At 50.2% G+C, this 70,962-nt stretch overlaps 1 protein-coding gene and 1 long non-coding RNA gene across 2 annotated transcripts; both read right to left on the reverse strand.

Moving 5' to 3' along the window:
* Positions 1-6,839: 6,839 nt before the first annotated feature.
* LOC126507669 (uncharacterized) lies at positions 6,840-11,072 on the reverse strand. The gene is made up of 3 exons (XR_007593601.1): positions 10,886-11,072; positions 9,754-10,046; positions 6,840-7,552 (listed from the first exon to the last, which is right to left on the reverse strand). It is a non-coding gene; the product is annotated as an uncharacterized lncRNA (long non-coding RNA).
* Positions 11,073-35,242: 24,170 nt separating this feature from the next.
* On the reverse strand, positions 35,243-45,806 carry Rp1l1 (RP1 like 1). The gene is made up of 3 exons (XM_050152293.1): positions 45,176-45,806; positions 42,054-42,195; positions 35,243-40,718 (listed from the first exon to the last, which is right to left on the reverse strand). Exons 1-3 carry the CDS (start codon positions 45,791-45,793, stop codon positions 35,872-35,874), a joined length of 5,607 nt encoding a protein of 1,868 aa, XP_050008250.1. The 5' UTR covers positions 45,794-45,806; the 3' UTR covers positions 35,243-35,871.
* Positions 45,807-70,962: the final 25,156 nt, after the last annotated feature.

The following is a 70,962-nucleotide window of genomic DNA, read 5'->3' on the forward strand; positions in this document are numbered from 1 at the left end:
GGGAAAACTTCCTGCTCCACTCAGAGCAGAGATCCAAAACCTAAGACCACTTTGCTGCAGCACCTAGACTTTGCTCCTCAGCAACTGGCTGTCAAGCCTTTTGCTCTGGTGGTGTCTCGTGTTTCCAGGTCACAGGGAGCTGGTAGCTTTGGCTTATGCTTCATCTGATGTCAACAGTGGCTGGCTGAGCTAGGCCTTGGCCTGTCACGTGAGTGGTGACAGGAGCGGATGCTATGGTAGAGAAGAACCCAGAATATTGTGCTTGGAGTTTTGGGGTGTAGAAGCACGCATGCGTGTGTGTGTGTGTGAGGACAACCTCTGGAGGTGTTCCTTGGGTGATTCCCACCTTGTTTTTTGAGACAGGGTCTCCTCATTGCCCTGTAGCTTGAGATCAGACCAGGCTGTCTAGTTGGTTTCTTATTCTTTACTCTTTACTCTTTGGGGTCCCACCACCCGGCACCCAAAATCACACATAGAGTCTTATTTATGAATTCTCAGTCTTAGCTTGGCTTGTTTCTTGCGAGCTTTTCTTAAAATATCCTGTCTACCTTTTGCCTCTGGGTTTTTACCTTTCTATATTTCTGTACATCTTTTCTTTCCTTCTTATTCCATGTCTGGCTGGGTGGCTAGCCTCTGATGTCCTCCTCTCCTTCTTTTGTTCCTTCTATTTATTCTCTCTGCCTGATAGTCCCGCCTTTCCTTTCTCCTGCCTTGCTATTGGCTGTTCAGCTTTATTAGACCAATCAGGTGTTTTAGCCAGGCAAAACAACACAGCTTCACAGAGTTAAACAAATGTAACATAAAAGAATGCAACACATCTTTGCAGCACTAAACAAATGTTCTAGAGCATAAACAAAGGTAACACATCTTAAAATAATAGTCCACTGAAAGGCCGTCTGTCCAGTAAGCCATCTCTACCTTCTTAGTTTGGGAATTACAAGCATACACCACCATGCGTGGCTTTTTACATGGATTCTAGGAACTGAACTTAGGCCCTCACATTTGTGGGGTAAGCACTTTAGCTACTGAGCCATCTCCTCAGTCCACTGCCGGGTGTTTCGACGGTCAGTTTTCATTTTTAAACTAATTATGGCCCTGCAGAAAGCTGTAGAATAACATACCAGAGGTGCTAGGTATTGCTTTGCACGGCTTCCACAGCTATAACATCAGGGGTAGGTTTTGGAGGAGAAGCTAGTACCACATATGAACTCTTCAAGTTTTACATTTAGCAAAGTGGAGCTCTGTGTGGTTTTATCAGCAAGCGGCATCTGTGGTCTCAATAAAAACCACAAGCTACCTAACCAGATACCCGTTAAAGGCCAGGCAGGCTCCTTGTAGTTTGTGTGTATCACAAATCAAGCCATGAGTGTTCACTTACAGGTTTTTACGTGAGCTATAACGTTTCGTTCTCTGGTATAGCTGTCTGATATCTGGTACAGGGCGGTGTGGCAGTTTCGCGGTTTGAGTTAGAAGATGCTTTCCAAGCCACTTCCAGAGTGGCTGCTGAGCCCTGGGTCTTAAGTTCCTGTTTAGCTTCCATGCACATAAGTGATGCAGAGCACGGCTCTCCAGGCCAATGGAGGCATTCCCAGGGCTGTAGGGCTTGGGGGTTCCTGCGGGAATGGACCAGTAGGAGAGAGGGCTTTAGCATGAGATAAAATGGGCCTCATTTGCAAAGATGACTCCTGAGAAATCTTTCTGAGTCTTTCCCCAGTTACTGAAGCGGGTCCCCCCCCCACTTCCCTCTACCTCTCTTCCCTACCTTCTTTACTTTGGTCCTTAGCTGTGGCCTCAACAGAGGTGCCTTCTTGGGACTTCTTTGATGCTCGGAAGCCATTGTACTACGGCTGGCATCTGCTTAGTCATGGATCAGGAGTGCAAGGGACAGTGTCTGCACTAGAGACATGGGTAGGGCTTCCTTGAACTGACTTCCTGAAGTGCGGGGTAAGATCTGGGAGGCACAGAATGTTCTAGCCTCACCTCCTGAAAGCTCTTGGTCTTGTTTTCTCCACCCTTCTAATAGCCACCAGTACCTGCCATGTCCGATTTGCTCACTCAGAGCTTGGGACACCTTCCACAGAGTTGTGCGTGCCCCTGCACACGCAGCAGCAAATCCCAGCATGCAGTGCTCCCTGTCCGGACAGTCTCTCATGGAGGACTGAAAGTCTTCCCTAAATCTCAACACCTTCCCTTGCCTGGTCCCTCTCTGTTGGTCACAACCCCTTCGGATTCTCAGACCAGGGAAGTCAGGGAGAGGGGCGCTTTTTGAACAACATTTTTTTAAAGGGGGAAAACAAAGTCAGTAAGCAGGAGAAGGAAAGAAATCTCCTGCTCTTCCCAGAGCACACAAAGGAGGTGGTGGGAGAGGAAAGTCCCAGTTAGAGGAGCTGAGGGTCCCCTCATTGTTCTCCCCCAGGTTGTGATGACAATCCCAGACCCAGGTCACCCATCCCCTTCCCTGCAGCCCCACCCCCTCCTCTTTCCCACCTTAGGTCCCTGAGAAAGATGCCTTGAGGCAGATGTCCCTGGGCTCAGAAGTGGTTCCCACAGGGGGAGGAAGTGTGGGCTCACAAAGGGCTGGCCTTTCCCTGAGGAAGCCATGGCAGTGGGTGTGCGGAGACTGGCCGCCCAAGGATGAGGGACAGGACAGGCTGAGACCCAGGGGACAGCCCCGAAGAGGAGCGGACTCTCCAGGAGGAAAGCGGGCATTGTGAGTATTTGTTTACGAGGGACAGGGGGCCTGACCTTGCCGTTTGTCAACAGGTTGGAGGTTCCCTCCTCCACCACAGTCCCAGGTCCCGTATTGTTATGGAACGGGCCCATTCATAATTTTATTTGGGGGTGGTTGGGTTTTGGCTTTTAGCCCTGCCCCCAACTGGCTCACTTTCAGCATTGTAACCCGGATAAAAGGCAAGATATCCTTCCCCTTTCCGGGAGCCAGCTTCCTATCCGTCCTGTTAACCCTTAGAAGGACAGTAGGGGAAACAGGGGCTCCCCTCCACCGAGCCCCTTCTTTCCGGAATTGACTGCAGATGGTGGAACCGGGTTCTAGGAAGGCCTGAGTTAGAAGTCTTGGGGCATTGTGGATTTAGACAGTAAAAGGCAGACTGCTGAGACTCGATGAGGTGCAGGAGCAGGTGGACCGTGTCAGGCTAAGACAGTGCTCAAAGTGGCTGGTGCCCAGAAGTCCCCAGATCATACACAGGCTTCCAAGGGAGAGGGGAGACCAGTAGAAAGCTGTAGGGGTTGCTAGTATGGAAAAGTCTGGAAGTTACCTAGAAAAGCAGAGCAGATGCGTGGGTGTGGAGGGCAGGCCTAGAGAAAGATGAGGAACTGGGATGGGGACCCCAGAATTACTGGGGCCAATTGTTCTCTGAAACTAATAGACAGGACTAGAAGTGGGAGATGCTGCTGGGAAGCTTGGTTTAGATTACCATGGATGCTCCCCAATGTCAGAGGCAGGTGTGTACCGCAGGAGAGCAGGGACCAGGCCTTGTAGGCTAGGGTGCTGAGGTTTATTTCGAAGGCTATTCAGGCTGCCTAGAGAACCCAGAATTGAGCCAGGACTGGGAGCCTGGGCTCGTCCCATGAGCTCACCATTCACCCCGAGGCCAGCTGCCGTCCTAGAACCTCTGAACAAGCTGCAGGTGGAGAAAGATCTTTCCCCACGGAGGCCTCAGGCTCAGAGGGCTGCTCAGCTCCCCGCTTCTCATTCCCCCTTCACTTCCATGCGCATTCAGAACCGGGTCTTTCCTCAGCCAGTCCCTCACACCACCTACCTCCTCTCCCTGCACCCCTAGATCTATCTAGTTCAGAAAGCCCAAAAGCTTGGCAAGAATTCTGAGTCCCCTAATCACACCCCAGACCCCAAAACCATTTTCTTCTCCTAGTGTTGTCCACCTTCTACCAGCATGCTTCATGTCCCCGAGTCTAGCTGGCTAACGTCATGGCTCACCTGCCCCTGGAGCCACCTCCTGGCGGTCACAAGGTTCCCAGGGGCTCTGGCCACCATTCCGTTTGCTCCACAGACATTTTTACACCCTTTCAGTCATTATTTCTGTCTTTCTCCCATATGGAGACATGGGATAGAAGGGAGTCAAAGGCAAAGCCTGACATGATGCCACCCGTCCGGGGCCATTGCGAGGGGTAGGGAGGGTGACACCCTGCCTTTTCGAAAATCTCAAGCTTCTACCACACCCGCCTCTATGTGGAGAACCTCTGCAGCCCCACTTCTTCCTGTGGTACATCCAGAGTCACCTGTACACAGGGGTGGACTGTCGGATCAGGCCACGGTAACAAAGGCCACGGACGCCAGGCTTGAAGCAGAAACTTGTTTGCTCATGGCCCTGGTCCAGAGTGAGGTGGGAGGTTGCTGAGGACATCTGAGCTGAAGCATCATCAAGAGTGCTCTTTGGAGGCCTCTCTCCTTGCATGGGAGACGGCAGTCTTCCCCCTGTTCCCCATACATTGTCCCTCTGTGCATGTGTCCTCATTATACAGGTGTCCTTCCCTCTGCATCTGTGTCCTCCCTTCTCTCTATACAAGTGTCCTTTCCCCTGTACATGCATCCTGCTTCCCTTTCCCTGTGGGGACACAGGGCAGATTGTATTGGGACTGATCCTAATGCTCTCATTGTCCTAACCATCTTCTGAAAGACCCTGAGGTGCAGGATTAAAATGCTGGTGGGGCCGTAGTCAGTCCATAGCAGAGAGCCGCAGGTCATCTCCGGAAGCTCTGGTTCTAGGACTAGCAAAATGGTGTGAGAAAGGAAGAAGGGCTGCGATAGGAACAACCGCCGACAGTTAAGGCCTGGGGGGCCCTGGGACCCACTGAAGGAGCAGCTGTATCCACAACAGGTCTTCTGTCACTGTAACTCAACATTTGGGATCATCCTGAGCCCACCCATGCCCATCCATGGTCTCGGTCCAGCTTGAGCAGAAGGGCAGTGATGTTTGTGGCATAGACAGAAATCACCAGAGAGAAGCTGGGTCCTCATTGTGGAGAGAAGGTGCCTTGGGAGGGAAGACCAAATGGGACAAGGTGAGGCAGTGCAATGGTGTCAGGCTGTTTCGAGGACGGTGGTGCTCCCAGACCCTCACAAAGAGCAAGCACGGCCTTCTTCAGAACCTTTGCCACATGCGCATGTATGTCTACATGTGAGTGATACTTGCTAAGTATTTTCATGTGTCTTGGTGTGTGCATGGACACATATACCTGTATTGCACACACCTCCATCTACATGTGTGCTGGGAGTGTTTGTGCCCGAATGTATGCATGTGGATTTGTGTGCATATGCACACATGTCTTTATGCATACTAGATGTGTTTGCATGTGTGTGAACATGGATGTATGTACTTTGTACACATGTGTGTCTGTATGCATGCTGGCCATGTTTGCAAGTGCCTGTGGTATGTGCATGTGTGTTGACATATATGTATTGTACACATGAGTCTGCATGCACACTGCGGGTGTGCATGAGTATGTACAGTACAAGCGGCTGCATGCTGGATGACGTAAGGAAAGGGCCTGCACTTGGAGCCAGCTTGGATTCAGGCTTCAAGCCCAATGCCAATGCAGTGGCCCTGGAATACCCGGCACCCAGGGGCTGGTCCCTCTTCCAGGGTTTCCGTACCCTTGTGTAGGGGCTGCTTATTTTCCTCCAGAAAGCTACCTGCTCTATGGTAACAGACACAATGAGGTTTTGAGGCGATGAGGTATTTGCTGAGCAGAAGTAAAACAGATCATTCTAGGGAGTCCCCCACCCCAACCCTCCATGCCATTCCCACGGTGACTCTGAGCAGGTGGTAGCATTGCCCCCTTGTGTGTCTTAGCTGGAGGGTAGACTGGGAGCTTGGCTCAGTCTCTTTGCAGTTGTGTGACTCTGGACAGGGTCAACTTCTCTGGACTCCAGTGGCCTCAGATGTGGAATGGGAACATCAATATCTTTAAAGGCTTCTTTCATGATGTTTGGTGAGATAAAGTAACGAAGTGAGGAAAGAGGCTTACCACGGGTGTGCAGGCCTCTCTTACCCTTCCTGCTTATAGAACAAGTGGCCACAGAACTAGAGAGAGAAAGACTGAGAGGGAAAGGAGGGGCGACAAGGGACATTGTTGTCTCACTCACCCTCAGCTTGTCCCCAGTCCAGAACTTTGTTCAGTTGTCTCTTCCCTGGCTGACTTAACTGAGACCCATCAGAGACAGAGGCTGGTGGTGGGATTAACATCAAGTTTTCTTTTTCATGTCCAGTGACTCAAAACCAGTGAAACTCCAGACTAGAACTGAGAAGACAGGATGACCAGACCCTTTCTGAAGTTTGTAGAAGTTGAAACTCCATGGCCTACAGAACCTCCCCTCCCCATAGGCATGCTGGGAAGGCACCTAGTGGGGGGCATGTCCCCACTCCCTCTCAGTCCTTGACATACTTCCCCAGGTACTCACTGAGCCCAAGGAACGTAGTAGACACAGCCCTGTTCTCAGCCCGGGGACCTGACCCTCAGTGACAGCAACTCAGACAAGACAAAAGGAAAGAAGTGCCAGGTTCCCTCACTTCCTTTGCTTGTTACTAATTTTCAAGTGAGGGACAGGACAGGATCCCGATGGCCTGAGACCCCCCCCCCCCCAGATTTCTAAAGCCCTTCTTCAGTCTGGGACTTGGAATCAGAAGTTAACCAAGTCATGATCTAGACCCAGCTCCTGGCAAGGAGAGTCTGTCACCAACCTCAGAGCCATGGTCACCCCAAAGACAAAGCCATGGCCTTTGCTTGTCAAGCTGTTTCCATGTTTGGGGCAAAGCATGACAAAATGCACTCACAGATCTTCAGGCACCCTGTCCCTGACTTGGGCTCATCCTTGGCTTCCAGTTCTGTCCTTGAGGAATTCAGTTTCGTTCAAATCTGGGCAGATCAGTTCATTGGTGATCTCTCTCTTGTTGGTGTCTATCCACTCCCCATAGCCAAATTCCTTACCCCACCACTCTGATCAACCTTTACAGGATGGTCTATCAGACACTCCCATCTCCTAACCCCTATCTGCAATGGCAGATATGCCCAGCCTGTGCTTACTCTTGAGTTAGACACCTTTCTTTCCTGTTATTCTGGCCTTGACAGCCATTGGGAGAGTCCTCGGTCATCCCCCTTACCATTCTGACATGTCAGAGCATATGCCTTAATAGATGATGAGATCAAGCAGAAATAAGTATCTGCTCCGTGTGCTGGGACACACAGATGTTCACCCATATGTGTTACAATCTGCCAGCTGTTTTGAAGAGCAATTGTTCTTAGAGCAAAGGTTATCATCAGGCCAGGGGAATGTGAGATGGAGGCTATCTGAACACCCTTTGGGAGAAGAATCTGGGTCACGTATTGAAGCCTCAGCAGCTCCAGGCACTGCCCATCCGTGGAGAAGGGCAGACACTGCTCTGTTGATGGCTTCCAATGCTGGCTGCATCATCAGAGAGGGGCTGGATGAGCGTGTGCTGACTTTTAGCCCTGAAAGTCTCCTATGGCCAAGGAGTCTAAAGGCAGTGTCGGCCCCTGGAGTTCTTCTGGCTTCCTGTGGAAAGGAAGTAGGTGTGTTTAGGTTCTCTCCAAGTAGAAGCTTCCCTCCATGGGCTACATGGACTAAAAGACGTAACGCCAGTGAATCCCCAGTGTTTGGGGGCTTGGAAACCCTCCCGATCTGATCCACTTTTACCATCTGATAACCGGGAACTGAACCATTGGGCTACATCGCTAACCTCATGCCAGCTCTCCAAGTGGGAGTCAAGCCATTGTTAGAGCCTAGCGCTGGGAAGGAGAGAGATTCCATGCCAGCCTAGAGTCCCAGAAGGGCTGCAGCGGCGAGAGACAGAAAGGGCTGAGTAGTTGCTTTTCACAGATATTTCTTAGGGTTGAGAGAACACCTTCTACAGTTCTTATCGTAAGAGTAGGGGAAAAATAAGCTGGGGCTCAGACGTGAACACAATTTTAAAAATAAGTTTAATGCCAATATGTTTAATGCCCGCCCCGTGGGGAACTTGAGCCCATAAGTCAGAAGCACAATAGCTTTTCTTGTTGTGAATGAGTGTGAAGTGCCAGCAGAGGAAATAGGAAGCCCCCAATGCAGGCTGAATGGACCTGTGAACAGGGCTAATAAAAGTTGTCCTGGATTTCCGTTACCACCAGGTGTTTCCGCGAGGACTTCCATTCATTCAGTGCCCGGGGGATGGCCAATCCTGCCAAACCTTCCCCACACCAACCCCCCAGCCCTTTGCTCTGTGCCCCTGCCCTCACCCCAGCCACAGGAGACCATTCATGTCTGGCAGGCTCCCTGGCCTCTGAGATGGACATGATCTGATCCCTTGAAACTCCAGATCCATAGAATTTGTCCTAGAGTACAAGGGATGGCCAGGAGTGGAAGAGGGGACAATGTGATGACAAGACACCCCACCCCAAACACACACACACACCAAGATCTGATATCCCCTCAGTTTCTATAGAACAATCATGGAGATGGGTGGCCACAAACTCTGCATGACAGACACCAGGGCCAGGAGCTTCAGCAGTAGGGAGGAGTGGGGTTACAATCTGAAAAGGATCATCCATCCTATGTGAGTGCTGGGACCCATCAACTCAAGGACGTATCCCAGCACCCTGAGTGAATATATTGAAGTCCGTCTCTGCCTTGTTCTATAGTGTATCTCATGTCGTCAAACCCATCTTCCACTTCCCAGAAAGGAAGCTGGCCATGGCCTGATCCCCCGGGGGCATTCCATCATCAAAAAATGAACGCGGTGACAGAGATGGGCGGTGGTGGTGCACGCCTTTAATCCCAGCACTCGGGGAGACAGGCGGGATCTCTGTGAGTTCGAGGCCAGCCTGGTATACACACACACACAGAGAGAGAGAGAGAGAGAGAGAGAGAGAGAGAGAGAGAGAGAGAGAGAGGAGAGAGAGAACCAGGACAAGCTGCAAAGCTACAGAGAAACCCTATCTCAAAAACAAACAATAAAACAAAAACCCATCTAATAATCTGCGAGATCGGTCTGATCAGAGCACACAAGAGGCCCTCACTTCAGATGCTCATATGGACAAGCAGAGGAGTCTAGTTGGTTTGGTGTCTGACCACAGGGAGTGGTGGGGACCAGCACGAACATAGCCCACCACCCTGTCTACAGCTGTCCAAGGTCCAAGGTCAGTGTGTCACACTATAACGTGGACCACAGAACACAAACCTATCTGTCACATGCTAAGAGCTTTCTTGATGGAGTCTAGGCAGTCACTGGAATGAGATGTCAGAGTTGTGTGTTAACCGTCTTAGTGGAAAATGTGCAGCTATGTAGCCCTAGCCAGGGAGAGCACTATCGTTCTGAAGTGGGAGAAGTCGTCCTCTCGAGGACAGGAAGAACGGCATGACTTCCTTGGCTCTGTACAGGGGAGGTGGTTCTGTCAGTCAAGTTCCTCACTGCTGTTGCCAGATACCTGATAAGAAGTCACTTAAGGGGGGAAGGGTTCTTTTTTGGCTCACACCTCGAGGGGAAACAGTTCACTGTGAGGGCAGAAGGGTGAGGGAGCTGTCTACACCGTATCTGCAGTCAGGAAGCAACGAGAGAAGCAGGGCCAGGTCTAGACACCTCAAGGCCGGCCTCCCAGTGACCTACTTCCTCCAGTGAGGTCCTTCTCAAGCGTTTAAACACACGTGCCTATGGGGTGGGGGGGCACTTCACATCCAAACTGCAGCAACAGATCACCTGCCGCACACACGCACACACTTACTAAACTAACAGGAGATCTTGGGCCAGCCGAGATCAGCCCTCATCGCCACTGCGGCAGGTGAGGAAGTTTGCTGAGTCCCACTGTTTCTTCTCAGCTTCTTCTGGCTCTGCCTTTGCGATAGGCCAGGTTGCCAAATGACCAGTGTTTACCAAGAGCTTGCCGGGAGCAGAAGGCTCTCCAAGGGAGACTGTTCAGAACTCAGGTCCTGACAGTGGACGGTCCGTCAATGTGTCTTCCTCCGTTACCTCAGGCCAGAGTGCCACTGACTCCCATGGGAATGAGTCTTCAGGTCCCTAGGCCACAGTGACAAGGAGAGCAGTAACAGGTGACATGACACCCAGGATAAACAGTTTTGTGCTGAACACTGAGCTGGCTTTCATCGTGTCTCATGTTTCATTTCTGGCCTGACAGCGAAGGATGTATGAAGGCAGACACCCAAGGTGAAGACCTGGTATCTGAGGGCTCCTAGAAACCCACGAGGTGCCAGGAACCTAGTAACTGATAAGGGGCAGAGGTCATCTTTGTCTTTGGGACCTGAGGAGGAAGATTTGCAAAGCACTCTGGACCAGTATTGACTGAGAAGATGACGCGAGCTTCTCAGCATTGGGGATGTTTGCTGGGCTCTGAGACACTACCAGGTGTCTTTTGCTTTTCCAACCAGAAACACGGGGTACTAGGTCCTCCTCTAACTCTGGAGAGCCAAATGGGCTCATGGGCTCAGCTAGAACCCTAAGATGATGATAAGAATTCTTTGCACATTATGCTTGGGGAGCAACAGGCCGAAGTTAACGAGAAGCTGAGTAGGAAGTAATTGCCCCGGTGATTCCCCAAATCTTCAGTTAAAACACAGATGGGAAGACATTCATTGGCTTCATACGGGTCTTCCCTGTCTTCCCTGTGGTCCCCAAGTTTCCTCACCTACCAAGTGGGGGTATTAAACTAGATGCTTGAGGGATTCTGCCCAATGTATTGTTGACTGCTTCTGAGCTGTCTCTGGGCCCCTTTGGGAGCTGCTTGCTATCCCTTCCGAAAGTGCAGCGGAGGCCACTCTGATGCTGCCCTCCCTGTGTCCACAAGAATTGGAGACCAAGAAAGAGCAGGAGGCAGGGGACTGCCTCCAAGTAAGTAGTACCTTCTATGTCTGCTTCCTCTCCAAACCCTGTCACACCCTGGAAGCAGGATCCTGATGCAGAAAAGTCGCTCCCAGAAGCTTCCAGACCCTTCCTCCTCAACTGGCCCTAACCCATGGTCAGGGAGCACTCCTTCAGCCTCAGATCTGCCAACTCTGAGTTGCAAGGTTGACAGAGAAGAAGTGGAGGTTTGAGGGCTCTGGTTGGGTGGAGGAGAAACACTGAAGAAGCTTCCAAACTTACTTTATGGTGGGAGGAGGCACGTAGACGGGCAAAGGTCAGCTTTGTCTTCGCACCCACCAGCGTCCACCCCACTCCTATCTGCCTTTCTTTCTCCCAAGCTGCTGCTCTCTGACGTCATCCCTGCTGCTAAGCACCTTGTTTATCATCTCTACATTGTTCCATTTCTGCAGCTCTCGCTGGAGATTCCACAAAGCAGGCTCTGGTCTGTCTTCTCTATCATGGTGTGTCCCACAGGTAGAAGAAGAAGGGTGATAGTTGGTGTTCTGAGAATGGAGAGATGGAGCCCGGGTATCACTGTGCCCAGGTCAAAGTTCAAGGAAAGGGCAACACAAAGAGGTTAAGTTATCTGTTTATGACACGGATAGAAGCAGGGGCCCAACCCCAGGTCTTGGGAACCTCGGTTACTTTATAGAGGACATGCCTCATGGGCCTTTGAAAGCAGTGTCAAGCGCCTCAAGAGTCTTCCTTTGGAATTCTGTTCTCTTGTGAACAGCCCTGTACCCTCCCCCCCCCCTCTTCAACTTGCCTTTCCTCCCTTCTGTTAAACAATAGGAGTCCCTTGCAGGTCACTGAAAGGCCACGGGTTATCTTATCTTTGCATCAGGTCAGCAGGGCTCCCTGGGGAAGGTCTGCAGCTACCTCTTGCTCTATCAGAGCAGCCTGGCCAGCCAAGGGGGGCACCCTGCCCCCGCCAACTTGACCCCATCCAAGGCAGGGATTAAAATGGTTAGGGCCCTGTGGCCATCTTTAATTACCAAGAGTGGGAATGGGAGATTTTGGGAGTCCCCTCTCCCAAAAGATTCACTCTCTTCTGAAGATGAAAACGCTATTTTACATGGAGTGGGCGCGAACACGAAATGGAACAAAACATTCCAAGGTACCAGAGTGGACCATGCATGGCTGGATCTCCGTAAGAGACACCTACCATCAATAACAAATGTGAGAGGTGGTAGCAATAATCACAGATTAATACTGTGGTCCTCATGGAGGGAAATGTGCCAGCCATGTTCCAGGTCAGAAGCACATCTTCCCCTCAGGCAGAGCAGAAGAGGGGGAGCAGCTACGGCCTCAGCACTGAACACTTGGCTGTGATCCAAAGATGCTATCCTTGGTGGGCCTGGCAGAAGAAGGCTTGTGGTTGTGGTTTCCCAGCTGTGTAACCCCAGGCAAGTTCTACAAGCCCACCATCCCCCAAATTCTTCTTTTGCAAAATAGAGGAGGGAGGTTCCCAAGGGGAGTCTTTGTGAACTGGGCTTAGAAACACTGGAAACCTTAGACAGATGGAGGAGGGGAAAGGGCGTGAGGGTGGAAACCTGGACAGGGAGAGGGTGGTGAGCATCCCTGTCCATCAGAAGCAGGCTGAGGGAGACAGGTCAGGGCTCTTGGGTGCCAGTTGAGATAAACTTTTGGGCTGAGGTTTATGACCAGGGAGGCCATCTGCCCTGAGCCTTTTGACTTGACTTAGAAGTAGTCTCATGATGTCAGAGGGTTGTCTTGTGGATTCTAGGAAGCAGCAATAGCGGGCAAACAAGTAAAGAGCCCAGCAGTATAGCATGTTCTTGTGTGCCTTTCTATAGGTCTGTGTGACTCAGACACGAACATGGACCATGGAGGAGTGTGTGTGTGTATGTGCGTGTGCGTGTGTATGTGCATGTGTGTGTGCGTGTGTATGTGCATGTGTGTGTGTGCGTGTGTATGTGCATGTGTGTGTGTGCATGTGTGTGTGTATGTGTGTTTCTTCTATTCCCATCATACTGCTAAAGCCAAAGAGAACAAGGACAGACAAATAAGATCTCTAGAAAGCTCTTCCCTGAGATTGCAAAGAGCAGCAATGAGAAGCGATGCAGGGGTTGGAATTGATCTGGGGTTGGAAGAGACGTAGTCTGGCCTGGGCCCGTGAGAGCTGGCCACCAGAAGCCAGCATGGCAGGGAAACCATGCAGAACTCCTCGCTCAGGACCCAAGAACCCCTGATCCTCTGCTGGATCCAAAACATCTGTGCAAAACAAAACAAAAAACCAAAAACAAACAAACCCCAAAACAAAAAACCTCATGAGCTTTCAAAACATTACACTGTCTCCTATCGAGGGGATCCAAGACAGTGTGTGAACTGGTACAGAAGTAACCGGGGCCACACCAGGTCCCCATGAGGTAGAAGAGATACCAATGTTGAGTTTGATTGGCCACAGCTAAGAAGGGGAAGGGTGGGGTCTTTGACGAGCTGTGAAAGCAAGAACAAATGAACAAGTGCCTAGAACACTGGTCTTCAACCTTCCAAATGCTGCAACCCTTTAATATAGTTCCTCATGTTGTGGTGACCCCCAACCATGAAATTATTTTCATTTCTACTTCATGACTGTAATTTTGCTACTTTTTTTGAGACAGAGTTTCTCTGTAGCTTTAGGGACCTGTCCTGGAACTAGCTCTTGTAGACTAGGCTGGCCTCAAACTCACAGAGATCCGCCTGTCTCTGCCTCCTGAGTGCTGGGACTAAAGGCATGCACTACCACCACCCAACTAATTTTGCTACTGTTATGAGTCGTAATGTAAATACATTCCCATGGTCGTATGTGGCCCCTGAGAAGGCAGGGCATGACCCATGTGTTGAAAATCACTGTTTTAGACAGAATTGTGTGTTATGTACTTTGTCTCAGGCTAGAAGCTACTTGGCTGTGTCTTCCCAGACACAAAATAGCAGTCACAATTTTGGAGCCAGAGTCCAGAAAATCGACTGTTGGAGAGTGGCTTGCCTCCAGTTCCTTGGCTAGGGTTTATCTTCATTATTCTCTATGTAGTCACTTTGTTTTGTGGCAGTGGGGATTGAACCCAGGGCCTCACACTCATCAGGTAAATGTTTTACCACTGAGCTAAACTCCCAGCCAACCCCCATGATTTTACTTTGTTGGGAAATCAGGAATGTGGATTTTTTTTAATCTTTAAAAACTTCAAATCTAGGCAGGACTGTGGTGATGCAGGCTTTTAATCCCAGCACTGGAGAGGCAGAGGCAGGAGGATTTCTGTGAGTCTAAGGTCTGTGTGGTCTATGGAGTGAATTCCAGGACAGCCAGGGCTACACAAAGAAACCTAGTATTAATAAATAGACCAAAAAATCAACCAAATCAAATCAAAAAAACCTTCAGATCAACAGAAAGATTCCCAACAGCAGATAGTCCAATATCAACAAAGCAATGATATTTTACTAGGTTTAAAAGTTGCCTGCTAGGTCAAAAACTGGCAAGCAAGGCAGATACTTGTCCCTCCTGTTGGAAACTTTGACGGGCGAAGAAGCATCCCAGGGAAGGAGAGCTGGGCTGGCGGCAGTCAGGGCACTCCTGGGGGTTAGGTTTCTTGTATGTAGTGTGAGATCAATTGTTGGACTGGGGTGTGAGGTGTAGGATGGATAAGGGGATTCTCTGAGCATGGGCACGGGTTGAGGTTGCATAGAGTCAGGACCATTCTGCATCCCATAAAGTGCTGTGGAGACGGGAATTATTCTGGGTTTTAGGTTCATGGATTACTGTTTATAACCTAAGACATCTTCTGTTCAAAGTCATCCTTCTTGAGCTCAGCTTCTCCCCAGCTTTCCCTGGGTGGCTAGAATGGTGGAGGAGCCAAGCAGGTCACTGGTTCAGGTGGGGCCTTGCTGGCGGGCAGGGATTACAGGTAACACCCAGCCAGCTACCCGCACCCCACTTGGTTGAGGGGCAGGTGGAATAGGGCTGGCAATTGCTGACATGGGTACTCCCTGAGTGACTCCTGGGCAGCCTTGTCAGGCCTCTCTGGGGCTGAAAGGCCAGCAACTCCCAGGGCATTCTCTCACTGCTGGCGGCAGTGTGGTATGAGAGGAAGCCGCTAAGCACGCAGAACTCAGTTCTCTGTTTATCCCGTCTCTCGTTTGTTCTGTGGCAGTGAGTCACACCCTCCATCCCTTCCAAGCCTTAGTTTGGGGCCTGGAATTATTTCTAAGATCCTTGCTAATTTCTTTTTAATTCGTTTTTGTTTGAATAAAACTAGATTTATTCATTGTATGTGCATGAGTGTTTGCCCTGCACGTATGTATGTGTACTGAAGAGGGCTTTGGAGCTCCTGAACAGGAGATGTGAGTCTCTACCTGGGTACTGGGAACTGAATCCAGGTCTTCTGCAAGATCAGCTGATGCTCTGGACCACTGAGCCCATCCTTCTGCCCCTACCCCATGCTAATTCTTAAAACTCCCTGCCAACCTGTGCCTTGGGCTATGAGCATCAACTTGGACATAGCGGCTCTCATGTCTGGAGGGTGTATGTACAGGTCGAAGCACTATGGGTGAACCTGCCCAACGCATGCTGTGGCTGACTCTCTGGGTGACCACCTGCAGGACTATGTGACCTTTGCCCCTCTATTTCAGAATTTACAGCTAAACACAAGTTCTTCCCAACCCTTTAGCCATGATGAGAATTGAATCCAGGGTTTCTGGCATAAGAGGCAAGCTCCCTAACCACTGAGCTACATCTCTAGAGGCTTGCAACTTCCCTTGGATCCCATTAAGTGGCGTCGAGAACCTGACTGTCCCAGAATAGTCCTTCCTATGTCCAGAGTATCCATCCAGGTCCTCTCTCCTTGAAGGCCATCTCTATCCTGCTGTATTTTCCTAAACTGAGATTCAGGCCCCAGAGAAAGGGATGGGGACCCCGCCAGCTAGATCTCCTTGAAGACTGGTGCCTGCCCCACGTACTTCCCCTAAGATATAACACATGCCCTGCTTACAATGAACCCCACCTTTTACAGCCAGTTATGGGTCCTGTGGCCCAGAGGTTAGATGCTGAGGTGAAGAATCTGGGTTTGGTAAGACTGCCTAGGACTTGACAGGCCAAGACACATGGGCAATAGATTGTGCTACCTCACTAAAGGATGAGGTCACTGTGATGAGTTGGTACCCAAGCAGGTTGGTAGCTGGGTGAGTATAGGGTGGGGACAACAGAGACCAGAATCTTGGGAGACAAAAGATATACCCAGCCTGAGAAGTGCACAAGAGCCAAGCCCCGTGCTCAGACAGTTTCTGTTGCCCCTTCTCCAGGCCAAGGCTGTCTCCCCAGCCCTCAGGGGAAGCATCAAGAGCTGAACTTGGCCATGAGGATGCTCCTTTTGCAGATGGGACATCAAAGGCAGGGATTCTAGGGGTGGCTTAGCCACTCTCATGCCACCAAGTGATGGTGTCTGGAGCACTTTCTCCAACCTCAGCACAGCACCCCTCACGGTCCTCCACAAGGTCACCCAGGGAGCCAAACACAGCTCCCACTGGGAAGGCCCATCCACAGTGCTGAGATCTGTGTGCGCTCCTTGGGGGCCTTGGGGGCCCCTGTGTTCAGGGCACAGTGAATGGGGATTGTTCCAGGAGATGCTTTGCACTGTACGCTCCTGAATTGTTTGGGTCTGTGCCAGCTCCTTCCCCCAAGCAATGCCCTCTTGGCTATTGTGTCAATTATGGCTGATGGTTATCTCGCTTGTTTATCCAGTTGCTGTATAGATTGACTCTCTGAATGTCAGGGCTTGGCTGTTTCCATAACAGGAAGCCGCTTGCTGTCTTACTGTATTAAGAAACTCCAGTCAACACAATAGAATCTCAACAAAACCCTAAACACTCCGTTTGCCAGGGGAGCCTCATTGAATCCAGCTCGTATTGTTCCATTTAGAATTGGAATCCTGTATTTACAGTGAGAAGGGTGTGTGTGTGTGTGTGTGTGTGTCTGTGTGTGTGTGTCTGTGCATCTGTGTGTGTATGATTGTGTGTGTCTGTGTGGGCACGCGCGTGTGTGTTTAATGAGGTCAAGCCTGGCTTTTCACTTTCTAGGTTCCCCACCCAAAGCTCCGCATACTCAGCAGAGACCAGGGCGCCAGGATTCCCCAGCTGCAGACCTTCTGACGCTGGAGGGTGGGGACATGCAGGACGGAGTCCCTGGGGAGTTTCCTCCTGGTCTGTTCGCCTTGGGGCAGAGGAAGAGGCACAGTCAGACAGTAGAACAAAACGGCAGTGTGGAACCAAGGCGCCCTGAGCCCTGAAGAGGAAACGCGATCAAAGGGAAGCCACTGGGCTCTCTCCCTTTTCTCCTGTTCTGTTTGTTATCCCTCGCAGTGGCTCCCATGCCCTGGGAGTTTCCAAGAAGCCCTCTGGGTACCTGGTTAAATAGTGTGGATTTCTTCTCCTCCCCCTCATCTTCCTCTTCTTTAACTTGACTTTCTCTCCCATCCTCAGCTTGGCAAGGGGCTTAGAGAAGAAAGCCACCAGCACCCAGTAATAAATGTGATTCTACATGAAGAGCCACCTCCTCCAGGACAGACTTAGCACACCTAGTACTGTCGCAGAGCTCCAGGGGACAGATCTCCCAGTGCGGGAGGCATGGAGCAAGCATCTAGGTATTGCCAGTGTAAAACTGAAACCTGAGGATAAAGTCCACCTAGAAAATGAATTCAGAGCCCACAGGGCGCAACCTTTGATACTACTAAGCCCAGAGAATAGCATATATATATGAGCTTAGACCTTGAATGGTTAGTTAAAGCAACGAAACAGCTTGTGAAACCATCCACATGGGTAAAATAAAGGCTTGGATGCAATGCACCTTGTAGACCAAGGGCTCTCGTAACTTTCGTTCTTTCTTACAACACAGGGGTTAGCTACGTCCTGTAGTCTGATATGAACACAGGCTACAGAGTTACCTGGAATTTGGCATATTAAGGATGCTCTTGATGTGATCCTTTTTTTTTTATTCCCAGGAGTGCCACTGGTCCACACAGAAAGCAGCAGTCAGAGGCTTGGGAGAAAGGAAAGCGGTGTTGCTGTGTTGGGAGGGGAAGTGGAAGATGGTGCAGGTTCATCCAGTTCATGTCAACTCGTCCCTTTACTGGGGAGAAGGGAAGATGGGAGAGTCTAAGAAGTGTGGGGGTCAAAGGAGGCCTCAGTCAAAGGGAGTGGGGCAAAGGATTTGCCCTGAAAACCAAGTGGGAAGGGTTGACAGCTGCACCACACAGAAAGCCAGGGAATCAAGAGAAGGACAGAGGCTGTGGTGTCAAATGACTGAGCCTGGTTCTTTAGATCACCACGCATGCTCTACTCTCCAAACCTTTTTAGGCTTTCTGGTAAAATATTTTCTATTACACAAAGCAAAGGAGGCAATGGGCTTGACCTCTTTTTTAAAGATTTGTTTCTATTTTTATGTATGTGTGCCTCTTTTTCAGTGTATGTGTTTAAGTGCACTACGCATGTGCTTGCTGCCCACAGAGTCCAGAAGAGGATGTTACAGAGAGTTCCTAGCTGCTAGGTGGGTTCTGGGAACTGAACCAGGCCCTCGGGAGGAGCTGCGATTGTTCTTCACTGCTGAGCCATCTCTCCAGCCTCCAGTCTTGACCTCTTTGTTGCATAGAGTTTCCAGAGGGATGTGTGTACTGCTTAGAATATGCTCTGAACTACACAGCCTTCCAGCACCCTGGGGAGATGTGGATGCCACCCAATCTGCTGGAGCCAAGTAGAAAAAGTCCTTTGGCTCCTGTCGGTCCAGTAAATTTAAATATTCTCATATCTTGATGCTAATAGAACCCTAACCTCCACATTACACAAGAACCTAAATAATTATCCTTTGGTATCCATGGTGGCCCGATTACAGGATCCCACACAGGTGTCCAAACCACCAGAAATTCAAGTCCCTTATAAAAAATGGCATATTCTTTACACGGAACTGTGCACAGCTTCCTACATATTTTAAATCATCTATACATTACTGGCCATACTTGCAGCAACGTATTCTTTAAGGAATTACAGGAAAAAAAATGTCTGCATGTTCAAGACAAATAGATAGATACACACACACACACACAGAGAGAGAGAGAGAGAGAGAGAGAGAGAGAGAGAGGGAGAGAGAGAAACAGAGAGAGACAGAGAGAGAGACAGAGAGACAGAGAGACAGAGACCTAATCACGCTTGAATCCACAGGTGGCGTACTCCTGGGGTTCAGACCTCCTAGTTTCTGAAGGCCACTGTATGTTGCTGATGCAGAAACTGTTTTTGGTTGGAGATCCTTGGTATCTTAGAGAACACACTATTTTCACCTGTTCGCTGCCCTGGGAGCTGTCATGCAAGCAACAGAGCAGTAGAGGGCACTGTTTACCTAAACTCAAATCACTCCCCTGACAGGAACTAGAATTTTGATCACAAAGAGTAATCAATCCTCCAAAGGGTCCTCAGGCCTCCTCCAAGCCCTGTCCTAACCAGGCCAGTGAACAAGAAGGCTGTTGGCTCACAAAGCGCTTCCCTGCCTTGCCCAGGAACTCGAACCTCAGCCTGGTGAGCTGTCCTCACCAGGAGCATGGTTCACACCAGCCTGTGTCCATTGTGTTGCGTTTCCTCCTGTTCCTCTCTTTCTGTTCCACTGACTTTGAACCTTGCCTTTGCATCTCAGGAGACCAAATTACTTCCCCCAAGATGTCTCCCCTCTATTATTCTCGCTTATCAGGCCGTTGCTGCCTGGTCGATGTCTCTGGGGTGAGGTACCCGGTAGGGAGGGAGTAGTACCAACTGGACCCACCTGAAACACTGGCAGAGTCAGGTTAATGTCACTTCAGAGTTGAGGAGAAAGATGACTCTCGGAATCACCCTCAGTAGGCTGTGCTTCTTGGGAAAGTACCCGCCCCCTTACAAACACACAGACAACACCCACAGTAGCATCACCTAAGGGTCAGCCAGGATTCTGTGGATAAGGTTCACGTTACCAGTGTTGGTTTTTTTTTTTTTGTTTTTTTTTTTTGAGACAGGGTTTCTCCGTAGCTTTTGGTTTCTGTCCTGGAACTAGCTCTTGTAGACCAGGCTGGCCTCGAACTCACAGAGATGCGCCTGCCTCTGCCTCCCGGGTGCGGGTGCTGGGATTAAAGGCGTGCGCCACCACCTTCCGGCTGGTGTTGGGTTTTTTGACCTTGATGTACACACCTCTAACCCCAGAACTTGGGAGGCAGAGGCTTGTGGATCTGAGTTCAAGGCCAGCCTGGTCTACAGACCAACCAGGGCTTCCCAAGGAGACTCTGCCTCAAAACAAACAAACAAACAAACAAACAAACAAACAAACAAACTTGCGGTGCTCCAGCGGGGCTGCTGTGCCGAACTCTAAAGTGGAGAAGGCAGCATGGCAACATGGGAAATCTGTACGCTATCAGCTCAGTTTTCTTGTGAGTTTAAAACCACCTTGGGTAATAAAGTCTCTATCAACATATGCTAATTGTGATTTATTTATTCTTCCCGAATGAATGCAGACTTTCGGACCAAACGGTGGATTCGCGATCGCGCATTCTGTTTCCCTGTGAGACCTCCGAGTAGCTGAGGACCCAAAAGACTTAGGTCTGCCCTGTCTGTCGGATCAGAGTCTGCATGGGTTCAGGCTCTGCCAGTTCTCCGCCCACAGCATGAACACCACGAGACTGCGCTGCTGTGTCTTGGGTGTGGCATGTGGAGGGAGCGCACGCAGCTCTCCCTCAGCAGTGTGGTGGTATTGGAGCTGCGGGCCTGCTGAACAGAGTGTAGAGAATTGTGATCTGGCATGGCCGGTCATGTGGAAGTGTCTTGAAGTAAGACACAGGGAATTATGGGGAGCATTGAGTCTTCTATAGCAACTAGAAGGCGCAAACAAGTGATTTTGCTATTCTTTGGGGAGAATGACTTCCCCAAAGTGCAGACCCTTCTGCATCTATCTTGTCTCTGTTCCCGGAGTTTCTAGACTCTAAAGGGCTTGAGTTGTTAGCACAAAAGTGTTGTGGGCTTTTCTGTTTCTAGAAATTTCTAAGTTGACTCTGAGAGCATAAAATTAGTGAATTTTATGCCATTTTCTCTAAATTCTTACTTGAATGGGGTAAAATAAGTTGGGTTTTTTTTTTTCAGAAATTAGAACACAAGAAAGATGATTTTTTTTCTTCACAAAAAGTCACACTTCTGATTTTTCCTCAGGCAGATGAAGAAGGGTGACTTCAGACCCAGAAAGGGGGAGGCTTCCAGGGCAAGTCGTGACCAAGACGCTGTAATATCTGATGTTGCCAGCAGGGGGCGGAGAAGACACACCGCTTGCCGAAGAACTCCGAACCTCGCTGCTGGGTTGTTTTTTTTTTTTTTTTTTTCAGGGGAACACAACTGCTGCACAGGCTTCTGTGCCCACAAGTCCTGATAAAGGGCCCTATCTGAGGAAGCAGGAAAGAGCCCAGTGCCCAAACTTTGACAGAGGCTGCTCCAAGGCCACGGTGTGCAAGCATCCCCAGACCTCTTGGGGTCAGTCTCCTTTCGCTCTCCAAGTTGACCAGAAAAAAATAAAGCAGGCTGCCCAATTACATTTGCATTTCAGAACGGCAAGGGGCAAGGGTTTAGATGTTTTGGCTAAGTATCCCATGACAATACTTACTTTGTTTCATTTGTTTGAGATCGGGTCTCTGGTAGCCAGGACTAGCAGCAGAGGATGCCCCTGACCTTGGGACCCTCTTGTCTGCACTTCCAGGACCCGATCACTAGTGTTTGCTGCCATACCAGAGGGATAAACTTATATTTTTAAAGCTGTTTTTTTGTTGATTCGAATATTCACATTTAGCTAGGCTAAATTTGCTGCATCTGTACCACACACTTTCTTGAGGGTTCCAGAATATTCTAGACTAATGCAGACCCAAAGTGAGTTGTCCCCACTTCCTGCTAGACCTTGTTCCCCAAGCTCTGGCAGGACCCGTCTTATTGGGTCTAAACCATTCGCTTCACAAAGGGTCCAGGAACAGCAGATTTCACGGCTGCTCCCAGCCACCAGCCTGTTCACTAAGTACAGTCCCTGAGACATTTTGTTTCTCTGCCTTCCCTGGCTTTCTCCATAGCCCCAGCCTCTGTCTTATGGTCACAGACCAGCCATTCCTTCACCATGGGGCACGGGAGTGAGTGCAGAGCCTTGGGGGTGCCACGCGTGCCTCCTGAGGTCCCCGGGATTGGAGTCTGCTCTTCATCATCCTCGCTATAACGACCCCGAAGGGAAGGACCAGCCAAATGTCGCTCTCGGTCACCCTGGTGGACCAGTTTGTCCTGGCTGTGGGATGGGCCTGTGGGCTCAATTGTGTGGCAGGACACCTGGCACCCACCGCCCAGGCGGCAGCCTCGGTGGTGGCCGTGCTTTCCTGTGCAGCCACTGCAGCGTGTAGGATGCTGATAAGGGACAACAATGCGGCAGAGGAAAACGTGGCAGCGGTGGGACAATGAGCGGCGGCGGGGACTCTCCCAGGCTGTGGCTCAAGGAGGACTGTGGAGTCCCAGAAGCGACAGAGACTGCTCTCTGGGTGTTGTACGCGCTGTTCCCCAGGGAGCTACCCCTGTCAGCCTCCCAGGCCCTGCTCTTCCCATAGTGGAGCAGGCAGAGCTACTAATCCAAGCAGGGCCCTTACAGCCTTCCCCAGGGGAAAGCAAGGAACCCCAGGAAGATGGCAAGGGGCTTGCAGGGTGCCCCAGGGCCAGCTTCTCCAGCTCTATCCCCCGTCCCCAGGCAGTCACAGCATGAACTAAGGACGGGAATTAAAACACAGCTTTCGATTATGACTTGGCACTAAATTCCCCCATCAAAAGATACAGACTAAAGTCAGCGAGATGGCTCGGTGGGTAGAAGTATGTGCTGTGCAAGCCTATCAACTTGAGTTCAGTCCCTAGAGGTCATGGTGGAAGAATGGACCAACTCCTGAATATTATCTTATTGAATTTCACACCCAGGCACCTCCACATCACACACACACACACACACACACACACACACACACACACACACACTATCTTTAAAGAAAATTAACTGTTTAAAAGACAAGCAGGAAGGATTGAGAAATATACTTTACCATCAAAGACAAATACAATCCATAAGAGGGATTTTTCTCCCCAGTCTGGAAGTTAGACTGGGTAAAACAAGACCCCAGGCAGGCCTGATAGTCACTCAGATAGGCTAGCCCTTGGAGGCTTCTGGGAAGCCACACATCTTGAAACTTGCACCCAACGTGAGACCAAGCTTTCCTATGGCTAAATGATCCACAGATATCAATGCAGGGGTCTCCTGGAGGTTCAGACACCTTGCAGCCAAGACAGACTATTGGAGACAAGAGTACCACCGATGGCAGCTTACAGACCATGAGTGTAGTGGATATAGAATCACACCACAGGGGTAGAGCCTCTGCAGACATAGCCCCAGGTATGTGAGCAGCCTTGAAAACCTGTTGTCCCTTCCTGGTCACAGTGCAGAGCACTATTTGAGACTTGCCTGACCCTTTGTTGCTGAGCCCACCTGCTGTGGACCAGGGCTTAGAGCAGCCTGTGAGAGGTGGTGAGCACTATACTAAGGGAGTAAAAATAAAGAAGAAAGAGGAGGAGGGTACAGGAAGCAGGGAAGGAAGGCACAAAGGAGCCAGGGGATGTGCCAGGCCGAAGACATGTATGCACAGTCAAGTCCGGTGCCCAGGAGCTGTATTGCGAGAAAAGCCCCATCTGCCACAACGCTTCAGAGGAGCAAAGTCACCAATGTGCGGTTTCTCAGACAAACCAAAGAGATTCTTGCCCAGTGTCCTCAGGGAGGGAGCACAGTCACTAGGCAGAGCCAGCAGTTCTAGACCATTGCTGAGAGTCTCTCACCGTGAAGCCAGGGTAAAGATGGAGGCCTGTCAGGAGAGGTCAGGAGGGACCACCGGTCTAAGGATTAGACCTCGGGTATCTGGGATTTGGGAAGGGAAGGTTTTAGTGTGCTAGACGGGGGATGGGGGACACTATGTATTTACAACTCTCAGACTACCCTGATTCCATCTGTTCCTCTTGAGGTACTGGATAGCAAGGTGCTGGGTGTTCCTCTGGGGATACCCGGGAGATCCCAGCATGTGACCTACATTCCCTCTGCCTCTGTGCCAAGCTGGGCACCATAGTGGAATGCCGCCCTCTTGTAGGAGAGGAGACAAGATGTCAGAAAGGCCATTCGCCTCCTTCCATTCTGAAAGTCTCCTATGATATCAAGGTCTGGTTTGAGGCAGTGTTCTGGGTCACTAGCAGGTCACTTGACTACCACTGGGCATCCCCCAGTTCCTCAGTCTGGGTCGTAGGCGAAAGCCATTCGGGCTAAGGTAGGCGTTCACAGGGCCTTTGCTGGCAGGGGCTGGTGAATGGTGGCTCTTGGGGGCCTCCGGCCCTTCATCTCCAGCTCGTTTCATTCTTGAAGAAGCTGCAGAGAATAGGCACCGTGGGGTTGGGATCAGGAGTCTCTGCGTGGGCACACCTCGTTAGCTGCCACTCCCTCAGTGAACCCCAACAGCTGATGTCTGTTCTGGATCACATCCCAGCAGTCTTTTCCCCGTGCAATCAAGGACAGAGCACAGAGCCCCTATTACGGGCTGTTTTGTCAGCACTTGGCATGTGACCATGGAGGTGACACCAATTACTCGTGTCACAGCTTCTGGGGGAAGACGGAGATGCATGAAAGCCAACTCAGGGCCATCCATCAAGTCCGGAGGGGGCTGAGGGCCTGTCACGATGACAGGGAATAGAGAGAAGCGGGGTCTCTCAGGGCCCTGAGTTGGCAAAGTGTATTCTATCATCGAAATTGATGCCTCTGTGAGCAGGATGGGCCAGGGTGAGAGAAGGGGACTTTGGGGACTGGGGGTCAGGCACAGTGGCATCCCCTATCCTCAGGCATGCCTCTGCCCTCTTGTTGTTGTCCACACAACTGAACTATGTATTCCTGTTTCCTCCTGCAAACACCCCTTAGATCTCAACTCCTCCCGTCAGAGGACCCCTGTTTCTTTGGGAAGCCAGTCACATGCTGCCTGTTACATGAGGCCTCTCCAATTTAACCCCAGGCCGGCTAAAATGTGTTCTACAGGAATTCTGCACCCCTAAGCCAAATTCTGTTTAACCCACAGAAATAATAACTACTTCTTTTTATTCTGCAGTATGTCTGCATCTCCTGCCATACCATTGGATTCTTATGAACGCACAACAGAGAGGAATGAAGCCAGTATCAGCAGGCAGGTAAACGGAGGCTAGCAAAGTTGTTGACTCACCCCCAAATCATACTGTTGGTTCACATACCATCTGTGGGGCATAGCAGTTGGCAAAGTGGACACAAGGAAGAAATGACAGATTTTACCCTCTCATGCCTCCAGACCTGCTATCGTACCCGTGGGGATTGTGTGTTAGACTGAGTCTCCCTGAAGAAAGCAGGCAGCTGGGGTCACCTCGTCCAGGAAGTCCTAGGGGCCTCAAGGGATTCTGGGATTTAGGGGAACCTTCTGGAGGAGGGAGCCGCTCTTAGAGCCCTGGTCAGTTTGCCTTTCCTCTTAGCTGTCCTTGGCACCGCTCACTAAGAGCTTTGGGCAGCAAGGATTTTCCCGTCACTCTACCACCAGGTGTATTCACTCCATGTCTCTCTGCTGTAACCAAACACCTGTAGAAACGACAGAAGAGAGGAACACCTATTTCAGCTCTCAGTTTTAGGGTATTTCAGCTCATCGTGGGACAGGGTAGAGAGATACAAAGTCAGGAATAGCTTGGTCCCTGTTCAAGAGGGTGTGGGGTAATAGGTCCCTTCTTGGTACCCCTCCAGGAAGCAAAGAATAGGACTAGAATCAGAACCAGCTCCAGAGGCCCACCCTCAGTGATTCACCTTTATCAACCAACCCTCCCCACTGAAGTTTCCACAATCTTCCTAAGCAGCGCCACCAACTGGAGACCAGGTGTCAAAACACGCGAGTAGGTGGGCGCATTCCACATTCAAACCACAACACAAGCTTTATTTTGTTTCATCTCCAGTCTGTTCTGAGGGCCAAAGGATACCAGATGGGGCTTCATAGAGCATAGAAGACTCTGCACACTATGGAGAAGATATGTCTCTGCCAAGGTCAAGCCAGGCTATAGCTGGTGGAGCCAGGTTCTGGGCCAGACCCTCCCTGAGTTTGCTCATCTCAAGCACAGTATGCTTCCCAATAACTCAGAACTGGGCGGAGCTTTCCAGTGTTGTGGGTGACTTGGAGGAGTGAAGGAGCCACCAGTTTATCTAGAAAGAACTGATCCCCGAACCCACATCCCTGAGCTTCCAGTATTCCCTATGCTCTTTATAAAAAGACAACAAGGAGTGGGGTATGGAACCTCCCATCTTTGCTGCAGATTCTTCATCCAAAAAGCCATTTTCACAGTCTTGGGAGATGCCTCAGTCCCCATGGCCTTCAAAGATGACTGACTTCTGTCATGTTTTGTCACCAAGGAAGTAGAGGATGGGTGACAGCGATATGACCAATGTCTCCCAACCTGAGCTCCAATGCAATGCTCTGACACCTCCATCAAGTTGTGGCTAAATCCATGTCACCAATGTTACAGACTGTCTATACCTGCACCCCGGTCTGCTGGCCAGGATCCCAGATGCCTATCCAAGTTTTCCTCCCTCCTTCCTCCAGCTCTGGGTTCAGCTCATCCCCCAAACTCTAAAACTCAGCCAGGGTACCCAGGTCTACGGTCCAGGTACTCCCTGCCACATGCCCCACAGCTGCAGCCGAGGTGCTGGAAGAGTAAGAAGTGCCGCCGTCAGCACTTCTATTTACAGCGACCCTGTTGTGTTAATTAATTAAGGCTCGTGTCTGGGAGAGTTAGACACAGTGTTATTCTAGCTTAAAGCTGGGGGAGGGGGGCTGTGTCTCTGAGCTCAATCCACCCCTTGGAGGGAAAGCAGGGTTTGGGGTTCCAAGAAAGGGATGTGGGCGCCTCCCCTCTCACCACCTCTTTCTGGCAGAACACCTGAGTAAATTGCTTGGGATGGCATACCTGAAAGGGCTTTCCACCCCATCCTACTGCTTAGCAGGCTGTGGGGGAGGGGCTTCCATGTTGCCAGTAGAACACACTGATGAGGGGGAAGTGGGGGGGGTAGGACCACAGAGAAGATATACATTGGCTTCAGGAGAGCATAATAGGAAGACTTCAGCGTGATGTATGGTTCTGGGGACGTTATTAATGATTTGCTGATTTTTACCTTTAAAACCTTTGGGCAGATTATTTATTATGTCCTTGGCGTGTCTATGATCTATGGAGGGGGCACTAATCTCTGAGCACGCCTCCCCCCCTTGTGTCCCTACTCCTTTACAGTGTCTAATTAGGGCTGAGCGGATGCCCTCTCTACCAGGCTCCGCCCCACACCTGAGCAGGGAGGAGGCCGAATCTGAGATCCATGTTTTTGCTCCATGGAGCCTGCAGAGCAGGGACTCTGGTTCCTATGCCCAGCTATGCATGCGATTGCTGTGTGACCTTGAGCTGAAGCATGAAGCATGACTTTTCTGGGCCTTACGTCATGAAGGAAGTTGCTAGAAAGATCAGGCATCTGTTAGAGTAGAAAGCAGGGCACATGACCTTGCAGGCTTGACAGTCTCAAACTCCTGAGACAAGGAGGGCTGGAAGACAGTGGGGATACTTCCAAAGGCCTGAAGTCCTTCCTCATCCTGGGCCTTTTGTCTGTGGCTGCTCAGCACAAGGCCTTTGAGTCCTCCCAGGGTGGAGAGACTTCGGCTCATCTACCGATTGGGAACACAGTGGGAACAAGAAGCCAGATACCGGAAGAAGGCCATCCTGGCTGGCAGACCACATGTCTCTGGTAGAATTGTGGAAGAGAGAAGAGCATACCCAGCCCCCACCCCCTACCCCAGGAAGTTCCAACCCGGCTCCAGGAGTCCTAGAGTCCCAGGATTAATTTCCTACCCTGGTGTTTCTCCTCCAGATGCCACGTGCATCCTGGCAGCAGCCTTACCTCGGTTCACCAAGTCTTCCTCCCGTACCAGTCTGTATTTTGAGGACCTAGTGGGTCTTTGGGCCAGAGTTTCGGTGGCTAGCCACTGAAGGGAGTCACATCCTGCCGGGGTCCTGGGGAGAGGCTGGGGTGTGACTCTAGGGTCTGTTTGCTCCAGATGAATTCTATGTGACCTCTGAAGGTGTAGGAGGTGGGGGGGGGGCCCAAAGTCCTGCTCCCACATCTTCTAAACTATCCTTTTCCTTCCAGAACGACTGTCAGGTCACCATCTGGGGCCATCAGAACCTCTCCCCAGGCAGGCAGCACTTCAGCAAATCTCAGCTCCTTCTCTGCTGAGCACCCACTACATAGAGCCCCCTGTGCCCCATACATGTACACATATGCGCACACAAATGTAGGCACACGTTCATACATACATGCCTCATGACTTATCTTTCTCTTCGTGGGACCATCACCACAACCTCAGCTCTGACTGCTGGCCCCAGCTCTGGCTTTGTCTCCCAGAGTGACCACACCCTCACTAATAATACCTGCTCAGAACCTCCAGCTACCTTCCCTTTGGCTGCAGTGGCTGGGGTCACTGTTGGAGCCGCTCCCACTATCCCTTAGCTTCCTTAAGTATCACCCAGGGCCCCCACCACACTGGGATCAAAACCACCCGTTCCTGACTAATGAATGCAGGACAGGTACCCCAGCTCATGCGAATATAAAAAGGGGAACAACAGGCCGTAGCTTCCACGCTGCATCATCACCCGTGGTCGCAAAGGCCTAGCACAGACCAGCCACTCAGTCCAGAATGAACCCAACACTCTCCTAGGGTCAAAGGCTCTGGACACAGCAGGGGCCCAGGAGGGAACAGAGACCTGTTTGCCCTGTAGAAACCTCCTAATACCCTACCCTTTCATTTAGAATTTCGATCATTACTTTTACTGTAATTATTGTAACTTTTGAAACAAGATTTATTTTATGTGTGTGTGTGTATACGTCCATCACATGTGTGCAGCTACCCTTGGAGACAGCCTGATGTAGGTGATGGGAACAGAACTCGGGTCCTCTGGAAGACCAGCAAACTTTCCTGACTACCATCTCTTCAGCCCTCTCTCTCTATATATATATGTATATATATATAGAGAGAGAGAGAGAAAAAAAAAAGTCTCACTCAGTAGCTCAGGCTAGCCTGGAACTCGCTATATAGCCCAGGCTGGCTTCTAACTTTTTAGCAATCTTCTTGTGTGGACCTCTCTAATTCTGGGATTACAGGTGTGAGTCACCACGGCCACTTATGGCCTTGATTCTGAGGTACAGGAAAGGACCTCAGACGGGCATTGAGGGCTGCTCTAGAGACTTCTCTTCTTCCTAGCCCCTGGTGCTGTTTGCAGTCACATGCTCTGCTGGACCTGCATCTCCTGGCAAGCAAAGCCCCCATGTGCTGTGTCCGAACAAAGAAGGATGTGAGGCTCGGGCTTGCCCCAGAAAATGAGTCACACCACCCTTCCGTCCCTGCACCCAGCCAGTGCCTGTCCTTTCCTGGAACTGCATGACTGCCAGATCGGTGGGACCTTGAGAAGTCACCCAGTTCATCCTGTGCCTGGAGGCAGGGTGCTCCGGAGCCAGCCGAGGGTTCAGGAAGGAATGCTGCTCTTTCTGGGAAACGACGTGGGAAGAGTTAAAAGCCAGGAGAGGGAGGCACAGGCCCACTTCCCTGAAACCTCCGGTCAAGAGGGAGGCACCCCGTTCCCAGCTCCAGCTTTCTCACCACAACAGAGCTGTGACCCCTTGCGAGCCATCTTGGGGCATCCTAGTGCTAACCGTGCACTCCACAGAGCAAAGGCAATGGAACTTAGGTGCTGAGCTCTCAGAGAGAGACTGGGTGCTTCACCTGACCTGTGTACGTGAGCTGGTGGTGGCTGGACCCAACACAGGTCTAGGAATGCTCTAGAACACAGCCTATACTCCAGACCACAGAGTCCAGGGCTTCTGGGCCCAGGGCATGGAATCTTCAACCTGATGAATCCTGATGACCAAGCTAGACTACATCTCAGGTGTTAGCCCACTCATTAAGCACTGACCACCAAGCACAGGCCAGGGTTAGTCGATGGGCTGGGCAGGGAGACTATACTCGCTAAGTTCAGCCTGTGGCCCACACAGCTGCTCCCCCCAAGGGCAGCTTCAGTTTGGAATCGAGCCTACATCTTCTTGTTATAGCAGATCAGCAGGAAAGAGGGAGGGAGAAGAAGGGGAGGGGAGGTGGAACCAGCCCAAGTCGAGAAAGAAAGTTGGCTCACTCTGCTTGGGGTGACTTGGTTGGCTCAGCCTAGATTTCTGGGTTCTTGGATACTGGTGTTTACAGAGACCCAGGTGGCTTTAACTCTCAGCTGGGCTCCGGACAGGGACGTAGGGACAGGGTCATGGAGGGAAAATGACCTTTACCCACCTAATTGCCTCTCAAGAGATGAGCGGGAAGAGAAACCGACTCGGGCTGACCCACATTGTCTCTCAGGCAGACCATGTAATGAGGGAGGGCAAAGAAGCTGACCTCGGGGTGTGCATGCCTGCTTGTGCATGCGATGAGTAACTGGGAGGGTGGGTGAGAGCATATATACACATGCACGTGAGAGGATGTGCATGCATGTGAATGTGTGTGCGCATACGTGTGTCGAAGTGGGGACCATACGTGTGAATGCCTGCGTATGTGTACAAGTATGCATTCATGCGAGTGGGTCCATAGGTGGAGTAAGGCATGGTGAGTTAGCCTCTCTGGGTGGCCCAGACCTGATGGAGTATCTGATGACTGACTCCATGCAGGCAACGTGAGGAGCGGTGTCAAGCTGGCTTTCTTCGGGTGCTGTGGAAATTTGCGGTGAGGCTGACTTCAGACACCTGGGGCAGAGTGTCAGGCATGGGAGCAGAACTGTCCATTTTCTTTCTGCTTCCCATACTCTTCATGACCATGAAAGTGAAGGACAAAGCAGCCAGTCTGAAGTTGCTTGGGGTCCCTCTTCAGGCCTCCCTCCCACGAGCTGGTACTGTGGCAAAGCCCTCACACAGCCTGAAGTCACCTCTCCCAGGACCATGTGAGCGGTCAATAAAGCTTGTGTCTGGAGGACTTGGGTGCTGGGATTTGGTGAAAAGGGAAGTGGGGCCTGTGGGAGAGGGGTGTGTGATCTGGATGTCCAGGAACCACTGTTGCTCACTGTGTTCTATGAAGCTTTCTTTTGCCTCTGTACAAAAGATATTGAGATATGGAGAAGGTCGGGCATCTGGACCCAGTATCACCTAGCTGTGTGACCACTTCTCCACTGTAAGTTGGATGTAGGACTGGTCAAGTCAATGGTGTGCCCAGTTCCTCTATAATTAAAGGGGGTGGAGCAGAAGTCCTGACCAGACCAATATGACCCATCCCTGGGTGTGAACCCTAGACATGGGCTTTGGTTCCTTAGACATTGTCAAGTTGTCCTTGTGGGCCTGAACCTCTGATCCCTAATACAGCAACCATAACTACAGGGCAGAAGGGCTGCTCCACTCTCTAACCATCCGAGACTGAAAAAGTTTTGTGTTGTCATAGATACTGTGAGCGCTTGTAAGAATTTGGGTGATAGAGGGTTTGAATTTTTCTCCAGGAGTCAGCTGAGACTACAGGAATGCCACCTCCCCAAGAGATGCTCTGCCACAGAGGCCTGCACAGATTAGTTGCCATAGAGAGAAAGGTGGGGAGCATACATCAAGGTCCCCACCTAGCTACAGCCACAAAACTCCTTATCCCCAAGTGGGAAAAGTTCAGGTTGTCCATTAGCAGCGAATGCTTTAAAAGATCAAAGGCAGAAATATTTGCGGACCTAGAGTAGGTGAATTTGTAACCAAGAGAATCCCACAAAGAGATACGTTTTCAGCATGACACTGGCCTTTAAAGAGCTAGAGATGGCCAGCTCCTGATATCAGCCCATGAGTAGAACATTACTGGGATCATAATACAGTCATCCCAGCAGAAGGAATCCTACTGAAGTCACTTTCCTAAACCTTCGGTATTTTGCTTAGTAAATCCACTCAACCAAGTGTTCAGTGCCTTTAATTAAGTTACTTGTTCACACACCCGAGATTGAGGAGAAAGATAGCAGAGAGATACAATGGAAGGGGGACGTGGACTTTGAGCGTGTGGTATCGCCCTTGCAGTCCTGGCTTTGCAGCTATCTAGCTGGGTCAACTTGGGCAAGTTTCTGTGTCTCCCCTACGCCCCAGGTGCTCCGTTTGTGAACTGGACGTGAAAAGGCCTGTCCGCATACCTGATAGATCCACCTGGAGATTAAAGAGGGCTGATTCTGAGAATGTTGCGGGATGGTACCAAGTGCATTGTATGCGCTGAACGGATGGCAATGACAAATGCCCAGTGTACGTGTAAGGACAGTCCTTGCATCTGCTCATTCGCTTCCACAGCAATGCGGGGTGCGGGGGTGGGGCCTGGGCAGGGGGAAAAATGCTAGTCAGTCCATTTCACAGTGTGCAAACTGAGATTTGTGCACTGGATTTGACCCCAGATCCTCCAATCCTAGGTCTCATGCCCTTTCTACTGTATTTATTTATTTATTTATTCATTCATTCATTTATTTATTTATTTTTAATTTGCTGAGCTGGAGAGATGGCTCAGTGGTAAAGAACTATGCCTGCTCTTCCAAAGGTCCTGCGTTCAATTCCCAGAAACCACATGCTGGCTCACAACCATCCTTAATGAGATCTGGTGCCCTCCTGAGGAAGAGACCTGGACAGTCATTCTCACCAACTTAGACTATGAAATCCAATAGAGGCTGCCCCCAAAAAAGAAGAGGCAGACATGCCACCAGCATTGGTGTAAAAGTCAGAGGACAAATTGCCAGAGTGAGTTCTCTCCTACTGCCATGTGGGTTCTGGGGACCAAGCTCAGGACCTCAGACTTGGCAGCAAGCACCTTTACCCACTGAGCCATCTTGGCAGTCCCTGTATGCTCGTGATGAGGTTCAGGTCAGCAGAGGGTAAGGCTGGCTGCTGATGGCATTGGGACACCTCTTGGTGATGGCTGGAGACCTCCTATCGGAGATGAGGTATATTCTGGATGCTTCCTGACAGCAGGTAGTAATGAGAGATGGGCAACTGTGCACGTTGCCACATCCGGACACCTGGTCGCATCTAGGCCACCATGCAGTCTGCTGGGAGATGGTCTGCTAGTGACTGGCCAGTTCTCCCCTCTGATTGACAAGTGGCTTCTTAGAGTGTGGTCATCCAGGCCTTCCACCCAGTGTCAATATCAACAACCTGCTGATTGACTATTGGGAATCAGTTCAGCTTCCAGGAGCACTGGACCCCAAAAGGGTGAATGCATGTGTGTGTGTGTGTGTGTGTGTGTGTGTGTGTGTGTGTGTGTGTGCTTTCATAATTATTGTAAAAACTTTAAGGAACATCTCACAGAAATATTAGAACATGTCAGATTTTATACAGACCATCTTCCCTGGGGAATCGTGACCAAGAACATGCAGACCCACCTCCCCTTGGCATCAGATGGCTACCGCCAGTGATATCTTGAGTGACAAATCTGAATGTGGCTCGTGATTAAGAACAGGGAAGTAGACAGGATTCAGAAATTTTTGTTTCCCACTAAGGAGTCCCCTACTGCGACAAAATGCCAACAAAGACCCTCTAGACCAGGCTGGCCTCGAACTCACAGAGATCTGCTTGCCTCTGCCTCCCGAGTGCTGGGATTAAAGGCGTGCGCCACCACCACCCGGCTGGGCACCTAGGTCTTAAATATCAAAAATAATAAACAGGGCCAGCGAGGTGACTCGGCAAGGAAAGACACCTGTCACCAAGCTTGAGGACCTACCTGAGTTTGAGCTTCAAAGCCCACATGGAGGAAGGACAGAAGCAACTCCATAAAGTAACCCTCTGACCTCCACACACATGCTGTGGCACCCAAGTGTCCCTATAAAATACTAAATAAATGGATATAATAAAAGATTTAAAGAGTGACAGAGTGTTTTTAAAATCAACAGCAAAAGACATATGTGAATCAATTCTTTTTCAAAAGAGCTAGGAACTCAGGATAAAAATGAGTGTGCTTAGTCATATAATTTATAGGGAACAGGTTTTACTAAACCCCAGACAGGGTTTTAATTTTGTAAGTACTCAACTATATCTAGAATGGTACCACATGGAAAGGAGATCCTGAGCGTGCCCATATAGCCAGCAACCAAGCTCTGCTTTTGAAGGTCAGTCCTGAATACTGGGGAGCACTGCAGGGAGTTTTTATTTTGTTTTGCTTTTTTGAGCCCGGGTTTTGCTATGTATCCCAGAATGGCCTCAGACTCACTGTGAAGCCCAGGCAGGCCCTGGATTCATGATGCTTTTCCTACCCTGGCCTCCTGAGCGCTGGATTTCCCAACTTGCACTGCTATACTCAATTTGGAAAAAGTTTTAAGAACAGAAAAAAAAAAAGAAACAAATTGGAAAACTAAGGTGAATCTGCAATTCAATGTAGCCCCAGTACTGGAGAGGCGGACACAATAGAATCTGAAGTTTCAGGCTGGTCTGGGCCACAGAGCCAGCCCAGGCTACATGGCAAGAGCATCTGAAAGACATCTTTAAATGAATGGGTTTGGGAGATGGCTCAGCAGGTAATGCTAGCTGTACAAGCCTGGGTTTGGATTTCCAGAATCCTCTAAAAAGCCAGCTGTGGCTGCATGTGTTTCAAGCCCAGGGCTAGGGAGGCAGAGACAGGCAGATTCTGGGGACTTTGGTCAGCTAGCAAGTTTCAAGTCCCTGCCACAAAAAAAAAAAAAAAAAAAAAAAAAAAAAAAACCCAACAACAAAAAGACTTTCCATTGTCAGCCTCTAACTCTACATGAGCTTGCTAGGCATGTGCTCTGGCACTAATATAACGGGGGCGGGGGCGGGGAGAGAAAGAGATCAGATCAATGATAAGGGAATAGTAACATTTTTCTTTTTTTCTATTACCATTAAGAAAAATTGTTCAGGAATTAAAATGTGAATGAAACTTTTAAAGCATTTATCTTATTCATTTATAGTAAGTTTTTATATATTGAAGTGTTTGAGAAAGCAGTGTGCAAATATTATACAGAGAACAGAAAAGGATGGCCAGTGGTGCATCTGGTCCCTTCCCAAAGCTGTCTCTGACCCCTGGTCGACGGGAGGTCACTTTTCCTTCTGGCTCTTTGCTTCCCCCCTTACAAACAGTCGGCATTGTGACAGATAGAACCTAGGGCATTGGGGCTGAGAACAAACTCTATTCCATGACCCTGAACATAAGTATTTCACATCTGCCAAGTCACCACATATATTCCAGACCGGCAAAAAAAGTACCTCAAAGTCAAAAGAGGTAAGTGTTCTCAGAGGAGCTGAGGGGAGAGTAACTGGGGATCAATAGTGAGAGAGAAAGCAACTCCCCCACAAAAGCCAACGCAAACAGAAGCTCCCAGGCATCTCTCCAGACCCTTCTATACTCTTGGGCCGTGTGGACAGAGGAACTGGCTGACGTCTGATAACACGTCAGGCTCACAGCTAACACTTTACACTGGGTGTGGGGGACCTTGAAGCTTGGCTCCCAGGGACAGCACGGTGTGGTTTATCCTTGGCAAGTCCTTTCCATTGTCGTCACTGTCAAGGTTGAACCTAAAGCCACAAATAGGCTAGGCAAGCACTCTGCCATTGGGTTATAGTCCCGGGCCCTGAAGCAATGTCTAAATTGCCTGAGTTGACTTTTGAACTTGCTCTATAGCCAGGCGGGGTTTGAACTTTCTATACTAACTCCTTAGCCTCCTGAATAGCTGGGAAGCTAGGCCTGCAGCTCCAGGGTGGGTCGCAGTTCCTTGTCTTTGTCCATGTTCCTTGTAGATCCCCGGTGGCCCGAGACTCTCTCGGGTATGTGGGTAATATAAGCATGCAGGCATCGCTCAGACTCGTCACTATCCTATTGTTAGATGTCTAGAAATCTAGATCGTCCTGGCCAAAGCCATCTGACCTACCCCCAAGTTGACTACAAACCAAACTTCCAGCTGTCCCTTCATCTTCCACATGACAGACTTCTTCTCCTTCCCCCTGCTTTGGAGGTCTTGGGCTGGAGGGGACTTCTTGTTCAGAAGAACTTTCTGAGCACATCATGGTGACTTTTCTCTCCGCATGTGAGACCCAACTGTGCTTGTCTTTGGTGCACTTGAGTTCTCCCCTTGAAAGGTCTTCTTCTGAGCTCTTCTGAGATACCTGTGAGCAGCTGCCCGAAGATGATGCCCGGGAGCAGAGTGCCGCACGGTGGCACTGGGGGCCTGGCTTTCTGTGACACTCTTGGTCTAGGCTGTTGTTTTCAGAAACCACCCTCCTCTGGCCCTCTCCGGAACTAACCAAAGTACCATTCTCCTTTTCATCTTGACTTCCTCCTTCTACCTCTGGCTGTCTTTCTCTGGAAGTGTCCTGAGTATCCACAGAGTGGCCACCATCACTCTGTCTTCCTGAAGCCTCCGAAGCCTCTCTATCCCTAAAGCTCTGGTACGGGGCTTCTCCCTTCTTGGTCCCTCCCTCCTCTAACGGTAGGCTTTCTCGTGCAACACTGACGTGGAGTTCCCTTTCTCTCGCAGTGGCTGCATCTTCTCCTGTCCCATGGCAACCAGCTCCTTCTACATTGAAGAACTCAGGATCCTTCTCTTCTCTCATCCTCTGACTCCCTTCTCCTTCCCCTCCCTCATCTACCCCAGGCCCCACGGTCAACCGAAGCTCCTGCTTCCCACCAGTTCCCTGGACAGACCTAGGGTCCTCCTGAGGCACAGCCATCCCTGTCTTCTGAGGGGACAGCTCCATGGCCTTTCCATTCCTACCTCCTTTCTTGTTCTGTAGAATCTGCTGTAGGTCAAAGGCCTTTCTGACCGGTGCGCTGGAGGCTGCTGTGGCATCCTTTGGGAATCGCGGGGTCATCTTCTTCTTCAGGCAGACTTCACAGGGACAGAACTCATCCCTCATGACCCCCACACCTGGGCCGGTCCCTAAGGCTGTACTGAGAATGGGCCCATCCTCCAGGCTGAGGGAGAGGGCACCCTGTCCAGGGAAGGCTGAGAAGTTACGCAGACCCTGAAGACGGCGCCTGCGCAGCTCTGTTTGCAGCGATGTCTGGCCTCTGAGGGCTTCTCTGGGTGGTTCTGGGACCATCCTCCCTACCCGGCTCTGGATCTTCCTCACTTCCCTGACAGTGCTTTCTTGAATTCGTCGGCCCACATCCTGCTCCAGCTCAGTCACCATCTGGTCCAGCAGGCTGTCGTCAGGAAGGTTCCATCGGGCTCGGAGTTCTATTGTGGCACTAGCCAGGTGAGCCATGAAGTCTTTCTCTATCTTTTTCAGCAGTTTGGACACCCAGATTGGGTCCGGGTGCAGAGATTCCCTGTGGGCTGTGGGTGTGTTCGTCTTCCTGGTCCCTGAGCTGGCCTTGACGCAGTCCATTGCAGCCACTCCAGACATCTCTTCCAGCCCCATCTCCAATACACGAACCCTTTGACTCTCACTAACGTTTGAGTTGCTCTCACTGAAGCTGTGGGGGGTCTCTGTGGGTTCCTCTCTCCCATCTAGGGGCCACAATGCTCCAGAGGTAGCATTTCTTCCTTCTTCATCTTTTGATGCTCTGGTGTCTTCCGGTGAGCGCTCCCCATCCCGAGAGCCAGATTGGAGCATTTCCGGACTGCAGACTCCAGCCCTTTCTTCTGGAAGCTCTTTCCCATGGACGCCATCTTCCTGCAGCCTCTCTTTTACCCTCCCTTCTGCCTCTTGGGATTGTGCCTCTTCTTCCAGCATTGTGCTTTCCACCGATTTTTCTGGAGCCATGTCCCAGGTCTGCTCCCTGCCACTTTTACTTGACTCCTCCCCACTGGTGGCGCAAGCCCACACCTGGGGGTCAGGCGAGGCTGTGGAATGGGTGGGTACCTCTGGGTACCGCTGCTTCCTGGAATCGGGTCTTGGTGAGGGTATTTTCAAGGGTAAATCTGCCCTGTCTGGAGCCATGGCACAGGGCACGCTGCCCTCGCCTGAGCCTCCCGAGCCACTGCTAACATCTACACCAGAGGAGGAGGTGGGGGTGAAGTCCTCGGTCCCCAGCAGAGCCTGGTTGGAAGTGAGCTTTCTGAGGCCACTGTCCATGTCCAGCTGGCCTTGCCCAAGCACACTCGCAGGCCACAAGGCCTTGGAGATGCTCAGAATCTCCTTGTACTTGGGAGACTCTTCAAGCCTCGCATTGCCATCTGGAGGACCCAGATCCTCATCAAAGAAATGGAGCCTGGCCAGGCAGGCAATGAGGGTCCCAGCAGAGTAGCTGAGCCTCTGAGCTGCTGTGCTGGAGACCTCTGGGAGACTGCTGGGCCGGCCTGGCTTGGAGCCCAGCAGGGCCTTCATGATCTGTGTAGAGGCTGAGACCCTGCTGGGGAGTGCACATAGGCTCACACCATGATCCACAGCGGTCCCTTCTTCTATTCCAGCTTCTGTAGGGGCCTCGACTCCTCTGCCTGATGCTGCATCTTGGCAGGGATCACCTCCTGGTTTGCAGCACACAGACCCTTTCCCAGGGAGGTCTCCTGTTGTCTCAGGCTGCTCATCAGTGGCACCTTCTGGGGGTTGCTGTCTGGCCTGAGCCAGTTCCCTCAGGACTTTCAGAGAACAGCCATCGCCAAGGTCCTCCTCAGCACTTTCTGGACCATCACTGGGCACCTTTGTGGCCTCGCCTTCCATATCACATGTCATGAGTGCCGGCTTTTCTGGGATGTTGCCTAGCCACTCACGGACCACAGCATCGGGAGAGGTGTAGGGTAGAGCACTGGGTGTCACACTGCCATCCCCTTCCTGTTCCTCAAGGCTTCCCTTGATACCAGGGGACTTCCCCAACAGAGTCATTCTGGGCTCTGCCTGACCATCAGCTTGACCATGGTCACTGCTAGGGCTATTGCTGCTTGTAGGATCCTTTCTGGAACATGTTTGCTCCTGGGGGGGAGTTGGGCAGTAGCTTGGGGTCCCCCAGTAGGCCTCAGAGATGGGGGCCTGTGTTTGACCACTGGGGCCTGTGAGGACAGGGGATGCTGCCACCTGTAAGCCACAGCAATCTTGGTGGGTTCTTGGATCTTCTGCCTCAGGCCATTTGTCCAGCAAAACAGAGGCTGAGAAAGGCTTAGGTTTGGTCCCTGCCTTGTCCCACAGGTAACCAACTTCTCCTCTGTGGACAGGTATGGAAGCTGGAGAGTGAGCTGGGCACTCGGTGTCCCCTGCTGGCTCTGCAGAGCGAGTGTTAGGATGGCAAAAGCTGGAGGCACAGTCTGAGTCACTCGTGGGTAGGATGGTGGCTATGCTGGTGGCTTGCGGGTCTTGAAAGTCAAGAGAACTGGATAATGGTGATTTAAGATCCCCGGAGGCCTCATTCTCAGCACTGGGTGAGTGTGGAGAAAATCGTGGTGCTAGGCCTCCTGGGTAGGCTTGTTCTCCTTCCTCAGGCGTTTGCCTTTGCAAGACTGTGTCCAGTGAGGATTGAGTGTCCCTGCAACAGTGACACTGCCTGGCATGGCCTTTCTGAGCCCCTTGGTAAGGGACAGAGGCACCAGGTAAGCACACAACACCAGCTGGCCTCTTCTGCTTTTTCTGCCTCCGTTGGGCTGGGGCACTGCCAGGAGCTGGGAGAGTGGGTCTCTGTGTGTCCTGAGAGGCAGAATGGCCTGGAACCAGGGGCAGCCTTAGCTCAGGCTCACCACGGACCTCCTGGTACGTGGTGCCCTGTGTATACTTCTCTGTCTGAAGGTGCATGTGGCTCAAAGATGAGGGGCTCTGGGTGGAAACACAGGGCCTGTCACCTTGGGTGGCTTGCCCCTGGGAAACTGTGACCCTCGCCTTGCCTGAGCCTCTGTGGTGCTGCTCACAATACTCCCTAGACATCTCATGAGACTCAGCACTGACTGATGTATCAGAAAGGGCTTTTTCTATACCTTGGGTCTCAGATCCCAAGCCACAGAATGCTGTGTCCTCTAGACAGCGGTCCTTACCAGCTTTTAGCTCAGCCCCACTTAGGGAAGAAGTTGAGGAGGCTGGATGCAAGGTGTCACTGTCTGTCTCACCTTCTGAAGTCCAGGGACAGGAGGAGCCTGGCTGGGCACTTCTAGGGTGCCTGGGACCTGAGACAAAGCTATTGTTGCTATGTCCTTTCTTTTCATTGGCCCCCTGGTTCCAGTGGCTTCTGAATCCAGAGAGCTTAGACAGGCCCCACCTCCTCCTCCGAGTTGGACCTAGACCTCCAGGGGTGGTCAGAGGGTTCTTCCAAATGTCATAGTTGGGCTGTGATTGCTGGTCCATATCAAAGGCTCCCTGGTATCTTCCATCACAGGGCTCTAGGCCCTGGGCCCTATGAGTCAAGAACCCCCAAGGGTGGCCCTCCTGTTTGTAGCAGAAGGGATCAGTCTCCCTCGGGACCTGGCCCTCCCCACTGGCGGGGATAAAGACATTGGCATGCCCTACCCTCTGCGACCACCGCAGGGTATCCTCGCCCAGAATTTGGAAACGGACTTTCATCTCCACAGACAGGCTGCCATCTTCATTCATGCAGACCTTCTTCTCTACGTCATCAGCAGCCACCAAGGAGCCCGGTGGGCCAGGTGTGTCCCGAGGGTGCTTGTCCAAAGCAGGCCCTGCCCAGGTTTGATGACCAGATGCCGGATGACCACTGGGGCCAGATCTCTCTGACATCAAGGAAAACTGCTGCAGCCTGCTGCCAGACCTGGCCCTTGAGTGCATCACGCTCTGCTTGGCGTTTGGTCCCCAGCAACCTGTTGTGCAATGGAGCAAGAGAAACGAGAACAAAGCATTGAGTTACTGGGGAAAGCAACAGCAGAAAGACAAGGACAGAGCCATTCCAGAAGGACCTGTGGGTTTCTCAGAGTACTAAGAAAGAACTGAGAGTGAATCCAACCCAAATCCACCAGCTACCTGCCATTGCTGGATCTGCAACTCATTAGTACTGCTTTGTTATATGCTACCAATTGAATCATTGCACAGAAAGCGTTGTGCACAGAACATTCACTGCATATTAATGCTTGCTGAATGGGCACTGCATCATCAGGGTCTGAAGAGATTATGTGTTGGAGACGGAAAAACACTGTGGGGATTCATTGGCCTGGCATCGAGCTGCTGCCTGTGATCTGACCATAAACTATAAACTGGTATCGTGGTGACCCATCTCCCTTTACAATGGCCAGGCTCTTGGGATGAAAAAAGATTTCCAGGAGAGACCTAAACACACTACATCAGTTCATGATAGTCTAGCCCACCCCACAGGCAGACAAAAATAGGAGGAGCCCAGATGATAGAAAGTAGCCCTAGGGAAGAATGGCGTCCTGAGAATGTCTTATTTTATCCCCCCAGTTACGCTTGGTGGGATACACCTGTGTCCAGCAGGACAGGCCTACGAACATATCTGGTCAGGAGAAAGCACCAAGGCATTAAGCAAGCCTGGTGGCTCTTCTAGCTTGTGCCCAGCCATTGTCTTTGTGTCTCAGATATTGGTGTTGGTCATGTTCTTAATGGAGTCCCATGAAGGCCAGCCCTCTGTTTATTCACCAAACTCTATTATCAGTCCGACAGTTTTGTATAATTTTATTCTGCATTTGTGAACTGTGCCCTTGAAATAATGTATGTTTTTAACATGATTACTGAACCCTGGCCCTCTGTGAGCTGTTTTTTTTATGCATCTATATGTCTGAATGCATGGGCCATGGTTGTGGTGTGTTTTAACCGTTGTAACCTGTTGTAGACACCACTGCTGCCTAAGACAGGTATGACTCTGAAGGACTTAATGCTCCTTCAACTCATAGGGCTCAGCACCTCTATAGTGATGTCCACTGGGAATCTTAATGGTTCCTTTAGACCCTAGAAATGTTGAGTTCAAATTTCCATGTCAAAATCTACAGTGATCTCAGATGTCTCCAACCATGCTCTGCTCTAAGGCTGATATAAAAAGGAAGAAGCAAGAGAGACCCAAAGTGGCTGGAAGACCTATGAACCTGGCCAAAGCACCTTTTCCATGGATCTGGAGGTGCTAACAACCAAGCCTGTGGGGTCACTGTCCTGTTTGAAAGACCCAGGAAGGCCCGGAATCGACTTACCCCGTCCACTCCTTGCAGCCACACCAGATAAGGTTCTGGTCCTTTGCCTTCCATCATTTTCCATCTCCAGATGTCTGAAGGCCTCATTCCCAGCACACACCAGCAGGGAGGGACCGTCCAGGAGTGTCTGCAGAGAGTCCACCTGGAGGAGGTGAGCACGGGGTTGGGAGCCTGGCCTGCAGAGACCCTCTACTCTGGAAGGCCCAGGAAGGAAGAGCACATCTCCTCAGCCCCTCCTAACCATTTCATATACCATTCTGGGTTCCCACTTCTCACTAGCCAGGGTCTGAGAGCCCACTGCCTGCAGAATCTCTTTCTCTGTCTCCACCAGCTGAGAGCCTGTGACCACAGTTTACTCAGGATAGAAAGGAGGTCAAGAGCCCGAAGCTGCTTCCTGGAGCATACATCAACCACCCAGAATACATTTTATAAAGTGCCTGTAGCAAAACATTCAGTGCTTCCATACAGAGGTCTGATTCTCAGCCTATCACGTTCCCATAGAGTCCTCTCGAGCATTTGATAACTTTCTGTATAATTCAAGTCAGATGCCTTTGCTTGAGTGGGCCAATGACGGAGGAAGGTCATTGGTTAAATAAACTGCCTTGGCCCTGATAGGTAAGAACAGAGGTGGATACCAGGTGCCTGGTGGGAAGCTAATCAAACCAAGCCCCTTTGACACCCCTGCTGGGTGCTATTATGTAATGAAGACACCTGTTGGGGGCAGTTTGTATTCACTGGAACAAAACAGACTTTTGTTTTGGTTAAAGATGGTCCTCATCCATTCTTTTTTAGCATCTCCATCGTGGGCTTACAGAATGCCCACTTAACGCTAGTACAAGCCAGGAAGAGGGCTGGCATCATGGCAGAAGATAGGAGGCAGTGGGCTAATGCCAATAGAATTTACTGTGTATCTGGGTATAGTGCTTGTATACCTTTGATTGTAGCACTTGAGAGGCAGAGACAGGTGGATATCTGTCAGTTCTAGGCCAGCCTGGAATACATAGCGAGTTTCAGGCCAGCCAGGATACATAGTAAGACCCTATCTCAAAACAAAAGCAATAAGAATTCACTTTGTAGACATATGCCCTATCACCCCTATAACGTGTAAGAGTGGGGTGACTATTCTATGGAAGATTCCAAGTGGGAACCAGCTGGGAGGCTCCCCTTTATGAGGTTGAGCTGTGTTCCTATAGGATGTGGTATGCATTTCCAAGGCAAGTGATGTGAACTGCTTCGCTTTTCTATGGACCACAGACACCCAGGGATGAAAGTGACTCCCATTCTCACTAGAAGACAGCTTGGAGATGATGTGGCTTTGGGCAGAAAGTAAATACAATGCTTTTGCTTCTGTTTTGTTTCTTGAGACCACCCTAGAATTTTGTGTCGCCCAGACTGGTTCCCAACATGCAATTCTCTTGCTTCCATCTCCTGAGCGCTGGGATCACAGGCAACTGTCACCACACCTTGGCATTGGCACATCTGTGGCTCAGATGTATATGTTACTTCTCTTCCTATCAGCTTTGAGCTTTTCTGGTTTAGTAGACTCAGGACCCAGCGGAGAACGTTCCATGAAACTAGAAGTTAAGACCATCACAGGGCACCCCAAGCTAATGAACCAACAGGCAGCAGGAGGGTTCCTGTGTAGGATGGTTAACGGGTTCTGATTACCAAGGGGATGTCTGGTTGCTGTTCACAACACCCTTGTTGGGAGCCTTGTGTGACTTCAATGTACAGCAGGCCAAGGTAACAAAAGACCCCAGCAGCCCTATATAAGAAGGGCCTCAGAGGACTCAGCCTGCCAGCATCATGGGTCAGTCACTCCATCGGATGTATAACCACCAACAGCAGAAGGGCCAACAGAAGGTGGAAAGAGCACTAGACAGGGAGTAGAAGGGACAATGTGAACACTAACAAGAGCCTTGTGGGAGATTGCCTGGCTTTCTTCATAGCTCTCCGAGAGATGCACGATAACCAAATTCCTGGCTTTTGCTTTTGATTTCTTAGACTACTTTATGCAAGGAATTCTGGGGGCTACTGACTTTGGATAGATTTTGAGAGAGGATAGCAAAGTGGGCTTGTAACCAAACTAGAAGACAGACAGCACAGAGACGATGTGGCTTGGGACAGAAAGCAAATATGCTTTTGTTTTGTTTCTTGAGACCACCCTAGACTCTCTGTATAGGTCAGGCTAGTCTCCAGTGTGCAAAGCTCTCACCTCTGTTTCCCCAGTGCTGGAATTCTAAGCATGCGCCACCACACCTGGTTAGTAAATACAATTCTGGCTCTGGGAGGGAGGCCCCAGGGCTAAGCAGATACAGGACCAGGTGGTGGGGAGGTGGAACTAGATCAGCCTAGCTCTGTTTCCCCGAAATGCCCGCCTTTGTCAGAGATTCATCTTCTGCAAGACCTAGAAAGGTACCAGCTACACTTCCTAGGCTTTGCAGTCAGGATTGAGTGAGGCTGTATTCTTCCTCCCCTGGGTGCCTTTGATCAAGACTGAGAAGGAAACTGTTCGGTAGACACCACCTCATCCCGCCTCTGAGGTTGCTGTGCACACGTGAGAATCCCAAGGTTGGCTGTCAGCGCCACCAATGAGTTCTTGAACTCAACATTCACAGTGCTTCCAGCAAAGGCATGAGGACCTGCAGTATGTCGTGAGCCATCTCTGTCACCCCAACCCTGGTCCCATACTCCAGCTTTCCAGACCTGCCCCCAATACCCTGCATTACATTTCTCAATGCCTAAGGGACCCCGAGTGATCTGGTTCCTGCCCTGATCTCACATGGAAATACACTGTTGAGAGGCTTGTATAACAAATGAGGAGTATGTACAATGCTCAGAGCCTGCTACATACTAAGTGGTACTAATGGGAGCTTTGAGTAAGGAGTCCATATCCAAGTCTGTGTCTGTGTGTCCATGTGTGTGTGTTTCTGACTCAGGTCCTCGTGCTGGCCTGACAAGCTATCCCCCCAGGCCTGATGATTGTTGCTTGGTTAACAGATTTGACTCAATGTCTCCACATTCTACACCTTTAGTTAGCAGTGGGCAATCAAGGATGACTTACTGGTCCATCTATGCCTTTTGACCCAGGGTCCAAAGGTAATTCCTGCCCCACAGCCTACCTTCTTCCCACTGGCTGTGTACACCTGCTTCACAGGGAAGCGCAGCAGCTCGGAGGCTTTGCTGAGGAAGGCCTTCAGGTTCCTGGTGTTCCTGTGACTGACAACCACTGTCTGCTGGCATCTAGGATTCCCATTCTTCACCAGTGTCAGCCTCCTCGGGGCCACGGGACCCTTCCAGGAAGAGGCTATTTCTGGAGCTTCATGCCCACCTTCAAAACCCCGTGACTGCCCAGCAGAGGGGCTTTTCCTTTGCAGCTGGCCTGGCTCTCTGGGAGTTTTCAGGGGCTTCTTATCAGAGCAGAGGTAGCAGCCGCCATCTTGCAGCTGCTCCAGGGTGCTGAGGCCATGTAAGCCCCGGGGTGTGGTGACAGAGCGCACACCGAAGGACAGAGGCATGCGCTGAGACAGCTCATCCATGAGGGCGCTGAAGGTCTTGAAAGTGCGCTGGTGAACAGCCAGGCGGACCCCAGCAAATTGGGAATCCCCCCGCTTGAGGAAGGTTATCTTCTTAGCTGGTGTCACCTCGGTGACAGAGGGAGTGTGAGCCACAGAGGGCAGGAGACACTGCCGGTGGCTTGGGGCAGGAGCATCTCTCATGTCTCCTGGGGTGCTGTTCATGATGTGGAGGCCCAGACAGCTATAACAGAAAAGGAACGGAAGTTCAGAGGGCAAGTCACAAATTAGGATAATCTACTCTCTACTCTTCTTTATGGAGGTGCTTAATCCCTGACACCCCAAATTAGGTCCATCCAGCTGTGTAGAGACAGCTTGATCCATCTACGCTAAAAAGCAAAGTGTTAGCATTGAATAGATCTATGCCAACCTCTATGTCCCCCACTTGCTATCCATGTTACCCAGAAGGGCAATGACTTAGTCCCATCTGTAGATTCAGCTTAGTCTAGGTAGTGGTTACAGTGAATGAATGAAATGTACACCCTGGCAATGCTGAAGCATGCATGGGAAGCCTGTATATGGCAGTTCTATCGAACTTGTCCATATTGGGTTTCAGGGTCTAAGTTGATGAGGATGACTGACCAGGTTTCTTCCTCAAGAGGGCACCAGATCTCATTACAGATGGTTGTGAGCCACCGTGTAGTTGTTGGGAATTGAACTCAGGACCTTTGGAAGAGCAGGCAGTGCTCTTAACCACTGAGCGATCTCTCCAGCCTTCTAGGCATGCTCAAACCCGATACCCACACACCCTCCCCTTGCCACACATCCACACGCCGTCTAAGTGCTTCTGCGAGCCAGCCTACTGCTAAGTACGGTGGGAGAGCCCTGAATGGCCTCATGTCTTCTAAAAATATAGGTAGACAGAATAAATAGCAACACTCACAGGTAGAATGCTGGACACGGAGGCAGGAGCTCTGGGCAGCAGGCTTCCCTCTTCTGCCATCTCTCCATGAGTCCTGGAGATCCCTATCTATCTTGACTCCATTCCTCCAGCTGTTCGGTGGAGGACTGGGGTACAAGCCCTGGTTCCAACCCTTCTAGGGACAGGGAATCAGACAAGGAGACTCGAAACCCTTGTCTATATAACCTACTTCACCACTTCACATCCTGTGTCTTTTTCACTAGACTGTTGTTTGCACTGGCATAGTTATGGAGCTAGCAAGATGGCTCAGTGTGTAAAGACGCTTGCTGCCCAGACTGGTGACCTGAGTTCTATCTCTGGGACACACATGGTGGAAGGAGAGAACCAACTCCCATAAGTTATGCAAGGACCTCCATGGGTGTATGTACATACACACACGTACACACACACACACACACACACACACACACATGCACCCCTCCCAAACACAAATAAATGAAATGTTTAAAAAAATACAACTTTCTAAAAACTATTTCTGAGGTTCCCCTAAGTCTTTCCTATGGGTTGTTATCAGCTTGCTGGCACCAACAGAGAGATTAAGGCACAGAGCTGTCCCCACTACCCATTCCCACTCCCACTACCCCGTGGTGTGCAGCCCTGGTGTTGAAATAGGAGCGGCGGGGCTGTGTCCCCAACACCCCGGCCGCTTGGCTAGCTCATGCCCGAAATAACAACACACAAACTGTATTCATTTAAGAACTGCTTGGCCCATGAACCCTAGCCCTTACAGGCTAATTCTCGCACCTGGACTAGCCCATTTCTAATGATGTGTGTAAGCACCCCAAGGTGCGCTTACCGGGAAGATTCTAGCCTACTAGGAGGAGCTTCATTGCGTGCATCTGCCCGGGAGAGCTGAGCATGGCATCTCTGCTCCAGCAGAGCTGTCGGGTCTCTCTGGGAGCAGAGCAGAGTCTGACCTCACTTCCTCTTCCGCCCAGAATTCTATTCTGTTTACTCCTCCCATCTATGTTCTAAGCTGAGGCCAAGCAGTTGGTTTATTATAACTTAACCAATGAAATCAACAGATTGATATATGACACTCCCACATCACCTTGGTGCCTCCCACAGGACACCTACAAACCCCTTTTTTCTGCCTCTTCTGTCATCACTTTCTCTCTGCCCAGGGCAGCCAGGGTGCTATGAAACCCAGCCTCTTCTTGTGTCCCCAGATCTTCCTGGCTCCAAGATCTGTGGGAAAAAATATCTTCACTTCTTTCTTTTTTCTTTTTTTGATTTATTGATTTTTATTGAGCTCTACATTTTTTTCTGCTCCCCTCCTTGCCTCTCCCCTCCCCCTTCAAACCTTCCCCAAGGTCCCCATGCTCCCAGTTTACTCAGGAGATCTTGACTTTTTCCACTTCCCATGTAGATTAGATCTATGTGCGTCTCTCTCAGTGTCCTCATTGTTGTCTAAGTTCTCGGGAATTGTGCTTTGTAGGTTATTTCTTTCTCTCTCTCTCTTTTTTTTGCTTTATGTTTAAAAAACACCTATGAGTGAGTACATGTGATAATTGTCTTTCTGTGTCTGGGTTATTTCACTCAAAATAATGTTTTCTAGCTCCATCCATTTTCCTGCAAAATCCAAGATGTCTCTATTTTTTCCCGCTGTGTAGTACTCCATTGTGTAAATGTACCACAAAGACTCTTCACTTCTATTCCACTACTCAAAGCCTTCTCCCACATGTCCCCTGTCACCTCTGTGAGCCTGGCCTCTTCTCACAGAAGGATTCTGAGGTTCTCCTGTGAGCTGGCCCTGGCCTTCTGCACCCCATTGTGTCTGTCCTCTCTGTTGAGACCTCTCCAACCCCCATTGCTAGTGTAGCATCCCCACAGCTCCTACCCTCCAGACCATGCCTTTACCAGCTTACTCCACCTGGAAGCAGAACTCATGCTCTCGGAGGCCCCCAGCCTGGTGTCTGAGAAATAAAGATTCACTGATAATCCTGACCCTCGTAGAGCTTCCTGCTGGGGTTGGATCTGAGCTGATGGGGTTAGAGGAGGATTTTCATGACTCAGGAGTGCTCAGAGCCACGATGGACATCCCTAATGCGCGTACAGGAGGCTACCAGGGCCACAACTCCCTCCTCCCTGGCACCGCTCTACATGTAGCCCCATTACTGGACAGAAGAGAACCCTCCTCTCATTTTCAAAAGCATAGGGCACAAAGGAGCCTGATAATCCTCTCATCTCTGGATAGATGTATAATTAGCTCCCGAGACCTCCTCCTGCCAGCTAATCCCTGCAAGCTGCTCCCCTTAGGCCTCCAGCTGATGTTACTGCAACTCTAAGAATGTTTGCTTCCCGGTGCCTGCCCATGGGGGCTGTCTGTCTCTCCTGATGCTCATTAACAAGGACAGCCTTTGCTGAGGAACCCAGAGAGGAAGGGAGCACCATACTGCCCTCAGCACCACCATGGATACGGGCATCATGGTGTCTCCCATACCATCGTGTCTACCACAACAGTATGTCCCCAGAATCACCATGTCTCCTGGAATCTCATGTCTATCTTGCCCCACAATGTCACTGTGCCCCAGAGATTCGCTCTATCCCAAATATTGTCATATCCTCCAGTCAGCATATTCTCCAGCATCACTGTGTCCCACAATGTCTCTGTAAACTTCAGCATGACCGTGTCCTTGTTGATATCATCATGTCTCCAGCACCACTGTGTTCCTCCGTATCAGCATGTCCCACAGTATCATCATGTCTCCAGCATTGGTATTGCCTGGTAGATACCATGTCCTCTAGCACCCCCAGCAGATAGAGCTCCCGCCTCTGCAACTCTGCTTGTGCACAGGGGCCCAACGGGACAATAGTTTAGCAGAACACTCAAGGGAAGCCAGAAATCTAAGGCAAAGACCACCTTGGCTCCCCCAGGCTCCAGGCAGAAGTGCAGCATCACAAGCCAAGGACCAGAAAGCCCCAGGGTTCTGGCATTCTTCTAGGCTATAACTGCTCTCTGAATTAGGATTTCTGATCACCAAGCAGACTTCATGACTGCAGGATCCTAAGTGGCAAGGCAGAGCTGGCAGTTCCTGACTCTTCTCCCAGTGAATGCCATGCCCTGGAGTGTGGCAGCATTGTGCAGGTCACTGCATATACCTTCACCCTCACATCTATCAGCACACATCCCCTCACCCCATCCATACACATGGACCCAGGGTTCCATTCATACCCTCGGACCCATGCAAGCATACTTTAATGGGCACACACACATTACACACATGTGTGCCCCCCCCCCGACTTTAGAAGGCATCTCACTCCCAGGAGAAGGAGCTGGAGCAACAGGGTTGGGATCTGTGAAGGGGACGCCATGGAAGACATTACAGGAAGAGGTGGCACCGGTCTCTAGTGTTGTCAACAGAGTCCAGGAAGGTGAACCCTTGGTTCTGTGGGAGTCACCAACAAGCGGAACTTGTAGTCACAGGCATGGGAGTCAAAACAAGGAAGAGCCCCTTCTTTGAAGAAGTGTGACATGTCTTTTGAGCCCTTCCTCTTCAAGTCCCTCTGGTGTCACCTGTTTGCTCACTCATATTCACCAAAGTTTACTGAACATCTGCTGTTCTAGCCTGCATATTAGGTTGTAGGAATGCAAAGACTAAAAAGCCGTGGCACCCACCTACAAGGCCTGTACACTCTCGTGTGTTCAGTAGATACACTATGATGAATGGGTATAGCTTTTAGTCTCTGTGTTCCCATAACCTAGTGGACAGCCAAGACGGCAGGTGTTGTGATATCTTTGGTGAATGAATGAATGAATGACTGGGAGAAAGCTACAAGTGATTGTGAACATGGAGGACTCAGATGTTCCTTGAATATGGACTCTTCAGTAACAAGAGTCTTTGGTGGGTATGGATTGGGGTGTAGGTCATGGGATTTAAACATCGCATGGCATAAGCTAGCCAAAGAGCAGCACCACCAGCAGCAGCGGTGGCAACAGCAGCAGAGGGCACCCACACTTCATTGGACACAGAAGCTAGAGCTGAGCTAGGGAAAAGCCTGGGCTGCAAGGTGGGCTAAGGCCCCTGTTAGATCACCCAAGTAACTCATGCACCACAGGTTAAGTCCTGTCTTCTACAGGCAGCTCTTCAGAGGTGATGCAAAAGACCAGGCACTGCCCAATGAAGAGCAAGGTGCATCTTAGTTTCCCCTCCTAGCTCCCTCCTTTCTTGGTCTTTATCCTCCCTCCAGAGCGAGCCTTGAGACATCTTGCCTTTCTTCACCAGCCAAACTGAGGCTGGCCCAGGCAGGATGCCCTGTACCTGTGGGCACCTGTTCTAGCAGCATGAACAAGGAGCCCACAATTGCAGAATCATCCACAGCACAGAGAAGATAGCTCCCTTGACATTTACGCTCACATGAAGGTCCAGGAAAGGTGGGTGATACAATGGTGTGTTTCCCAGCACCTCTGTCCTACCGGTTAGGGGGTCACATGGGTAGAACTGGTGTACAGTACATCCAGAAAAGGGGCAGCCCCCCCCATCAAGCAATGATGGGATCCATTAATTGCAAGGAATGCTACCTTGGTTTTTTAAGCACATGAAAGTGCCTCTTCCCCTGCCCATGGAGTCAGGGCTACCTAGGAATCAGAATCTTGCTGGAAGTCTGAACAAATGCTCCTGAGCACAGGGTCTGTATGGTTTGACTACGGATGATGGAGTATCCCAGGGAATCCCAGGGCCTGAGGACACTGAGTCTGCCTGGAGGGGTGGAGTCAGGAAGGATGGAGAGGGCGGAAGGGTGCGGGGATTTCAAGGGAAGTGGACAGAAAGCAGAGGCGTCCAGCTTGGGGGTAGAGAGGTGGATCGGAGAAAAAACAGATTAAGGGAGAAAAAATAGAAACCACAGGAAATACTCAAAAAGGTGACAGACCAATGGAGGAATTGGGTTGGGTGGACCCTGGGGGCCTGGGGGGAGGAAACAGTTTAGCTGGCCAGAGACCTGGAAGTGGGCTCTGTCAGGGGAGAGGCTGGAGGCCAGTGAACAAGTAAGATAAGTGATTTCAGGAAGAGAGTAAACATGGTGAGAGAAGCCAGCAGGCGGGGAAAGGGACAATGACATCACAGCCAGACCTAAAGGGGATGGGCAGGAGGGAGGCGACAAGCTGGAGACCTTGAACAGCTGATGGTTTACACACAGATGCTAAGAACTGTAGGGGAAAGTGCACATGGTGACTGTGAATGAGGTGCTCACAAACAGGAGCAGCGCATCACCAAACACGGATTGACTCCTGTGTGTCAGATGTTGGCCAAACAGAAAAGAGGCACAGCTGAGAGGAAGGGAAAACTCCTGTACCCGGGTCCTCACCTTTTGACACTTGAGGGACCTCCTGCTTCCTGACTCAGCTTGGCTCTGCCAGGAACTGGCTAGCAACTGGTTGGCTCCTCCGTGCTTCTACGGCTTCTCCAACCTCAACCTCTAAAGGCCTGCACACGAAGTCTCCCTGAATCTGGGAATATCTGGGAATCTTGAGACATCTAGAAGATGCTAGTTCTAGGTCTTTCTCACCTCCTATCACAATGATGAAGGAAAGTGTAAAAAACAAGACCTCCCTTTCTTTTCTGCATGTGTTGCAGATGACTTCAGCACCCTGGGCCTCTGGTGCCCTCCAACAGATCCCAGCTAAGATCCAGAGCCCAGATTAGGAACAGGGGAAGCATGGAGCAGAGGGACAGTGGAGACAAACCTCAGGGCTGGCCAGGGAACCTTAATGGTGTATGATTTAGCCAGGAAAGTGCTTAAACTCTTTTTAATCCTGCAGCTACTAGGAAAAGGCCCCCAACTGTTGATAAAGAAAGTCAACATCCATGACAACTAAGGAAAAAGACACCTCGGGCAGGAAAAAGCCTGGTACTGGCACAGGAAGGAGATCCCTGGAAACTGCAGAAAAGCAAAACAAAACCCAGCGTCGGAACATCTTCCTGCCCTCCACCCGGCCCCACTTGCTAACATTCTCTAGACAGTTTATCTGCAGGGGAAGACTGCTGCAGGCATGGCCTCCACTTAAGGGACTGAAACGACAAGTGAGAAGCGCAGTCTGGTCTGGGGTCGTCAAAGGCAGGAAGTGGAACCGGTAGGGGTCTGAGCCCTGGACTTTGTATACTGAAATACCCGACCAATGTGTGTGTGCAGCAGTTGATGCAGGACTGGGAAAGGGGGTGTCTGTTCAATGGGGAGGACCGAGGGGAGGGGCATGCAGCCAGCAGAAAAGCAGGGACAGTGGAAACGGCCCTTGCACCTGATTGTGGGCATGTGTGTATGAACAGCTAAAGAAGGAAGATCTCCTGCAGCTGCAGGGCTGAGGGAACTGTGGAAGCTCTGGGGTGTGCATGAACGTAGCGGGCATGTGCATGCATGCGCACACACACACCACCAACATCACTACCAACTGTCTATGGCCCCCCCAAGATGAGAAAGCAAGCCAAGGGTCTATGAGTTAGTACAGTTACAAGATGGAGCCAACAGCCATCAAGATGAAAACATTAATAGTAGGAAACAGGGGGAAGTTAGAGAAGACAGAATGGGTGGATTTGAGGGGGAGGTGGCCCTGTGGTAAGGGACAAAACTGACCATTGATAGCAGTCAGGAAGCTAGGGGGATGGCTTAGTTAAGTACTTGCCTTTCAAGCATGAGGGCCTCAGCTCAATCCCAAGAACTCGTGCAAAAAAGAAACAAAGGAAGGTAGGTGGGAGGGGGAGAGAAGGAAAGAAGTGATGAAAAAAAGAAAGCCAGGTATAATGTATAATGGTGTGAACTTGTAACCCCAGCACTGGAAAGGTGGAGTCAGGTGGATCCCTGGGGCTTGCTGGCCACCTAGTCTACTTGGTGAATTCCAGGCAAGTGAGAGACACTGTCTCAAAATAAATAAAATAAAAAACAAAACAAAACAAAAAGATGGATGGGGATTGAGGAAAGACTCTTGAGGTTCTCTCTTAGTCTCCACACACATGCATGGGCTCACACAGACACTGTACCAACACACATAGAAGTATGTAACACACGTACATGCACGCCCATACATACACACACTTACACACACACACACACACACAGAGAGAGAGAGAGAGAGAGAGAGAGAGAGAGAGAGAGAGAGAGAATATAACATATCTATAACTATTAAAAAATAATTGGGACAAAAGAGCCTTGATTACCAGGCCTGCAGTAGGAGAAGCCATTGGTATCTAAGAGGTTGTTACAGCTATTCCACGAGGTAATCTAGGTGTTGCAGAACCCTGAGCTCTCGAAGGTTCTGAAGGAAGGGATGATGCAGCTGCTGAGGGGCCCCAGCCTCCATGTCAAGGAGGTCCCCAAAACTGTTGAAGCTGTGAACTCTTAGACTCTAACTGCAAACGCCAGGCCTTTGGCTTTGGGCAAAGACCCAGGCACTGGGACAACACGAACTTTTAGTATTTGTACTTTTCAGACAGTGCTGGAGCTCACCAGGGTCACCCAGTGGGCATAGTTGGGTGGCAATTCCATGCTACCCCATCATGACATTAACCTAGGTGCAGCCGAGGCTCTAAAAGGAAGGCCAGCCCTCCATCAGAGCTTGGGAAGGTTGGCATCTATGCAGTAGGGTAAAGCTGAGGCTGTAGCCATATCACTGAAAGGAACTTGCTTGAGTAAAGCAACTTGATACCTGAGGGTGATGGTATTGCAGGATCTGGGGGAGGTGGGTTGTCTAAAAGCAGCCACCACCGTTGGGCATCATGACAACTTCGGGGCAAGGCAAGGTCTTGCAAAATGGGACTGGGGAGCAAGACCCAGGTGCGGGTCTGCGCACACTTGGGCGTGTTATTTCAGCCTCGTCTACTGTTCCTATGAGGCAAGGAGACTGGGAAAACCCCTCACAGAGAAGGAACCAGTGGCTTGGCAATGTGCCCTCTTTCCCCCTGTGCCCTGGTCCTAAGTGGCAGAGGCTTGGCCAGAACCAGCTCTCAGATGCTAACGTGGTTTCTTCCCTAGCCTGCTTCTGCAGTGCGGCCTGCTTGGAGGCAGCCATTCCTGGTGGGCAAAAACCAAGGACCATGGACCCCAAAAGGTTCTGCACCCTGGGAACAATAATTTGAAATCCAAACAGGAAGGGGGACCAGCCCGGAGTGCTTGGAACGGTTCCATGGCAGCAGAGCGAGTGACTCTCTGACACCGCTGTGGCCTCCGAGCAGAGAGCCTCATTTCCTCAAGAATGTTTTTGTCATTTTGCCATCACGCTTCTCACCATGGTCGAGGTCGCCCTTGAGGCCACCAGAGGCCAAGTCCCGGTGAGGAAGGAAAGAGACAGAGGTGGGGCAGAGCCCAGGAGGAGGCCAGGGTGAGGCCTGGGAGAGTCCAATTCTCAGAGTCCCATTGCCTGTCCACCGAGTGACCCGAAGCAACCTGTAGCCACCATGGGCAGCAGACGCTGGGAAATCAATGCCCACTGTCCCCACATAGGGTTAGTTTGAAGAGGGTAACACTCTATGACACTTCAGCAGGAGAGAGACAGCTTATTCTAGGACCTTCTGCTTCAGGCTCCTTTTTCCCCAGAAATGCCAGGAAGCAGTTTTCTCTCCTATATGGATACAGAAGAGGCTAGAGAGATAGTCTCTGAACCTGATATTTGCTGGGCAATTGTCCAACCTTCAAGGCTCAGCCCATATCCCAGTGTGAGAGTGGGGGACATAGAACTTTCCAGGGAATGAGGTAAGATAGTAGGAACCTCACACTCTTCAGGGCACTGAGAGCTACCGACTCTCTTCTAGTCCTGACTAACTAACCAATCAGTGGCCAGGAACTAGTCAATCCAGTTAATGGGTTTAGACAGAGACCTCCAAATAAATACAAGGCAGAGGACTTGCGGTCCTGCCTTGTCCTCTTGACACCCACAGTGACTCATTTCTGCCTCTCTCATTCCCATGCCAGCTGATCCTGGACAGCTCTGGGCACATCTGTTTTGCGTCTCCTTCTAGGCCAAGAGATAGTCAAGGGTGAGGGAGGCCCAGGCCTCACTCTGGGAGTCCCCACTACATAGTACAGCGTGCGGCACATTGTAGGCGCTTGGGAAGTGCTTGTTGAGCGATGAATGGACAAGAGGTCAAACAGTTACTGGGCACAAGGGCCATCGTGTTTTCAGTCCTTGCTTGACCTGATGCCCAGTCTCTGGGGTACATGCGAGGAGCCCAAATGGCTCTGATAGTATTTGAGATCCGTGAGATTGATTGGCCCATCAGTCAGATCGTTTTCTACTGGCCATATCTTGGGCTGTGGATGGAGTGGTTACTGCAAGTCACCCCAGTGCTGGGTGACCCAAAGCTTTAGGGGTCACTCTGACAGTGAGAATCAACATCAAGGGTGAACTAACTGAAGATTACTTAGGGAAGACACACTGACAGGGCACTCAGTGGTCTGAGTCCAAGGATGTACCTACGAGATGGTGCCTGTGGGAAGTTCTCTCTACCTACCTGTCTGGTGGGAGAGGAAATGGCACCATTGGAACAGGAGCCCCTGAGCTGAAAAATCCAGGGAACTTGGAGTAGACAAATGCAGCCAAGGTCAAAGCTGTGGCTGGGCTTTAAATGGGGGAACCAGAACACCTTCTTACCTCTCTTTCTCAGCCCCTACCGGTGCTTCCTGTTGTCTAACCACCAGAAGCAAGAAGGTAAAAGGGCTAGAGGGACAATCCACAGAAGCCAAACATCTAGGTGAAAAGACATGGGGGTAAATGGATATTTAAATAACCTTCACTGGTTTGGGTTCTGTTGCTATAATGAAACATTTAAAACTGAGCACTTACACAGAAAAAAAAATGTCTATTTAACACAACTCTTTGGAGCACGGAAGTCCAAGATTAATTGTGCGCATTTGGTTCAGTCATAGGGGAGCGACCTTCAGTGCTCAACTGTGTCCTTCTGCAGTAGATGGATTGGCATCATGGCGGGAGCACATGAGAAAGGGAGCGGTCGCGTGGAAGCCAGAGGCTTCCACAGAGGACTAGCCTCACCAGTGACCAACAGTGCATTCTTGAGGGAATTCACCAGGATTCCGTGAGAACTACATTGATCCCTTCCAACGGCAATGCTTCCGGTGACCTAATTAGACAAAGCCCCGTCTATTAAATGCCATCCTGCTGGGGACCAAGTTCCCAGCACACAGTGAGAAGCAGGGAGCTGTGTGTCCCCTCTGGTCTCTTTCACTCGTGGCTCAAAGTCATCCGGATTCAATCATGAAAATTATCCCTGGCAACCTTACCTCCTCCTAGTCACCTCCCAAAGTCCCTCCTCTGCACACCACGGTTGGATGACATTTTTACCCTCTTAGCCCTCACAAGGGGGATTATACTTTAGCACATGACGTCTTGGGGGACATCCTCAAGCCAAATCCTAAGCATGGTGCTCCAGGCTGAGCTCAGGTCTTCTTCTCCCCACTGTGGCATCCTGCTACTCCTAGTCACCCATTCCTTTCTGGTTTTGTGGGTGCTCTGAAGGGACAACCATGGCAACCCCATAGCTGTACATCAAATGCCTGGCGCGTTTACCAATTCTACTTCTGTTGACCGTTTTTGTTTGTTTTGGCGTTGGGACCTGGTCTCACCGCGGAGCCCAAGTTGGCTTCAAACTCCAGATCCTCTTGCCTTTCAGATGCTGGGACTGCAGGCAAGAGCCATCATGCCTGACCACAAATACCACTCGAGTGCCTGCCAACCTCTGGGTACCAAAGAAAGAAGGCTAGGGAACTTCTCAAAGGAAGTGAGGTTCTTTGTTGCCCTTCTCTGCAGGTGCCCATGATTTGAAAATGCTCTGATTTTAGCAACATCAGGAACTTCATTCTTCTACACCCTTTGCTGTTCTTTCCTTAGGCTCTATGCTGTTGAGGCCAAGGAAGCAGAGGGTAAGAGTGATGGATGTCTTGGGAATGGGGAAGGACTTGGAGCCTCTCCATACTGTGTGGACAACTTTTCTATGGGTTTAGAACTACAGAGAAACAAATATTAAGTCAGATGCAGCCCCAGCAGGGTTCAGCAGATACTGAAGATCTCTGCTCAGGTCACAGCCCTGATGGATAAAAGCTATGTGGATGGGGTGACCCTCATACTGGTTGCTTCATCTCTATCCAAAGGCTGCCAGCCTGGATTCCAGGTAGCACCAGCTGGAGTCTGTTGGAGTCAGTTCTAACCTGCTACGGCATCGGTTTGACTCCAACCTACCTAATCGCAGCCAAGGTGCAGACAGACCTGGAGCCGTGGGTGATGGTTCAGCCAACTTATTTCACCTTCCCCCCTCATTTATCTACCAACTCTGTCTTGATCGCTTGCCTTGAGCAAGACACAGAAAGTGCTGTTTCGTGCAAGTTGCTTCAACTCCTTGGGTCTGTGTTTTCTCTGGTGTGAGTCTATTCCAGGATCCTGAGAGCTCTAAGACCCACGTCTTGACTATGTGGAGCAGGCAGCCTGCACCCCTGCCATCCAGAAAGTGTCTACTTGAGGAGAAGCAGGAGAAACAGATTTAAACCTGGCATTCAACCTGCCCTCAGCACTGCCCTTCAGCAGGAAGGGGCAAGAAATCACTTCTCTGGGTATGGACATGTCCTCTGTAAAATGGACAAACAGACGCATGTCCTGCACGCTCTGGGGAATGGCGGGGCTGTTCCTGCACAATCATAATGTTTACGCCTCCTTCTGCCCCACTCCCCTCCGTCCTATCTCAGAGTTGGTGGCTATGGCTCAGGGATTCAGCTTCACAGTGCCCCCTGGATAAAAGGCCTGGCCACAGGAAAGCCTGTTGTTTCCACGGCTCTGGGCTTCCTCCCTTTGTCTCTGCGTTATAAACAAGCCCATTCCCAAAGCCACAGCTGATAATCCAGCTGCAGGCGGTCAGCAATCCAGCAATGGAAAAGACTCTTAGGTAGGATGAGTTTAGCCTTGAGCCAGCCTGATGCTGGACAGGAGTCCACATAGTCCCTTGACATACCACAGAATGCTGGACCAGCCTTAGACTTTAGTGATCTGAGGGCAGGATACATGTTCTGCAGGGGATGCTGTCTGTAAGATGCAAAGCATTGCCACCCATTTTCCAGCTGGCCCTCTAAGCAACGTGTTTACGTGGGGTCCTTAGAGGAAAATGATGGGAAGCTCAGAGAGCAGAGAGGCCAGGCCTAGGGAGGTAAGGGGGAGCCCAGCCCTGGCTGTCCTCAAGGCTTTTCTCTTCCAGCGGAACCTTACACCCATCAGGCTCAGCCACACAGCCCCACAGTGACAGGGCACTCCTATCCCAGCCTCTCATAGGAAGGAAGGAATCAGATTGTCTTCTGCATCTACCTACTGACTACGCAGCAAGTCAACCAACTGATCACCAGGTTCAGTGATGTCCACTGTATGACAGTGCATAAGCCCTACAGGCTCCTGTAAGCTCTTTTGTGACAAGCTGAGAGAAAAGAGACCCTATTCAAAGCTGGGCATGGGGCATGGATGGGATGATGGCTCAGCTGGTAAAGTGCTTGCCACGCAAGCATGAGGACCTGTGTTCAGAGCGCCAGCACCTATGCAAAAAGCCAGCTTGGAATCCTAGGTCTGGGGAAGCAGAGACTGGAGGATCCTTGGGGCCTGACCGCTACCTAGTCTTGCTGAAGTGATGGGCTCCAAGTTCAGTGACTTTGTCACAGGAAATAAGGTAGAGAAGAAGCAGGACACTCAGTACCAACCTCTGGCCCTCACACACACATGCATGCACACCCATCCACACACAAAGCACATGCATAAACGTGGGTGTGGTAGCACATGACTATAATCCCAGTACTTAGAAGCCTAAGGAAGAAGGATCACGAGGTTGGGGATAACCTGGGTTACATGAGTCTCTCTCTCTCTTTCTCTCTCTCTCTCCTTCTCCTTCTCCTCCTTCTCCTCCTTCTTTTTCTTCTTTCCTCCTCCTCTCCTCCCTCTTCCCTATCTCTTTATATATGTACATAGTATTATATAAATTATGTCCAGACATATAAACCATTTTTTAAGATGCCTCCGTTTGCAGCCACTTGGCCTGCTGGAAACGAACTCTACATCCTTGTCAGTTATAGCTCAGTTGATCTTTCCTGCCAAGAAAAGGTTAATGCAGTTACTACCTGTGACAACTTATCTCCTGCATAGGAGTTAATTTTCTTAAATTGATGGAGGAGGGGAAAGGGAGGGAGGAAGTAGGAAGAGAGAGAGGAAAACTGCCCTCGGCTCCAGATCAAAGATGCTCTGAGATCCAAAAGGAAGCAGGGACTCCGGGTGGAGGTGGGGGGATTCTCAAGACTGCATCCTTCTGATAAGGAGCTAGACCTTGAGATGGCCTCTTCCTCCTGCAGGCAGACCCCAGCTGGGTCCCCTGTGCCAACGGAGCAGGCAGTGGCACTTGCCACAGGATCTCGGAGTTCCCAGAGGCAGTCCCAGGTGGGAGAAGCCTGCCTCAAGCCAGGGCATGAAACAGCAATAGGAAATACCCATGTTGTTTACACGTTGCCAGGCTGGATGTGTTGTTAGCTGCAGGTCTGGTTCACGTCAGTGATGTGTGTGAATGCGTGGTATTAGCTGAGCTCGCCCACCCATGCCAGCAAGGGCACAGTTAATTCCGTGCCGTGTGTTCTCAGGCACTTGTGAGTCCCATCCAGGCCCTGAGCCAGTTTTACTGATGGAACATTGGGAAGCAGTTTCCCTAGGCAGCTGGGGACAGGAACAAGAGATTCAGTTCTGATGCAAGAAAAATATTACCTTGGCTGGTGTGTGTGTGTGTGTGTGTGTGTGTGTGTGTGTGTGTGTGTGTGTGTGCAGGGTGTGCCTACAGCTATGTCCATGTGTGTGCAGTGGCCAGAGGCTGTCTTCCTGGGTTGCTCTTCATCTTTTTTTCTGAGATAGGTCTTCCATCAAACTTAGAGCTGTCTGATTAAGATGGACTAGCAGTCCAGGGAGCCCCAGGGATCCTCCTGTCTCCATCTCCCGAGAGCTGGGGTTACAGTTGCATCCTTGCCACACTCAGCCTTTGTTTTTTCTTTCTTTCTTTTTTTTTCTTGTTTGTTTTTAATGGTTGCTAGGAATCCAAAATCGGATTTGGATGCTTACATAGCAAACACTTGGACACCTGAGTCATCTTCTCGACTCCCTACTTACTTGTTTTTTCCTTCTCATAAAATTTCTACTCAGAATGCGGGTTGGGGGGCTGGAGAGATGACTCAAGAGTTAAGAGCACCAGCTATTCTTCTGTTCCAGGGGCTATGGGTTCAGTTTCTGCCATTCACAAGTTGGCTCACAAGCACCTGTCATGCTAGAGCCAATGGGTCTGATGGTCTTTCTTGGCTTCCTTAGACACTGCATACAACTGCATGCACATGGTATACAGATATACATGCAGGAAAAAACCCATATACATAAAATATTATTTTTAAGTGTTGAGTGAAGTCACTGGGCCCGGAACCGAGTGCCAGCAGGGAGCTTCCCAACAGAAGGATATCCTTACACTTATAGCTGCTTATCAGATGAGCCTAAGTTCTAGGTCTGCCGGAGATCATGCTCCACTCCCTGACAGGAGCAGTGCCGCTCCTGCTGGGGCCCCTGTACCCCTAGCCCTTGTATACACAGCACTGTCATCATGGAACAGTCCTTGTGTCCAAGGGAGGGAATAGAAAGGGCCAGAGAGAAAGAGAGGAAGATAGAGGATGTCCAGACGTCACATAACAGGGATTCTGGGGTTGCACCTCTCTCCTAACCCCATTAACATGCCCCAACTCTTTTCTCTTTTCCTCTTGTGGATGGTTAACAATTATTATTATTAATAAACCCTGTCATTGGATCATCTTACCATGAGCCTATTTCATGACTTCAGGGAAATCTTGACTAAAGCATACTTAGATTACAAGGTCCCCACACCACAAATATGAAAGAGGAATGGGTTTAACATGTTGAATGGAAATAAAAGGTGTTTCTGTCTGGTACAAGGGACAGGGGTGTCATTAATAAAATTCTTGGGGCCCTCTCCTTCTTCTAGGGCCTGGTGCAGGCAGATGCTACCTGATCAGTATGTTTCATAGTGTTCCCTGTGGTCAGGATTCTTACCACATTTTTTTCTATAATATTCTATTTAATGAAACAAGAAATAAGGAGCTGGGGGAGATGGATCAGTTGATAAACTGCTTGCTGTGCAAGCATGCAGATTTGAGTTAAATCCCTAGAACTCAGCAAAAATACCAGATGTGGTGGCAAGGTCTCCTAAGCCCAGTGCTGGGGAGGCAGAGACAGGCAGATCTCTGTGCTTCTCTGGCCAGCCAGCCTGGCTGAATTGACAAGTTCCCCATTGAATGAGAGAGAGACACTGTCTCAAAATATAAGGTGCTGAGTAACTGTTGATCTCTGACCTTCACCTAAATCCACACCTCTGCACGTACAGACACACACATCTATGAGCATGCATGCGCACAATCACAGAATGAATCTACTTCCTAGGGACACCATAACAGGAAAGGAAGTTGGATGCTGGCTAGAAGACCTGAGGTGAGCTAGCAGGCCCTTATGCTGCCTCCGAAACAGAGCATGTGATGCAAAGAAATTTACTTGGGGTCTCTTGTCTTAGCTATAGTTCTGTTCTGACAGTGAGGCCTCAGAAGCTTCCAAATATAACAAGAATTATGATGATGAATTATTCTATAATTCTAATTGGGAGGAACTTGTGAGAGGAAGGCAACTGTAATAGGACAGTGCAGTATTATGATACCATATTATAAACTAAGGCACATTTCCACAAGTAGGAGCAGATGTGTGGATGTGGCCATTTTCACACCAGGTCACACTCGTCCTTCCCCCCACACTCTCTTGTGAAAGGGAGACTTGAGAGCTGTGTGGCCCGTGGTGGAGTGGGACCACGTGAGCAGTTCTCATCGGTGAATTACGTACATTGCTTATGTTTGTAAGTTCATGAGCAGGCCAGAGGACAGCGTAGAGGGCTGTTCCTCAGGACAGCAGAGCCACTAGGCTAAGCCCACTTAGACCCAAGTCCCCTCCCACGGGACAGTTGCCCCTGAGGGTTGTCTGGAACGACATTGACTTTGTATTGCTGAGATATTAACCTGTGTGGACTGAGCCACTGGGGAGTCAAGGTGTTCGACGTCACAGGAAACAAAACAAAGACACATAGACTGGAGGCTGGAGAGATGGCTCAGTGGCTAAGGGCAGTGGTTGCTCTTCCAGAGGACCCAGGTTCAATTCTCAGCACCTACATAGTGACTCATAACCATCTGTAACTCTAGTTCCTGGGGGTTTGGTGCCCTGTTCTGGCCTCTGTGGGTACCAGGCAAACAAATGGTGCTGGTACAAATTTATGCATGCAGATAAGGTGCTCATATCCATAAAGTGAATTTTTTAAAAAAAGATTCACACTGAATGATGTAAGGAGAGACACCGCAATGTTTACTGTGCCTTTTACTATGACAATTCCTTACAGGTTATTTAATTGTCTTATTTATTTTCATTTGCCATAGGGTAACACAGACTAAGCCTGGGCTGACTGCTTCATGAATGCTTATCCCAGAGAAGTAAAACTTCAACTCCCCTGACAGCCTGTGCACAGATGTTCATAACAGCTTTAAAGGCAAACTGGGAGGAGAGCCAGGAGCTGGCTCAACAGGTAAAGGTGTTTGCCGTGGAAACTGGGCAGCTGGAGTTAGTTCTACAAAATGCATGTAAAGGTGGTTGATAGAACCAACTCTACAAAAGTAACCTCTGACTTCCACATGTACACCGTGGGATGTGCAGCCACATGCACAATTATATATGCAAGCATATACACATATGTAGGTAAATCAATACATTTTGTTGTTGTTTTGATCTCATTCTGCAGCCCAGGCTGACCTGGAATTTGCTATGCAGCTCAGATTCACAGTGATCCTCCTGGGTGCCAGGATTATAGGCTGGTACCACCACGTCACCAGGAAACAGCCAGATGTCTCACAGAGAATGGCACTGGCAGTAGTGACAGGATGTCCATGGTTTGGAATATAAATCATCAAGGACACAGCACACCCTGAATCCTCTTACATAAAATCTAAAAATGGCAAAATTACAGACAAGAAGGAGACTCTTGCGCTTGCTCAAAACTAAGGCAGCCTCATAGGGGGAAGTGGGTATGGCGTGGCCGGCTGCTGCAGGGCACCTACGGATGCCTGGGGTGTCCTATGTCATCAGTGTCTCTGTCTTCACTGGATCAAGGTCAGTGTCCTGACTGTGATAGCCCAAGCAGTGTGCTGAGGTTTCTGGTGGGAACCGGGGTGAAAACACGAGCCACTCATTTGGGTTATTTTTCACACCTGCATAAGAATCAACAAGTATGTAAAACAGGAGGCATAATTCTTTGAGAGCAGAGTTTTAACAAAAACTCCAAAGATGACGGAGATAAAAATTATCCATTCTCTCCTTTATATAAATTCACCAAAAATCCTGCACACAATGCTCCCTTGAGTATTTTCAGTTAATAAAACACTTCACCATTCCTTCCCAGGTGGCGTGAGCTGAGGAACTTTAAGTGAAGTCTTTGGGAAGGGTTTCTAGGAAATCTCTTCAGTGGCTGCTTTTCCCTCTTCCCCCAACTCCTTCCAGATATCTGGAAAATACATATAATGGCTGGCACTCCTGAAATAATGTTGTCACCACAAGGGGATCTAGTCATGACAATAAAGGACAGAGGAATTCCAATGGCAGTGGCCTTAGAGATAACAGACTTCTCCTGACCCACTGAGTGCTGATTTTACAAGACATGCTTAAAAGCAGTCCAATTGGTGCATCCGTTCTCTCTGCTCAAGTTTTCCTGCTAGGTCCCAAGCATCCCCAGATCCTACAGAGGGACTGGTGATTAGTTGTGCTTAAAAGTTAAAGAGTGGAGCCAGTTGTGGTGGCTCACACCGGTAGGACTGCTGAAGGAGGCAGCAGCAGGAGGATCATGAGTTCGAGGCCAGCCTGGTCTACACATTAAAAAAAAAAAAGTCAAGGAGTGGACTTGAAGGACTGAAAGAGCAAAGAAAGCCCATGTTTATTCACACTAGATGCCCACAGCTCAGGCAGATCAAAACTGGCTGGGAAGTCGGAAGTGGAGGAAAATGAGAGAGAAGAGCATCCACACCAGATAAGATTAGGAGAAGAAAAGGTTCCAGAAACTTCTTAGGAAATGTTTCTGGGGGGAGATAAGCAAATGAGATGCTAGGTGTTTTCCTTATAGAACTGTCTCCCTGGGGCCTGTTAGTGGTGTTTTGGTAAATAATAGTTTATTGTTTGTATTTGTGTATCCAGGCAGGCACACAGGAAGGGGATACTTGTGCACACACGTGTGTGCATGTCAAGGCCAGACAACAACCTCAAGTGTTGTTCCTCAGAAACACTGTCACTTAAAATTTTAGACAAGATCTCTCACTGGGACCTGGGACTCAGATTAGCCTACTGGCTGGCCAATGACCCTCAGGGATCCTCCTGGCTCTGCCTCCCTGGCACTGAGGTTACATGTGCATGCCACCACCCCCGGTGTTTTCCCATGAATTTGGGGGATCAGATTCAGGTCCTTGTTTGCAAGGCAAGCACTGTACGGACTAAGTCATCTTCCCTATTTAGATAACTGAGTTTAAAATATAAAATGGTGCCTCTTCAGGAGGGAGATGTGCCATTGAGTTGCCCACCTGCATTTGGGTTGCACCTGCATTTGTGCGTTCAGGATCCCTGCAGTAGCTGCTTCCAATGAAAGAGAGGCAGCAAACAGGGGCTTTCAGGAGGCAGAGCTGACCATGGCAAAACTATCTATTTTCAAATTGAAAAACAACTCTCTGGAGGCCAGGGAAGGGTTTTGCCTCTTCTTACATGCACAAAGGCATTGAATTACAAAAGCCAGGACAAATTTTGGGTTCCACTTCTTTGGAAGGCCTGGTGTACAATGGTGCTGGCCTGTAGGGTTCTCTCCGGCTGACCCATCTTTAATGCACCTGCTCTCCTGGACGGCCAGGCCAGGCTAGGCCATGAGTGACTTGAAGATTTGGGACCAGTGTCACAGAAAGGAAGCAGAGAATTTGTGTTTAAGAGGATGATGAAAATGAGGAAGAAGAGGAGGATACAGGTGAGAGGAAGAGGAGAAAGAAGAAGGGGACAAAGGAAAAGAAGAGAAGGAGAAAAAGGAAGAAGAGAGGAGGAAGGGGAGAGGGGAAGATGAAGGAGAAAGAGGAGAGGAGGAGGAAAGGAAGAGGGAAGGCGAGAGGAGGAAGAGGGAAGGAGGAAGAAGGAAGAGGGAAGGAGGAAGAAGGAAGAGGGAAGGAGGGAGGGGGAAAAGAAGGAGAAGGAAGAAGGGAGGAGGGAGAAGGAAGAGGAAAAGAGGGAGAAGAAAGAGGGAAGGAGGGAGGAGGAAGAGAGAAGGGGAGGAGGAAGGAGGAGGCGGAAAGAGGAAGACAGGAAGAGGGAAGGAGAAAGATGACACTGTCTTCTTTTCCTTCTTTTTCACCAGGTACCAGAGATCCTGGGAAGAGTTGGAACAAGGCCATGCCTGCTTGCATGATAAAAGAAGCCTCTGAGAGAAGGACCTGGTCCAACCAGCAACCTGATATGAGAACTAGAAACATGTGCCTTCCTTGCCCGGGGCTTTGCCGGCTCATCTCACTTGGGCAGGTAGTGGTGTGTAGTAAGCCATCTAAGCTACATCCAAGGAAAGGCATTGGTAAATCCATGGAAATTCAGAGGATGGAAGCAACCAGAATGTATGAGAAACTGATTCATAAGGACAGAGCAATAAAACTGGGTGAGGCCTGCATCATGCTGGCAGAGTGGCCTCGGGTGGGTGGAGCGAGACTGGGAGGTAGAAGGGAACAGAACCTTCCAACATCTGTCAACGGGGGCAGGTAGCCAGGGAGTGGCTTGGGATGTGAGAAGGCCTTTTCAGGTGCTGAGAGCAGGCATCCCAATTCTGCTTTGGGAGAAGTGTGCTCTGTTTCCTGTCACACCTTTTATCTTGATGGGCCCGAGCCCCATCCAAGGAGCATGCAACCATCACTACAGATTTTTTTTTTTTCTTCTCTATACAGCCCTGGCTGTCCTGGAACTCACTCTGTAGACCAGACTGGCCTTGAACTTGTAGAGATCTGCCTGCCTCTGCCTAGGCCTGTACCACCACGGCCTGGCTCATCACTCTGGTTTTACCCTGGAGTCCTGAGACAGGCAAGCCCTACAGAGCTCGGCAACCCAGGACCTCACTTGGCCTTGAGCTATTTTACTCATACCCCTCTGCTAGCAATACTCTTAGCAGTGTAGGACGCCACCTACATCAAACTGCACACACCCCTCTCTACACAGCCATCAGGAAACTCTGGCTTCTAGATCCCTAGCAACCCTTAGTGACTCCTCTTTCATGGCCAAACACATCCTGAAAGTGGGGACAGTGAGACAACCCCCCATAGACTGGTTTTGGGCATGTGCAGCAGGGCAAATGGTATCCTCTGAGTAAACTTTTTGGGAGGAATTCCCTATTTGCCCTTATGCCTATGCATGATTGGGCGCGCATACGATTACAATCAGATGCATTGTGGGAAAGGATAGGCACAGTCAATAAAAACTTACATAACCCAGGCCCGTCAATTAAAGCAGAAAAACACCCACACTCTGCCCCTAGCAACTTAACTCCTCTTCCTGGGCCCAAGAAAGGAAGCCCTGGGCAGTGGCCGTGGCTTCTCGGGCTGCATGCTGGCTCTGGGCCCGCTGCTGTCTTGCAGTATATCTAACCTGTACTTCCACTTTGACTTTGAATACAACTCTTTGTTACTTGGGCATTTGTATGTGCTTCTTCCCTTCCGTGAAGACAATGTCCAGCCCTGGAGGCACCATCTTCAAGCCCTGGAGGCACCGGTCCAGACAGAGACCCCTAACAGTAGTCCTTCATCCTAGTCTCCTCAGGCTGGTGAGGTCCAGTGAGGAGCTGGATCAGGCAGGCCTACAGAAACCATCTTCGAGGTCTGCAAAGTCATTGGAGGGCTACTGCCTTCCTACAGTTACAGTCCCCGGAGCACAGAGCTGGCAGCTCATTTTCTGAGCTGTTCTCTGTGCTCAAACATCCGTGCCCTCAGAAGGCACAGACCTGGCCACGGAACCTGATTTCTCACACAGAAAACGGTTATGGCTGAGAATGACTGTTCTGGGGACACAACATCCATGGGTGGATCTCTGAATATCTGAAGGCCCCTTGTGGGGGATGAACCCAGAAGAGAGTTGACAGAGGCCCTGGAATCCCAGAGACTTCTATGTCCTCATGGGAAATAGTAATGAGACAGGGAAGACACACCCCATTGGCCTTTAGACTCCATGCTGCTAAAAAGTGCCACGGTAGGAAAGACGGGTTCCTATTGTCACATCTAAAGTGGTCCATGAGGAAAGCACCTGGACTCACAGACAGGTGACTCTAAACTGGCTTGTCCATTTCTGGTCCTAGGGATTTAGACAAGTGGCTTCTGTATGGAACAGGAATAGTTCCGCTTACTCAAATGGTGAAATGAAGGAAGGTAGTGGCACACAGAAGTCTGCTAGATGTCATTGGGTATAGGTCTTCCATCTTTGTCTTAGTCACTCTTCTGTTGCTATGAAGAGACACCATGACCAAGGCAATGCTTATAAAAGAAAACATTTAACTGGGGACTTGCTTACTGTTTCAGAGGCTTAGTCCACTATCAGTACTGCGGAGAGCATGGTGGCAGGCACACCTGCTGGAGAAGGAGCTGAGCTTCAAACCCACAAGCAGAGAAATAAGAGACAACGAGCCTGCAAGGACTTTTGAAACCTCCACCCCCAATGATATACTTCCTCTAACAAGGCCACACCTCCTGGTCCTTCTCAAAGATGCCACTCCCTGACTACTAAGCATTCAAATATCCAAGTCTAGGAGAGCCATTCTTATTCAAATCACCACAATCTTCCCAAGGAACAGCCTCAGTCTGGGAGATTATACCAACTGAGGAGCTGGATCCTAAATCTCTTCTTGCAAGGCAATAAACACCCACAGACTGTTCCCATCCACAGGCAATGCCCAGGAGCTGCAAAGAACAGCAGAATGGAGTTGTTCTCCCTGCAGAAAGTCCTGCAAAATTAGTTCAGTGTCCATGGACTCTCTATGATGGCCGGCTCCTCCCTCTGTCTAGTCCATCATTGCCCTCCCTTTACAGGGATTTGTGCAAGGGCGCTTAAGAAGCCATGGCCCTCTAACCTCCTCCTCAGTTGGCTGCACAGAATATACAGCTAAGAGCTTGTGACTCTTCTTGTATTCCATGTGCATGTGTGTTTTAAAGTTCGCATTCCATGGACCAGCAAGACAGCTCAGCAGGCAAATGGGCTTGCCACAAAAGCCTGGCAACCTGAGTTCAATCCTAAAATCCAAGCAAAGATGGAAGGGGACAAGTGACTTCACGAAAGCTGTCCTCCGACCTCCACAGGTGTGCTGTGGCACATGTGTGCCCACAGACAACACTAAATGAACCAGAGAAAGATTTACAAGTGTGTATCCCAGTGGCATCAAGTCCAGCCATGTGGCTGTGAGACAAACACTTTCATCTCTAGGACTTTCTCACTCCCCCAGCCTGGAACTCAGTCCCCATGAATCATTTCTCTCTCTCTCTCTCTCTCTCCCGGCTCCTGCCGCTATGATGTTCTGCCCAAGTTGACAAGGCTAAGTGACCCAGAACTGAACCCCTAACACCTTAAATCTTAACAAATCCTTCCCCTTCATTAAGCTGTCTTGTTAGGTATTTGGGCCACAGCAGCAAAAAGCCAGCTGACACACAGTCTGTATTCGCCTCTTCTTCTCTGTGAGTTTGATCACTCTCTGGACTCCCTATACCTGGGCAGTCAGCTCCCTATACCTTTGCGATCAGCTCCTTTCACGTCTCTAGTATTCATCCACATTGTAATATGTGTCAAGACCTCCTTTATGTCTGATGTTCTATGGTATGGACAGATCATATTTTGCTCTCCATTGGTCCCTTGATGGAGCTGTGAATATGGTGTGCTGGCATCTGTCCAGGATCCCCATTTCAATCACTGGGGGTGCGTACCTAGCAGTGGCCAGTGGCCATATCATTTTACAGTCCTAACCACAGTGATTAAGCCTTCCAGTTTCTCCACATCCTCTCAAACCCCTGTATTTTCTGCTTTTGATCACTGCTATTGTTTTTCAGTGGAGGTTCACAGGCCCTTTTATTACTGAGACAGGGATTTTTTTTTTTTTTTTTTGATTTTTCGAGATAGGGTTTCTCTGTGGTTTTGGAGCCTGTCCTGGAACTAGCTCTTGTAGACCAGGCTGGTCTCAAACTCACAGAAATCCACCTGCCTCTGCCTCCCAAGTGCTGGGATTAAAGGCATGGACTGCCCGGCTGAGACAGGGATCTTACTGTGTATCCCTGGCTAGTCTGGAACTTACTGTGTAAACCAGACTAGTTTCAAACTCATAGAGAGCCACCTGGCTCTGCCTTCTGAGTTCATCACCACCCCCAGCCTAAAGTGTTACAGGCAGTTCCAATGCCCACTTGTTGCTCACAGCTCTGGAATCTTCTGATGTGGATCCCAGGCCAGCACTGGTCTGATGCACGGTTCTGGGATTTTAAAACTAGCATCACAAAGAACCCTAAGTCAGATCTGGGCCTGTGCCTGGGTTCTCTGTCCCTACAGAGTGGCCTCCACAAGTTTGCCTTAAATAAGCAGAGAGTGAAGAGATAGGCTTGATCTCAGAGGTCTCAGACCCCACTGCTTGCTGTGAGATTACAGTTGGGAACTCAGCTGGATAGGACACCTTTACTAAGCAATACCACCAGCACAGACCCAGGGGCTAGGACACAGTGCCCCACCCGGCATCTACTTCTACTTCCGCACACCCCTTCCTTCAGCTGCTCCAATATTCTAACCTCACAGCTTTTTCATGCATCTTCTCAGAAGCCAAAAGGGGTTGGTACCAGGAACCCACAGCCTCCAGCCTAAAGGTCCAATGTCATGGGAAATGCCATCTCTACTTCCTGTCCCTGCCTCCTTGCATTGCTGCCTGGCTCTTCCTGAGCCCAGACAGGGACAAAAAGCTTGCTGGTGAGTTCTCTTCTTCAGGAAACCTGACCCACTCCTGGTGGATGCACAAGGCTCTGAGGGAAGAAGAATGAAAGCAACCACATGCCTGGCCCTCTCAAAATGCCAGCAAAATCCAGCCCTTCATGGGCCGCAAAGATGGCTTAGTGTGTAAAGTGTGGGCCTTGTAAGTGTGATGACATGAGTTCAGTCCCTGGAATGATGTGGGAGTTCCCTCTGTGTGCTGTGATTACCATTAATGAATAAAGAAACTGCTTTGGACCTATAGCAGGGCAGAACTTAGCTTGGTGGGGAAAACTAAACGGAATGCTGGGAGAAAGGAGGTGGAGTCAGAGAGAAGCC

The sequence above is a fragment of the Alexandromys fortis genome, unplaced genomic scaffold, assembly GCF_014885135.2.
Source record: "Alexandromys fortis isolate MF-2015 unplaced genomic scaffold, M_Fortis_MF-2015_v1.1 scaffold_75, whole genome shotgun sequence".
Classification (NCBI taxonomy): Eukaryota; Metazoa; Chordata; class Mammalia; order Rodentia; family Cricetidae; genus Alexandromys; species Alexandromys fortis.

Bases quoted from the DNA above. Each gene is read 5' to 3' on its own strand.
- Rp1l1 (XM_050152293.1), bottom strand. From the start codon at position 45,793: ATGAACAGCACCCCAGGAGACATGAGAGATGCTCCTGCCCCAAGCCAC. The intron at 42,196-45,175 runs GTAGGCTGTGGG...CACCTCCTCCAG, and splicing joins ACACAGCCAGTGGGAAGAAG to GTGGACTCTCTGCAGACACT. The intron at 40,719-42,053 runs GTAAGTCGATTC...ATTGCACAACAG, and splicing joins GGCTGCAAGGAGTGGACGGG to GTTGCTGGGGACCAAACGCC.